Raw genomic sequence first — 71,681 nt, 5'->3', positions numbered from 1 at the left:
CAAAGGACTGGGAGGAAACCCTTCCCCCACAGGCACACTGCTGCCACACACAGACAGACAACTAGAGACAGTCTCTCCTTTGTCCCAGCACACCTGGCTATTCCCAGGCATACAGCTAGTGACTGAGACAGCTTCCTTCACCGACCCACTGCTGTTTCCAGCAGCCAAATTGCCAGCTTCTACACACTGTGGCTGCTCACACTGTGCTTCTTCACACAACTCACTTCCAGCTTGTGCAAGTGTAGTTTCACAAGCATCACCAGCCAACAACCCATCGCTCTTCAGAACTTGATCTTGTTCCCCAGTGAGGAATCTATCCTATAACCCCTCACCTGTGTGCAGGCCCGGGGCTGATGGTGGCACAGGGGGAGCTGGGGTATCAGAGGGGTTTTGCTCGTGAGGCTTCCTGCTTGTTGGATTGTCAGCTCAAGTGCTCTGCGTAACTGATTTATGACCTGTTTGGGAACAGTCTCCAGTCTGGGGCTGTAAGGAGCCCTGGTTTTTGAGCAATTCACCCTGAGTGGATTTCCTCAGCTGTGCCCAGACCCGGCCCAGTCTGTGTCACATACAGAAAGGCCAGGGAGGAAAGTGGACACTCTAGGGTAGCACCTCACAGGTGCTGTTACTATGAACAGCTGGGTGCTATCCTGGGAGAGGGGTTGGTCACCTCCCCCCCTTATCATCGACTCCAGCCAGGACATGCCTGTCATCTGCCTCCATGAGGGCGGGGCTGTGGAGGAGGAAGATGAGGAGGAGCAGGCAGACTGGACACCATGCCTGCCAGCCAGAAGGTCATCTTTAGCCTGGAGCCGGTCCCCACCTCCCAGAATGTCTCGCGGGGCTTGGACAAACGCAGGGTAAGCACTTCAGGTGAGTTCTATAACTTTCCCTATACACATGTGGGGGCAGGTGGTGGACTTCAAGGGTCTCTGCACTCCTCTCTTGGCCTTCTCAGCCTGGGTGCTGCACAATAGGTTGTGCATGTGAGTGAACATAGCGTGCCAATCTGGAGCACTCAGCTCCATGCTGCTCTCACACAGGAACCTTTCACTCTTTCTCACAAGGTTCCTGGACAGGCCTGCCTCACTCCAGACTCTGTGGTGAGACACCTTCCCACAGCAAGACACCAGTAAGGGGTGATGGAAACACAGCAGTGCCACATGTGGCACAGGGTCATGCCCACACTCTCGGGCAGCATCCACTTCTGATCAAGTGCGGCAATTCAAAGGAGACTGATCCCCTGCATGGAAACCTGCCAGGGGAGGAAGAGGAGGAAAACCCAGTAGCACTCTCTCTGGCAAGTAGCGTCTGCTGCTTACATACACCTTCCCCAATGCCCTATTCCCCCCCCCCCCTCCTCCATCAGGCAGGGATAGAAGTTCCCTGTCTGTGGGACTCTGGCAGTGCCAGACCTGGAGTGTGCGGGAAATGGAAGGAATACAAGCTGCTCCTCCCCCTCCTGCCCACAGGTTCCTGGCCTGGCCAGCATCTTCCCATGCCTGATTGTTCCTGGGACCTGGATAGAGATGCTCCCCTGGGATGTCTGTACCCCTGCCAGAAAGTGCCCGTTGTCTAGGCAACAGATGGCCTTGCTCAAAGTACATCGCCATCATCTGAACTGATACATCAGTGTCACTCAGGGTATGTCTACACTACAAAGTTAATTCGAACTAACGGAGCGCTTAGTTCGAACTAGGAAAACCTCATTTTACGAGGATTAAGCCTAGTTCGAACTAGCTAGTTCGAATTAAGGGGTGTGTAGCCAACACCACGGAAACTCTTCTGCCCCCCTCCCGGCCCCGGACCCCTTAAAGGGGCATGGGCTGGCTACGGTGCCCGTGCCAGGTGCAAGCCTGCCAGCACCCAGCCAGCAGACCCTGCACCTGGCATGGATTGAGCCACCCACCCGATGCCCCCCAGCCCTCCCCCTCTTCCCGGGACCAGGCTGGCGGCTCCCCGGAGCTTGCCCGGGACCGCAAGAGGTGGGCACCCGCCTGGGCTAGTGCAGACATCGTGGACCTCGTCCACGACCTCCTCACTAGGCACAGGAAAGTGGCCGTCTAGGGCAGGAGAGCTGCCACCCTGGCCACCCAGGAGCAGGTGTGCAAGAGAATCAAGGGGGTCCAGTGAGACCCCCGACCCTGAGCCCTGAGCTTACAATGGCCGTCCTGGGTCAGACCAAAGGTCCATCTAGCCCAGTAGCCTGTCTGCTGACAGAGGCCAACCCTAGGGACCCTGGAGGGGATGGACCGAAGACAGTGACCAAGCCATTTGTCTCATGCCATCCCTCTCCAGCCTTCCACAAACCTTGGGCAGGGACACCACTCCTACCCCCTGGCTAATACCACTCCATGGACCCAGCCTCCATGACTTGATCTCACTTCCCTTTAAACTCTGTTCTAGTTCTAGCCTTCACAGCCTCCTGCAGCAAGGAGTTCCACAGGTTGACTCTTTGCTTTGTGAAGAACAACTTTCTGTTACTAGTTTGAAGCCTGCTACCCATTCCTTTCCTTTGGTGTCCTCTAGTCCTTCTTTATGGGAACTCAGGGTACGTCTACACTACAGCGCTAGTTCGAACTAACTTAGTTCGAATTAGTTAATTCGAACTAAGCTAATTCGAGCTAACAGATCTAGACTAAAACTAGTTCGAATTAGCGTTTTGCTAATTCGAACTAGCGCGTCCACACTGATTGGACGCAGGGGGGCATTTAAGGGCAGCTGAAACCGGTTCTGGCAGGGCATCAGGTCAGTAGTTGCTTTGTGTGGCTGCTGTCTGAGGCTATCTGAGGCTCGTGCTTAAAGGGACCCCCCTGGACAGCCGGTTCTCAGCTTTTCCTGCTTGCTTGCCAACCTCGCCGAGGGACAGCAAAGCATCGGTCTCTGTGCCCGTCTGTGTCGGTGCTTCCCTTCGGGGGGGACCACCGCAGGTGGCAACATGGAGCCACGGCTCGCCCTGCACCTTCTGGTGCACTTTCTGGACTTGCTGCTGCAAGCCTGCCACCAATGGCTCGAGGCTGCCTGGCACCACCTGGGGAATGTCAGCCCCCTGCCTCTCCGCCTGGCCGCCCTGGGGGCCGTGGAGGAGCCGCGGCAGCGCCCCAGCACCGGCGTGCCCCGCCGCGTCTGGCGTCTGGACACCAGCAGCGACTGGTGGGACCGCATCGTCCTGGAGTGCTGGGACGACCGACAGTGGACCCAGAACTTTAGGATGAGGAGGGACACCTTCCTGGAGCTCTGCGAGTGGCTCGCCCCTGCCCTGCAAAGAAGGGACACTCGCATGAGACCCGCCATCCCCCTCCAGAAGCGGGTGGCCATCGCCCTATGGAAGCTCTCCACGCCGGACAGCTACCGATCCGTCGGGAACCAGTTTGGCGTGGGGAGATCCACCATCGGAGCGGTGCTCATGCAGGTACGGCGCTCGTCGGCCACCGAGCCGGGGGGGAGGGGGGCTGCGAGGAGGGGATGGGCCGCCCCAGGGACAAAGGGGGGGGGGCGGGAGGAGGCGAAAGCGCCCCGCACCAGAGGGGTCGGGCTGTCCCGGCCGTACTACACGCCGCCAGGGGGGTTGCTTCCGGGAGTGGGGCGCGGGGCACTGCCAGGACACGCATGCTCCCAGCCACCCGGGCACCCCACTGATTGGCGCTTTGCTGTGTCTCTCTCCGCAGGTGGTCAAGGCCATCAACCGGGTGCTGCTCCGCAGGGTGGTCCGCCTCGCCGACCCGGACGCCGTCATCTGGGGATTCGGTGCCCTCGGCTTCCCCAACTGCGGGGGGGCCATCGACGGGACGCACATCCCCATCCGTGCCCCGGAACACCAGGCGTCCCGGTACGTCAACAGAAAGGGGTACTTCTCCGTGATCCTGCAGGCCGTGTGTGACCACCGGGGACAGTTCATGGATATTAATGTGGGCTGGTCCAGCAAAGCACACGACGCACGGGTGTACTGCAACTCCTCCGTGTGCCAGCGGCTGCAGGACGGGACCTTCTTCCCCGACCGCCACATCAGGGTCGGGGACATGGACATGCCCGTGTGCCTGGTGGGGGATGCCGCCTACCCACTGCAGCCGTGGCTCATGAAGCCCTACATGGGGCACCTCAATCCCTCCCGCCAGGCCTTCAATGCCAGGCTGACCAGGGCCCGCATCGTGGTGGAGGGGGCCTTCGGGCAACTGAAAGCCCGCTTTCGATGCCTCCTCACCCGTCTGGACCTGGCCGAGCACAACATCCCTCCCGTGGTGGCGGCATGTTGTGTGCTCCACAATTTGTGTGAGCGGAAGGGGGAGGCTTTCCTGCCAGCCTGGATAGCTGAGGCTGACCGCATGGCTGGACACTACGGTCAGCCCCGCACCGCCGCCGTCCGGGAAGCCCAGCGGGAGAGCTTCCAGGTGGAGGAGGAGGACTGACCTCTCCCTTGCATGCCCCACTGGGGCCTTCTTCCACCCTACCCCCCCCTTCCCCTTTCCCCTCCCTACCTACTGTCAAATAAAGACACCTGTTTTTCAAACAAAAACGTCTGTTTATTTCACAGAACTGGGGTGGGGGGAGGGAGGAATGAAGGTGGGAGAAGGGAGGGGGAAACCTGGGACGAGGGAGCTGGAAGGGGAGGGGAGGGAAGGGAGGAAGGGAAAGGAAAGCTCAGGGGTTGGAGTCCGGCTGCCTCTCCCGTCTTGCCACACTGCGGGTCCGGGGGCGTCGGTGGGGAATGGTTGTGGGGGATGGGGCAGAGGGGACAGGGGGTGTGGAGGAAGCAGGAGCGGAAGCAGGAGTGGGAGCAGGGGGAGCAGGGGGAGCAAGAGGGGGAGCAAGAGGGGGAGCAGGGGGAGGAGGAAATGGAAAGCGGTCCAGCAGGCTCTGGAGGTGGCCTCGCAGGGCACGGCCCTTCTCCTCCAGGGCCTCCAGACTCCTCCGGTGCAGCCTGAGGTCCTCCTGGACCCTGTGGTCCTGGAGACGGAGCTGTCGGTCCAGGAACCGGAGGTGCCGCCTCTGGTAGTCCTCCTGGTTCCTGGCTGTCCTGCTTGCCCGGGCGCGGGCGGCTGCTGCAGGCGGTGTGGTGCGCCCTGCAGGCCCAGGTGCTGCAGCTGTGGTGCAAGAAGACCAGCGGTCAATTACCCCAGGGGCCCAGGTGTGTGAAACCCAGCTCCCCTCTGCAAGGCCAGGGCCCCTGCAGGATCCCCAGCTACTGCTCCGTGGTGGGCAAGGCCCAGGCGCACGGTCCCGGGGCTCCCTCTCGCCCCAGCCCCCTGTACACATAAGGGGAACACGAGGGTACTCACAGGTGGACACCTCCCTGGCCTCTGACGATGCAGGCGAGCAGCTCTGTGGCGTGCCTCGGGGGTCCTGGGTCCTGGGCAGGCTGGCGGCAGGCTCCTGGCTCTCAGAGCCCTCTTCCTCCTCCTCTGTGTCCAGGAGCGGTCCCTCTGCCCCAGGGTCAATCACGTCCCGGGGGGCAGGGACGGCATGAGGCCCCAGGATGCGGTCCAGGGCATGGAAGTGGGGGCAGGCCTCTGGGTCGGCCCCTGGCAGGCAAGCCCGGGAGTAGGACTGCTGCAGGTCCTTAATTTTGCAGCGCACCTGCTCCCGGCTGTGCTTGTGGCCCCTGGCGGCCAGGCTGGCAGCCATGCGTCCGTAGACGGCCGCGTTCCGGTGGCTAGTGCGGAGATCGTGGACATTGGAGGCTTCCCCCCAAACCTCGATGAGGTCCACGATCTCCGCACTTGACCAGGCGGGCGCCCGCCTTTTGCGCCCCCGGGCAGGCTCCTGGGAGCCGCCAGGCTGGTCCTGGGGAGCAGTGGAGGGCTGGGAGCCCTCGGATGGCTGGCTCATGGTGTGGCAGGTGCAGGCTGTGCAGGCACGGGTGCTTGCAGCCTTGCAACTGGCACAAAGTGAGTAGCCAGCCCGTGGCCCTTTAAGGGCTCCGGGGCCGGGAGGGGGGCAATAGAGTTTCCCTGGTGTTGGCCAGAGTGGCCACCAGGGAAACCTGGGAAGCCTTAGCCTCCCACTAGTTCGAATTAAGGGTCTACACAGCCCTTAATTCGAACTAGCTAGTTCGAACTAGGCGTTAGTCCTCGTAAAATGAGGTTTACCTAGTTCGAACTAAGCGCTCCGTTAGTTCGAATTAAGTTCGAACTAACGGAGCGCTAGTGTAGCACCTAGGAAAGTTAGTTTGAACTAACTTTTCAGTGTAGACATACCCTCTGAGATTAGGACTAGGCTTCATGCACAATGTCTCCTAGGTCCTTGTCACTTTTCTTCAGAGCTGGGCCAGCTGCAAGCATGGTGCATCCACCACCTCCCACGCCATCAGCATGACTCCGCGAGAGGATCTTCTGCAGGAACACATGGACTGCCTCCCTTCCCTCAGCCAGAGCTTCAGTGAGGAGCACCAGGAGTGCCGGGCTGACCGCAAGCTGAGGAAGATGATGGAGGAGCCACATGCTATCCATCACATCAGTGGTGGAACGCATGGTTGTGTGTGTGGAGCGGTACACCAGCTGTCTCCCTGCACCTGCCCCCTCAACTCCTTGCCCAACTTCCCACACCTACATACCCCCCCTGCGCTTCTCCTCCACCAGGGCCTATGAACATGTGGCAGTGGGAACTTTTGGGCAGCCGAAGCCTCTCAAAGTACCCAAGACAGGTGCCAGTCTTAGCCCATCCTTGAGCCCCCCTCTCTGATTCCCTTCCCCCACTTCCTCCTCCTTCCCCCTCCCAGGTTCTTCCCCAGTCCCTCTCCTGTTGCGTATTCTCTAAATAAAAAAAAAAATCAGAGTTTTGTGTTCAAACAAAAAAGCTTCTTTATTTGGTCTGCAGGAGTGGGGAGGGGGAGATGGGAAAAGAGGGCAGGGGAAGGAAAGGCACATAGGGGCAACGCAGAGGGTTCTTGTGGGGGGCCTGAGGGAAAGTCTCAAAGGTAGCCTTGGCTGAAGCTCTCCCTCAAGGCCTCTCAGATGAGCTTAGCCCCTGATGTGCTCACGGAAAGACAGCAGTTCCTGGCTGCTCATAGGCCCTGACCAGCCGAGCAGCCTTTTCCCCCATCCCCGGAAAGGAAGGTCTCTCCCTTGCTCTCACAGATGTTATGGAGTACATAGCAAGCTGCCACCACCTGGGGGATGTTGAGCTCATTGAGGTCCAGGAGGGTGAGGAGATTCCACAACCTCCTCTTGAAGCAGTCAAAGGCACACTCTATCACCATGCAGCACCTGCTGAGCCTAGCACTGAAGGTCTCTTTGGGGGGTCCAGGTGTCCCGTGTAGAGCTTCATGAACCAGGGGAGCAAAGGGTAGGCTGCATTGCCCAGGATGCACATGGACATGTCGATATCCCTGACCCTAATGGTGCAGTCAAGAAATAAAGTGCTGGCATGCATCCTGTGGAAGAGGCTCAAGTTCCAGACTGTAGCCATCGTGCACCTTCCCCGACCACCTGACATAAATGTCTGTGAACCGGCCCCTGTGGTCCATGAGGGCCTGCAGCATGATTGAAAAGTACCTCTTTCTATTGATATAGTCAGATGCTTGGTGGTCGGGGGCCAGAATGGGGATGTGGGTGCCATCAATGCCCTCCTCCCCCACAGTTGGGGAAGCCCATGACAGCAAAGCCAGTGAAGAGGAGGTCCTCATTGCCCAAGGTGATGACCCTCCGCAGTAGGATGGTGTTGATGGCCTTGACCACTTATAGAATCATAGAATCATAGGGTTGGAAGAGGCCTCAGGAGGTCACCGATTCCAACCCCCTGCCCAAAGCAGGACCAACCCCAAGTAAACCATCTCAGTCAGGGCTTTGTCAAGCTGGGACTTAAAAATCTCTAGGGATTCCACCACCTCCCAAGGTAACCCATTCCAGTGCTTTGCCACCCTCCTAGTGAAAGAGTAAACTAGTCAAACCTGCATGAACTTGGGCCCAACCGTGGATTTCCCCATGCCAAACTGGTTCCCCACAGAGCTGTAACTGTCTGGCATGGTGAACTTGCGGAGCGTGATGGTGACGCACCTCTGCAGGGCAAAGCCGGGTCTCAGGTGGGTGTGCCATCACCTGAGGGCAAGGTCAAGCCACTCGCAGAGCTGGATGAAGATGGCTTTCCACATGTGGAAGTTTTGGAGCCACTGCTGGTTGTCCTACTGCTGCAGAATGATGCGGTCTCACCAGCTGGAACTGGTCTCCCTCTGCCAGAAGCGGCATTCCACATGTGCAGAGGATGGAGGGAAACTGGGTGCATCAGGAGTACCAGGGCCTGAGTGAAGTAGCCCCCCGGTCCAGGCTGGTCGTCATGGTCCTGAAGCACCACATGGGCAGTCTGCATGAATTCCGCCATGAGGCACAGCACGACGCCCAAGAGCCTGGCACGGCTTTGCAGGAGCTTCGGCTCCACGATGAGAGTGCTGTGGTGTCTGCAAGGACAACCAGAGCACACAGCGTGAGTTTGGTGTCCCACAAGGGGGTAGTCAGTGGAGAAGTGGAGAGTGAGACACGCCTGTAGAGAGGCGTCCCTTTAAGCACGAGTCTCAGCTAGCCTCAGGAAGCAGCTGCAGGAAGGTGACTGTTCTCTGATGCCCTGCCCAAGTGCTTCCGGGGGCTTTAAATTCGATGTAGGCTCTAATCAGTGTGGCTGAGCTATTTCAAAATAATTCTGAACTATTTTGATGGTGCCTTGTAGTGTGGACGCTATTCCACTATATTACAAAATAGTTATTTTGGGAGTTATTTCAAAATAATTTCCCAGTGTAGGCTTGTCCTTTGAGACTATATATATATATATATATATATATAAAGAGAGAGAGAGAGAGAGAGAGAGAGTCATGTCCCTTAAAAAAAGAGACATTTGAGGGGTGTGCCCAGACATTCTAGTTTATTTTCAAAATTACTGACTGAAATGAATGTACCACGAAGACAACACCACCACACCAGTTCTGGGGTTTGATCTTTAAGAAGTCCCAGTTAGTGTGGGGCTACTGAGCCATTCTGTCAAGTGGACAGACAGGGGCCAGAGCCAGTGCTGAACCATAGGGCTTTCCAGTCAATGGCCCTGCTGTCCCCGGGGGTGTTTTAGGTTTGTAGGTGGGTCCATTGCCCTCCTCCATGCAACGCAGGGCAATGACATTGAGTGAGGGAACCTGCATGAGATTTTCACCCCAAAACTCCCTCCCGCTAGATTTAATTTGGAAGGAGATGATCCAGCCCTTTATGACATGTGGTTAAGGTTCACATCTTATATTCTGTATATTAAAAGCAAATTCAGCTTTGTTCAAAAAATGGCAAATTTGTGATCTAGTATCATTTGTACTGGGGAACTACTGCTGGATAGTATTTACTTGTATTTTCATAAAGATTTCATAATGTTGTCCATTAGATATTAAGTAAATAACATGCCTTTCAGCCCGCCTTCATAATATTTCCCCCCCCTAGGGACTTATAACTCTGTCATAAATATTCACTTTGGACTGAAGGTTGGTATATGGAGTCTCAACCTAGCATCTCATTTTTCTTTTATACATTTTTTTAAAATCTAGTCACCCAAGATATTTAAAGACCATCTAAACAATGTAATGATCAGCCCAAATCTTACCACCTTTCACTCCCAAGTGCAAAGCACATTTCTTTGACTTCGCTTTCTTTAACGTAAGTGCATGCATATGTGTGTGTGTGTGTGTGTGGCATGCTTACCAAATTGTAGCTGGACTCAAGATACTGCGTTGACAGAGATAATTGGGAGAGATACAGAGAACCATGCCTTACCTGCCTGCCCCCACCCTTGTTTTGGGCAAGAATCTGCTCCAGCACTGCTATAACAAACTGCTGAGGCACTGTGAGCTCATGTACCCCAGCTACCACTGCAGGGAAAGAGAAGGTGTCAGAACGCCACTGAACAAATGCAGCAGAATTACCAGTACTTAGCCAACACAACAACAAACCAGCCAACCAAATCAAACACTCTTGCAACAACCCCCTGCCTTGTGATGCAAAAAAAAAAACAAAACCCACCAACCCCCAAAAACCAGTACCAAAACAAGACAGTCCACTGCACACACTTCTCCCTCTGAGGAGAGGATGAGAGAGCAAACAAAATATGGCAGACGTTAGCCATATTACTCAATGTCCTATTGGAAGATGCCCTGAGATACCACAGTAGTGAACAAAGTGTAAAAAATCATCTTAGAATAGATGGATGAAGTAATTAACTGGGTACTTGTAATGATGCTTCTAAAAATGTGGTATCTTCCCTTGCACTGTGAGAGGCAGTGAGAAACCTGGCAACTTGTTCTCTTGTCCTGTAGAAAACTCAAAACAGTGATGTAAATTGCATGCATGTTCAGTGTTCATATGACAGTCCTTCACTGGTGTCTGGATGATGGCTCTGAAGCCTGCTTTTGAGCATGGCATTCTGAACTGTTTCAGTGCTGATTTGTTGCAGCAAGAGCATTTCAACTAGTGTTACACCCAGCTGCACAAGAGCATCTCTCACATTTCCACTTTCCTTTCATTTGAAAGGATTATACCAGAATAAGTGTAAATTCTGTAAATGCTGAACTGCTATGTATAGAAGTAGGGTCAAGAAGGAAAGAAAATAAAAATAAAACACCCCATGGAAACAATGCAAGATTTTGGGATACAAAAATTCACATGCAGACTTTGCAAATATCATCTTGCAGATTTCTGTGGTCTTGGCTAGCAGGATTAGGTAGGGAAAGTATATCTGAGCTTTTAATAAACCCAAGGGGACTTTAGGTTGTAAATGAAACTACTATAAAACTAGAAATGCCGACTGAAGAAAGCTTGTAAAATTAAACTGGATTTTGTGTTTTATTATAGTTATAAGTGTCCACTTGCACTGAATGGGAGATGGACTGAGTCATACTATGGAATTGCATGAGTCACATGACATATTTGTAGAACATGTGAAGTGACATTGTTTTTTACATATTGTAGAATTTAGACTGAACAGGATTTATGTATGCTTATACCTTTATTTAAATCTTATGGTGAAATTAAAAGTGCTCAGTGCCTACATTAGAACAATAGGGAAAGTGTTTAGAAGCGAAAGGACACATCAGCCTATCTGAAAATGTTTCTCGGGTGAGTAGTCAGGCTCCGTATAACTCAGATACTACAGCAGTGGCCATGGCATAAGTGTAGTACACTGCACACAGACTTATAACTTTAAGGGGAGCTGATTGGCAGGCATGTATCACATATGCTACAGCAGACACGATTTAATTAGAAGGGGGATCAGAATTTCTAAAGAAACTAAAGAAAGCTGGGGGGGGGGGTGGAAGGGAGTTGCTTGCTTGCTTTTCCATAAAGCCCTAGTTCTCCCTCTGGGATCCCCGCATGCGGGCGAAAGGTTCACAGGTCTGCCCTTGGAGGCTGAGTAGCGTGAGCAATGCGCTGGGTTTCAAGGCAACACATCTACCAGATTTACGCAAACTTCGGACAAAGGGCGTCCGCCTTCTGCTGGGCGGGGGGGGGGGGGTCCCCTCCTTTCCCAAACTACTCATCCCGCCAGGCCAGGTGGAAGAGGTGGGGTGTCACCCAGCACCTGCCCTGCTGCCAGTGAAGTCTGCAGTGACGAGCAGCCGGGAGAGCAGAAGCCAGGAGGAGAGCAGAGGGGGCTGGATCCCAGCGGGCTCCCAGGGGAGGGTTAATTCTCCTGCAGCTGGGGCAGGCTCAGCGCCGCTGGGCGCAGCAGAGAGCCGGGAGGGGCGCGCCGTGGCTGGCACGGAGGCACGTGGGCAGGCTGGGGGCTGGGGGCCTCGCCCCCTGGGCGGACCCACTCCCCTCGGGGCCAGCCGCGCTGCCGCCGGCGCTGATTGGTCCCCGCCGTTACCCGGGCGATGGGCGGGGAGGTGGGTCCCCGGGTCTCCCCCCGCATCCTCCTGCCCGAGCCCGCTGCATCCCGCATCGGCGCCGGGCGCTGCTGCTGCCGTCGCCCCGCTGGCCCCATCCCGCCGCCTCCCCCGACCCCCGCGGCGCTCGCCGGGCCATGGGCTGCGGGAACTCCACGACCAGCAGCCGAGGTGAGGGGGGCAGGGGTAGGAGGCAAACGAGCGGGGGAGCGGGGAGGGGTGGGGGTAGGAGTGCTTGGGAGGGGCAGGAGCAGTGGGGGAGGTGCAAGGGGCAGTAGTGGAGGTGAGGCTGGGAGGGGCAGGGGGAAGTGCAAAGGGCAGGAGGTGGGAGGGGCAGCAGGTGTGAGGAGTAGGGGCTGGGAGGAGCAGGAGGTAGGGGACTGGGAAGCTGTTCTTAGGTTCCGACTCAGGGAGAAGAGGTTTTTCTTTTCTTAAAGCAGAGGAGACAGGCCGTTTCTAGAACTAAATGGAAAGTACATTTCACTTAGCCAGCGCTGCTCTCATGCCCAACCAAGCGCGTCTTCTCAGCTGCTGCGCAGGCTTTATCTTCCGGGAAAGGGAAATATTTTTTAAAACCTGTGTCTCCCAAACCCATTCCACGTAGCTGTTAATAAGCTGACGCTACAGAAGGCACATGCTGTCAATTCATAACATACTGTGCAAAATATGCTGTGTAAACATCTCATCAAAGGGCTCCAGCTTGCTGGGAAAGTTATTCCTCCAGGCTAATAAATAATACCATTCTTGAGCCAGTTTTGATCAAGTAGTTAGATTCTAAAGAGTAATATAAATATAAGGAGACTAATAGTAAATGTTAAATACTGTTTGCATGTGACCTATAACTATGATTTCTGTGTGTTTTGGTAATAAACACTTTCTGTGTTTGATGGCTGGGAACTGCAAGCAATTCTTATCCAGTCTCTTAAGACAACAGGGCTTTTGTTTTTTAATCTGTGAATATGGATTGGTCAGGGTGGGGATCTTTGACTTTACATTCATCTCATTCTGAATGGCATCTTTATCCCTAACAATGTTCCAGTTTCCATTCATAGAAGGACCTGATCCAAATGCCCATTGAAGTCACTGACAGTCTTCTATTAGCATAAGCAAGCTTTAGCTCAGCCCCATTAAAGCATTAGAGAGACAAGGTGAGTGAGACATCTTTTATTGGAACTACTTCTGGTGGTGAGAAACAAATTCTCAATCCTACACATAGCTCTTCTTCAGGTCCCAAAAGCACTTTCATTCTTCATACATAGTCAGCAGTAGTTAAAAGCTACATGTGGTTATGCAACCAGGGATGTAACTTGTACCTATTTCACTTACCTGGAGGCCAAGAACTCCATTCCATAATCAATTCACGCACCTTCCTGTACTCTCTGCTTGTCTGAGAAGTTGGAGGTTGGGTTCCTTCATACAGAGTGATTCATGATGTTACTGTCATCCCATCGGAAAAACCTTTTTAAAGAATAGTAAGATAAGATGAGCTTTCATCGGCAAAACCCCACTTTGTCAGATGAGAGATCTGGAATAACTCCAGGGAAGTCAGTAAAGTTGTACTAGTGTAAACAAGTGATAAATAGAGCCCTGGAAATCTGTGGATATCCGCCTCATATGCACAAGTATCCACATGCACAGATATAGATGCAGATAATCATGGCTCATTTTTGCAGATATGAATGCAGACAGAGATACACATTTTGGATCTAGAACTCTGCAAATTGCAAATACCCGCTTTATATCTGACATCTGCAGATGCCTGCAGTGTGGATATCCGCAGCTCATTTTTGTGGATATGGATGCGGATACCGATTTTGTATAAAACTGTATTTACAAACAAATTAATTGTATGCCTTGTACAGTACAGCTGCATCTTTGAAGACTGTAGTTATGGTTTTGCTCAATCAGGAATATTAAAACTAGCACTGCATAGCATATAATTAACCTGAAATGTTCTCTGTCGTAGTCTGGTACAGAAGCTAATACTTTAGTGCAGCATTTCCCAAAATATGAGCCGCGGCCTGGTACCGGTCTGCGGGAAAAAATACCAGGCCTCAACATGGCTGCTGGGGTGTTCCGGGTTCCCGGAGTGCCCGTGCCGCGTCGGGTCCCCTAACCCTGGGCCAGGCTGGGTGGAGGATGCAGCCGGATGTTCCAGGCTCCTGGAGTGCCCATGCGGCGCTGGGTCCCCCAAGCCCTGACCCGGGCTGGGCGGAATATGCAGCCAGATGAAACAGTGAAAATTTATTCATTTTTCATTCTTTTTTTTATATGCGTTTATATTTTTGGGCTGCAAAAACAGTACTGAGAAAAAAACAGGTTCCAACTAAAATAAAAAGTTTGGGAAACCCTGGTCTAGTCAGTTTTCTATCCATCTTACAGTCCATTTATCCAATCCATATTTCCTTAACTTGCTGGCAAGAATATTGTGGGTGACCATATCAAAAGCTTTCCTAAAGCTAGCACTGGGGGCTTTGGGAGTACCAGAAACAACTTATTTCCATATTTGTCATTTTCTTAATGAATATGCAAATGATGTTACTAGTCCTCCAAAAGCTCGTGAATGGATTTCCTAGTCCCTGTGTCAAAAAGTTTGGGAACCCCTGCTTTAGTGAATTCCATAGAAAGGCTTAGGCAAGTATGGGCCTGATTCCTTATTTAGGAAAAACAACCTACTGATGTCAACTTGAGTTTTGTCAAGTAATACATATATATAATTATACAATCTGTCCAAAGCATAGAATAGTACTTCAGTTATGCCTGCTAGTATAGCACTAGAAAAGCTATCAGTCCTCATGAATCAGGAAGATATAAATTAATGACAGGTGGGCTCAAGAACAAAATTACCATCGAAGGTATAGTATTTCACAAAGAAGCATATTTTGGGGTGTTGAAATCTTCTTCCAAGGATCAAGCATTGAAGGCAGGATTCTAAACTAACTGGATCATTAGTCTGTGGCAATATGGCAATTTCTGTGACCCAAGTAAACCAAAGAATACACCTTCATTATTATAGCCCTGCAGTTTTAAGTCTTAGGCTATGATATGCACAAGATCTTAGAGCAGTGCAGCAATACCACTGTAAGCTCTCTGTGCAACCTCTCTAAGCCGACGGGAGTGAGTTCTTCTGTCAAATTAATTAATCCACTCCCAACAAGCTGTGGCAGATATATTGATGGGAGAAGATCTCTCACCAACATAGCCCTGTCCATACCAGTGCTTATGTCAGTATTATAAGTTATGTCACTCGGGGGGAAGGCAGGGTGGCTAATTCACATCCCTGAGCATCATAACTTATGTTGACTTAAGCAGCAGTGTAACCATACCCTCAGTTATAGAGGATGTTTATTTTTAAACTTTCCTATTAACTATAGGCAGTTTTTACTAACAAATCATTATTTGCCTTTTTATTTTTGATGGATTTTAAAAGCTCCATGAGGGCTTTTCTTTTCTACCCATAAGAAATGTATTTTTAAACATCACTTTCCTAAGTTTGTCCCATGTTAGGAAATGTCCCACTATTCCAGCTTTGCCTGTGCCAGCCATTTTCTTAAAATGTCCCATCTTTGCACTGCCTCTGCTCCCACCATTGCTCCCAACAATGACAGCCTTAAAGATGGGTGCTCTCCAGCCTCTGGAGACCAAAGCTTTCATTTAAAAAAAGAGAGAAGCTGCTAGCCCGCTTAGTTTGATTTTGTGTTTTTGTTAAAACCCCAAAAATATTGTAAGAAATTTCTCTGAAAACTGTTTTATTTTGGTAAACAATTTTCATAGGAAAAAATATTTTCTGACCAGCTCTGATTGCCAGATCTCTGTAGAGAGAGTGAGCAGTGTCTCTTTTTCAGTATGAATATATTTATTCTATTAACCAAATACTGATTTATCCATTATCCTTTTTAATATTGTTTTTTCCTGAAGCCACACTCCCTCTTATAGGTAATTGTATTGCCAAGAGGCAATGGTTCTTCCCTTAAGGGATTCAGAGGCAATAAGCACACAAATTGGGTGAAGGCTTAAAGATTTTACTAAGCAAATATTAAGGTAAAATACAATGCTTAATATTAGAGTAAAATACAATGAAGCAAATCTTAGCATAAAATACACTACTTACAAAGCCTAAGCAAATTTTAGAATAAAATGCAATACTTATTAAGAAAATACAATACTTATTAAGCCTAAGCAAACCACAGAATAAAATGCAATGGATATGTTCCTTCTGCTGCCGGGAACCTCCCGAAGATGGACAGCAGACAGACCCCCATGGCCAGTGTGTAGACCCTTCTGTGGCTTTGGTCTACGCCAAGGTTCCAATGTTAGGAATATTCCCAGCCTTTATCTGCAGTAATCACACCTGTTTGTTTTGAGAACCTAATAAGATCGTTGATACATTGCATATTTTCCCAGATCCAATAATTAGCTTGTTGATACTTTGCATATTTTCCCAGGCCAAATAATTAGCATTATCAGGTGGGAAACATTCAGCAAAGATAGCTATGTGATCTTCCCAAGCCCTCCTGCACTCCCATACCAGGTGCATGGCCTTGGGACCTGTCCCAGAACTTGATGAAAGTCAACAGTGCATTCCTGCACTGTACCATCTTGAGCAAACAGCTCACTCTTTGAGAATAACAAAAGAATAATAAGAAGCAAAAAGCACAAATGGCTGCCTAGAGCATCCAAGCCTGCAAGAAAATGCAGGCACAAAAGGAATTACACCACCTAATTTCCTCTACCTCACAATCATCTTCCACATTTCCACTACACTAATCACTCAGAATGAGTTTCTTCAGGTCAGAAAAATATGTATGTAAAATTCTTTCAACAGTCTTCTGCATTCAGAATACATTTACTAACACTCCATAGTGATGAAGAAAGGTGCCTCCAAGATACATTTTTGTCCTTTACTTGCAGCTGTTTAAATTATATGTACAGGGATGGGAGGGGGGATTGCAGCTACAGTATGGATACCCATTTGAGACTAGTATCCTGAATCTTATATTTTAATAGTAGCTTGTGTTCACTGTACCAAACATCTGAATGCACCTCATTTATTTGTAAAAGTAAAATCCTGCTCTTACTTCTCTGTCTGCAGCTGCGGAAGAGCTAAAATGCAGCTCTGGTCCTACTATGAATGAGTGGAGGCACAGAAGCCAAACAAGGGAATTTTAAGTTTCCTGCTCTTGTGGATTCATAGGCAATGTCTACATTGGCGCGATCTTGCGCCAGAGATATGCAAATGAGGCTGTGTGGAATATTGCCAAGCCTCATTTGCATATTTAATGAACCGCCATTTTTGCAGAAGAGGCTCTTGTGCTAGCAGGAGCTGTCTACACTGCCCCTTCTTGCACAAGAAAAACCCTCTTGCGCAATGCCACTACGCTGATTATTTTCAGGAATAACGGCATTGCGCAAGAGGGTTTTTCTTGCACAAGAAGGGGCAGTGTAGACAGCTCCTAGCGCAAGAGCCTCTTCTGCAAAAATGGCGGCTCATTAGGTATGCAAGTGAGGCTCAGCAATAATCCACGCTTAGTCTCATTTGCATGCTTCTGGCGCAACAACCTGCCAGTGTAGACATAGCTATAATGTTTGGCTGGCCTCAATCTAAGGACATGTCTACACGACAGAGAAGATCCACCCTCCAGAGGTCGATCTTATAGCATTTGACTTAGCGGGTCTAATGTAGACCTGTAAATCGAATGCTGAGGGCAGCCCCCATCAGCATCTGATACTCCTTCCTCAGTGAGTAAGTGAAGCTGGCAGGAGCATGTGTTCCCGTCAGCTTCCCTCAGTGTGGACACCATGGCAGTTCGGCTTAAGGTAAACTGCGTAGCTGGATGGCATGCCTTAAGCCAACCTCCCTGGTCTTGTATAGACCAATCCCATGAGTGTGTGTGAAGAGGTTTTGGGAGAGGCTGAAGGAGTAACATGAACAGAATGCTGCCTGTTCATGTGAAGTTTTAAAATCAGGATCTCAAGCAGATCCCAAGTGAGGCACTCCCCAAAACCTCACTCAGGGGTTTCTCCAGTGATATATTACAGTTGGGCCTACTGTACAGTGAGGAAACCCAAAGGGATCTTGGAAACAATATAATATAAAGAGGTTTGTTCTGCAAGCACTGTAATTTAAATCTTTGTAGGTGATGGTATCAGTGTGAGGCAGGGGAGCGCAAATACCAGCGCACAGGCTGCTCGTCTGCTAGGGTTAGCTCCTGGTGGCCCCCCACCCCTATATTTACCTGCATGGCTGCAGGTATTGGTGATCACAGCTCCTGTTGACTGCGGATCACTGTTCCCAACCAATGGGAGCTGTGGGAAGCGGTGTCCTGGTCCACGCTACTTCCCACTGCTCCCATTGGCTAGGAATGGCGATCCATGGCCAACAGGAGCTGTGATTGTTGGTACCTGCAGTTGTGCAGATAACTATAGTGGTAGTGGCTACTAGGGGCTAGCCCTGCCAAACTGCTGCTGTTATTGCCCACCCCTGATGTGAGGGGTAGCCAAGCAACAGACACTGGAACTAAAATTACATAGGGTATGTCTACACTACAACGTTAATTCGAACTAACTTAGTTTGAATTAGTTAATTCGAACTAAGCTAATTCGAACTAACAGATCCAGACTAAAAAACTAGTTCGAATTAGCATTTTGCTAATTCAAACTAGCATGTCCACATTAAGTGGACCCTGAACCAGGCTTAAGGATGGCCGGAAGCAGTGCCAGCAGGGCATCAGAGGAGGACTTAGAGCGTGGAGATGCTGTCTCAAGCTAGCCGAGGGCTGTGCTTAAAGGGTCCTGACCCCCACCCCGGACAGACAGTTCTCAGGGGTGCCCCGCTTGCAAAGCAGTCCTGGCTTGGAGTGCCCGGACTACCCACACTGGGCACATCACAGCACTCGGCCATCAGCCCGGCTGCACTTGCCGCAGGCTGCCATCTGGTGAGAGGGGGCAATTGGGGGGCTGCAGGAGAGCTTCCACCCCCAGAAGCCCGCAGAGCCAGCCCAGTCCTCCCCATCGGGGGCACGTACCCCATTCCTCCCTCACCTCCTTCCACTTACCCTTCCCTAGCCCCTCTTCTTGATGTACAAAATAAAGGACAATTGTGTTAAAAAATGGAATCTGTCTTTATTGAACAAAACTGGGGGAGACTGGGAAAAGGAGGTGGGAGAGGGGAAGGGCAACTAAAATGATCAGGGGTTGGGAACAGGTCCCATATGAAGAGAGGCTAAAGAGACTGGGACTTTTCAGCTTAGAGAAGTGGAGACGGAGGGGGGACAGGATAGAGGTCTCTAAAAGCAGGAGTTGGGTGGAGAGGGTGTATACAGAAAAGCTCTTCATTAGTTCCCATAAAGAAGGACTAGAGGACACCAAAGGAAAGGAATGGGTATCAGGTTTCAAACTAGTAACAGAAAGTTGTTCTTCACAAAGCAAAGAGTCAACCTGTGGAACTCCTTGCTGCAGGAGGCTGTGAAGGCTAGAACTAGAACAGAGTTTAAAGGGAAGTGAGATCAAGTCATGGAGGTTGGGTCCATGGAGTGGTATTAGCCAGGGGGTAGGAGTGGTGTCCCTGCCCAAGGTTTGTGGAAGGCTGGAGAGTGATGCCATGAGACAAATGGCTTGGTCACTGTCTTTGGTCCATCCCCTCCAGGGTCCCTAGTGTTGGCTGCTGTCGGCAGACAGGCTACTGAGCTAGATGGACCTTTGGTCTGACCCAGTACGGCCATTGTAAGCTCAGGGCTCAGGGTCGGGGGTCTCAGTGGACCACCTTGATTTTCATGCACACCTGCTCCTGGGTGGCCAGGCTGGCAGCTCTCCTGCCCTGGACGGCCACTTTCCTGTGCCTAGTGCGGAGGTCGTGGACGAGGTCCACGATGTCTGCACTAGCCCAGGCGGGTACCCGCCTCTTGCGGTCCCGGGCAAACTCCCGGGAGCCGCCAGCCTGGTCCCGGGAAGAAAGGGAGGGCTGGGGGGCATCGGGTGTGTGGCTCGATCTGTGCCAGGTGCAGGGTCTGCTGGCTGGGTGCTGGCAGGCTTGCACCTGGCACGGGCACTGTAGCCAGCCCGCGCCCCTTTAAGGGGTCCGGGGCCGGGAGGGGGGCAGATGAGTTTCCCTGGTGTTGGCCAGAGTGGCCACCAGGGAAAGCTGGGGAGGGCTAGCCTCCCACTAGTTCGAATTAAGGGGCTACACACCCCTTAATTCGAACTAGCTAGTTCGAACTAGGCTTAATCCTCGCAAAATGAGGTTTTCCTAGTTAGAACTAAGCGCTCCGTTAGTTCGAACTAACTTTGTAGTGTAGATATACCCATACAGAGCTTAGTTGGAGAGAGTGGCTTTCCTGATACATATAATATTCATGTGACCATACAGGAGCCTGGTTCTGGGAAGCCTCAGAACCCTGCCTGCTCAATTGTTGTTTTAAAGTGAGGGCACAAACTACACATTCTTCTATATAATGTATAGATCATAGATGCCAAGGCCAGAAGCAACCATATGATTGCCTAGTCTGATCTCCTATATAGCACAGACCATAGAAGTTCCCCGAAATAATTCCTAGAGCATAACTTTTAGAAAAGTATCTAATCTTGGATTTAAAATTGTCAGTGACAGAGAATTCACCACAAACCTTGGTAAATTGTTTCAGTGGTTTATTGCTATCACTGTTAACAATTTTTGCCTTATTTCCTGTCTGAATGTGTCTAGCTTCAGCTTCCGGCCACCATAACGAGGAAAGAGCTGTATTCGTTTTTGCATTAATTTCACACCAGAAAAAAAAAGTTTTCTAAAGAGCAAAGAAGACTGTTAAGGGGAAAATGTTGCAAAACCTTCTAGGCTATGACTAAAACTTTAGCTTTTTCAGAATGAATTTCATTGAGAGGAGATGGGTGAAAGGGGTTTTTAAGGCCTCAAGCAGCACTTGTAATTCATGGAAAACGTGTATTACTGACTGTAGAACTGAATGACATACCTGCAACAATAGCACAGTCTTTAGTAACTTGGTAGGAATTTTACCTAGGTCATCCTTAAGTGATTCCTGCTCTCCCAGCATGTGGTGGCTGAGTCATGAACATTCAATTCTTTGAACCACAGAACAAGGTTGTAATATTTTTCCCTTGCCTCACTTATTTTTTAAATAAGAAGATGAATTAGGATGAACCTGATTTTTTAGATGTGTTGAGGTTTGGGGTGGATTGTGTCCCAGTGTTAAAGTGATTTTAGTTTAGTTGTTTATAAAATTGTGTTTATTTTATGACACCACATTTTACATGCAGTGCTAAGTCTATAACAGAATCAAACAGCATGTTCACAAAATAAACAGATATTTAAGAGTAATTGCTTAGTTAATTGTGGCAGCTTACAACTGGAAAAATGCCAGAATTCAGAATATTGCAATTTAGCTTATGCAGAAAAAAAAATACAGATATCCTCAGGTGGTGTAAATGGGCACAGCTCCACTGAAGCTTTAAGAATAGTTTACCATTTTGAATGTGACCCAGAGAGAGTAAGGGTATGTCCACACTACAGAGTTTTCTTGGAAAAACAGCCGTTTTCCCCACAAAACTTGAGGAATGTTCACACTCAATTGCGTTCTTCCACAAGAAAATTGAAAGAACATAGGGTTTTTCCCGGCATTGGTAATCCTCATACTACAAGGAAGAAGCCTTTTTGCGAAAGAGCTCTTTCGCAAAAAGTCATGTTTGGACAGAGAGGAGGGAGTTTTTTCAGAAGAAGAGGAAAGAAGAAAAAGTCTAGGTGCCCTGGTGACCATTCTGTCCATAGCAACCACAGCTTACATGTGAGATAGCATCCCGGCAGTCTGGATGCTCTCTTTCGAAAAAGAAGATTGCTTTTTAGATGCACTTTTTCAGTGTGGACTCTCTCTTTCAGAAGAAGTTTTTTTGGAAGATTTCTTCTGAAAAAAGCTTCTTCTGAAAGAAGCCTGTAGCCTAGACGTAGCCATAGTAGCTGATCATGAAAAACCTGTTTCCCTGATAACAAGTGACCTTCATCATATTCATCCACTTTTGGGGTTTGTGCATGAGGGGATTGTTTGCAGGAGCAAGAGGGGAGAACTGCAGAAAGATTTTGATTGTCATTTTAATTAGCTAGAACATGATCATACCATCACACAGTAAAACATATTCTCTTTTTTTCTAGGTACTGCAGGGACGGCTAAAGATGTGTAAGTACTTACAATGTTCTGTACACTGTCAGCAACATAACTTAAGCATTATTTGTAAACACATTAGTGCAGTAATGCATGTTGTCATATGTGATACCTCAGTTGCTACCCAATATGTTAGACCCACTATACCCTGACCTATATGTCATCTATTGATAGCCTGCTTTCATCACCTCAATAAAGACAGCAGGATCAGAGTGAAGGGACTGCAGGTGGCTTACTTACCAAAATAGCTGTGCAGTGTAGACGTACCCTTAGGTAGACGTACTCGTACTCGTACTCGTACAGTGTAGACGTACTCGTGGCTTCTTGCTCCAGAAATATGCAAATGAGGCTAAGCATGGAATATTGACGAGCCTCACTTGCATACCTAATGAGCCGCCATTTTTGCAGAAGAGGCTCTTGCACCAGAAGGAGCTGTCTACCCTGCCCCTTCTTGCGCAAGAAAAACCCTCTTGCGCAATGCCGATATTCCTGAAAATAATCACTGTAACAGCATTACGCAAGAGGGTTTTTTGTGCGCAAGAAGGGGCAGTGTAGACAGCTCCTTCTGGTGCAAGAGCCTCTTCTGCAAAAATGGCGGCTCATTAGGTATGCAAATGAGGCTCGGCGATATTCCACGTTTAGCCTCATTTGCATATTTCTGGAGCAAGAAGCCATGAGTGTAGACATAGCCTTAGTGAAGTAAGTGGAACTACTTGGATGAGTACAGGCAGTCCCCGAGTTATGTGGATCCGACTTATGTCGGATCCGCAGTTACGAACGGGGATTTTCTCGCCCCGGAGGACTGGAGCGGCGGGATGCCTGGTCCCGCCGCCGGCCTCCGGGGCGAGAAAAGCTGCTCCCCGTCTCCCTGGTCTGCTGGGGGAGCCAGCAGATCAGGGAGAAGGGGAGCAAAGCGGCGGAGGACCCGGGGCCGGACCCGCGGCCGCTTCCAGATCAGCTGCAGAGCAGGGAGACGCTGAGCAAAGCCGCGGAGGACCCGGGCCAGACCGCGGCGCTGATCTGGAAGCGCTGCAGTCTGGCCCGAGTCCTCCGCCGCTTTGCTCCACGTCTCCCTGGTCTGCTGGGGGGGGACGCAGCTAGTGCCCCCCCCCCAGCATACCAGGGAGACGTGGAGCAAAGTCCGGGGCCTGTGGTAGAGCAGGTGGGGCGCTGCCGGTTGGTCCCGCAGCACCGCTCCTTGGCGCTACTGGACCAACCCGGCAGCACCCCAGCTGCTCTGCCCCAGGAGATTTGATCAGTTTCAGCAGTGGCTGAATCAGGACGCCTGGGGCAGAGCAGCTGGGGTGCTGCTGGGTTGGTCCAGTAGCGCCGAGGAGCGGCCGCGCTACTGGACCAACCCAGCAGCACCCCGGCTGCTCTGCCCCAGACGTCCCCAAGTTAGCCGCTGCTGAAACTGACCAGCGGCTGACTACAGGAAGCCCGAGGCAGAGTTGCTCTGCCCTGGGCTTCCTGGAATCAGCTGCTGATCGGTTTCAGCAGCAGCTGACTTGGGGACACCTCGGGTTCTTAAGTTGAATCTGTATGTAAGTCAGAACTGGTGTCCAGATTCAGCCGCTGTTGAAACTGATCAGTTTCAGCAGCGGCTGAATCTGGATGCCAGTTCCAACTTACATACAGATTCAACTTAAGAACAAACCTACAGTCCCTATCTTGTACGTAACCCGGAGATTGCCTGTAATACTTGCAGGGGTGGGCCTTCTAGCCAGCCGGTAGAAACAAATTCACAGTAAGATGCTATAGTAATGATAATCAGAAAAGTCATATATCAGTTATTCTAATATTTGCTATAAGAGCAAATTTTCAAAAGTGTCATAATATGCCAGAAAAAAAAGTTTTAGCTTTGTTTAAATTAGCAGAGTGGATAAATATAACTAAAATCATGGATATAAAAAACCCTTACTCTTGTACACCTTCTTGCATTCATTAACTAAGAATTTATAATAGTTCAAAATAACTATACAGGCAGTCCCCGGGTTACGCGGATCCGACTTATGTTGGATTCGTACTTACGAACAGGGCTTTTCTTGCCCCGGAGGACGCGGGTGGCGGGACTGCCGCCCGCGTCCTCCGGGGCGAGAAAAGCTGCTCCACGTCTCCCTGGTCTGCTGGGGGGCGCCCCCCCCCCAGCAGACCAGGGAGACGCGGAGCAAAGCCGCGGAGGACCCGGGCGGTGGGACCGCCCAGACGCGCTGCAGTCCCGCCGCCCGCATCTCCCTGGTCTCCTGGGGGGGGGAGGGGGTGCACTAGCAGACCAGGCTTTTCTCGGGACGCCTGTGTTAGAGCAGCTGGGGTGCTGCTGGCTGGTCCCGCAGCGCTGCTCTCGGCACTACTGGACCAACCTGGCAGCACCCCAGCTGCTCTGCCCCAGGCGTCCTGATTCAGCCGCTGCTGGTCAGTTTCAGCAGCGGCTGAATCAGAACGCCTGGGGCAGAGCAGCTGGGGTGCTGCTGGGTTGGTCCAGTAGTGCCGAGGAGTGGCGCTACTGGAGCAACCCAGCAGCACCCCATCTGCTCTGCCCCAAGCGTCCCCAAGTCAGTCGCTGCTGAAACTGACGAGCGGCTGACTACAGGAAGCCCGAGGCAGAGTTGCTCTGCCCCGGGCTCCCTGGAATCAGCCGTTGATCAGTTTCAGCAGCAGCTGACTTGGGGACGCCTGGGGTTCTTCAGTTGAATCTGTATGTAAGTCGGAACTGGCGTCCAGATTCAGCCGCTATTGAAACTGATCAGCGGCTGATTCCAGGAAGCCCGGGGCAGAGCAACTCTGCCTCGGGCTTTCTGTAGTCAGCCGCTGGTCAGTTTCAGCAGTGGCTGAATCTGGACGCCAGTTCCGACTTACATACAGATTCAACTTAAGAACAAACCTACAGTCCCTATCTTGTACGTAACCCGGGGACTGCCTGTACTTGCGGCAATAAATGTTAGTCATATTGGTCTCTATCCATCAAAGCATTCAAACACATGCTTAACTTGAAGCTCAAGTAGTCTCAGTGAAGTAAAATGGGACTGCTTTGTTGAATTCAATGGCACTACTCACACGCTAAACTTAAGCACATGTTTAGGTACTTTGCTGTATCAGGGCCATAAGATATGCTGAGGCAGTATATCTGAACAGGTAGGGCACTGGAGCGGGACTTGGGAGACGAAGGGTATGTCTACACTACCCCGCTAGTTCGAAGTAGCGGGGTAATGTATGCATGCCGAACGTGCAAATGAAGCCCGGGATTTGAATTTCCTGGGCTTCATTTGCATAAGCCGGCCGGCGCCATTTTTAAATGCCGGCTTGTTCGAACCCCGTGCCGCGCAGCTACACGCGGCACGGGCTAGATAGTTCGAACTAGCAAGCCATTCCGAACTATCCATGAGGCGTACAGATAGTTCGGAATGGCTTGCTAGTTCGAACTATCTAGCCCGTGCCGCGTGTAGCCGCGCGGCACGGGGTTCGAACAAGCCGGTATTTAAAAATGGCGCCGGCCAGCTTATGCAAATGAAGCCCGGGAAATTCAAATCCCGGGCTTCATTTGCACGTTCGGTATGCATACATTACCCCGCTAGTTCGAACTAGCGGGGTAGTGTAGACATACCCATAGGTACTATGGCTAGCTTTGCTATTAGTTTGCTCAGTCACTCTGGGAATGTCACTTCCCTCCCCATGCCTCACTTTCCCTATATGTAAAATGGGTATGATAATACTGACCTTCTTTGTAAAGCCATTTGAGGTCTGCTGGTAAAAGGAAGCAAAAAAGGAGTCTTATCCTCCCAAGAAAGAAATATTTAGAAATTAAAATTTAAAAAATGGCAGCAAGTGTATGTCATAAAATGGACATGGAATATGGGAACCGGTGATTAAAGGTCCTATATCATGGGTCTTTTATAGTGCAGTCTGTATGAGGTGCCAAGTATCTCTCAAAGAAAGCGAAGTACATGAGTTGTTCCCTTAATGTATTTGTACGTGGTAGGGATGAGTAAGCTCAAGGGACATGAGCGTGCAGAAGAGAGAGGTGTCTCTCAGGTCAGAAAGAGAGGGAGTGCTTTTGTTATCTGAAATCTAAAGGGAAAGTGTCTCTACTGGGCTTTACTGAGTCACCACCAGTAATTGTACTTTCAAGCACAGCAGTATGGCAAGAGGCTTCCCAGAAAAAGAATAGCCTCACAGGAAGAGGAACTTCCTGTAGCTGAAAGAAGAACACTGTTACATGGCATTGATGTTAAATCCCTCGAACAGCAGTGGAATGTCTCTCCATCTGAGAGACCATATTAAAAATATAATCCTATTGTCCATGCAATGGATGTTCTGAGGGACGATGGAGTGGCACAAGAACAGACCAGCATGGAACATTTCGCCTGGATGCCGTTGTCACCTAAGCTCTCTTTTTGCTACTTAATGGTGCAAAATGAATTTAAATCTGCTTATGTTTCCCCCTAAAACAAAAGGAAAAACTATGCAGCACTTTAAAGACTAACAAGATGGTTTAATAAGTGATGAGCGTTCGTGGGCCAGACGCACTTCCTCAGATCATATGGGGATAATAATACTGACCTCCTTTGTAAAGCCATTTGAGGTCTGCTGGTAAAAGGAAGCAAAAGAGGAGTCTTATCCTCCTAAGAAAGAAATATTTAGAAATTAAAATTTAAAAAATGGCAGCAAGTGTATGTCATAAAATGGACATGGAATACGGGAACTGGTGATTAAAGGTCCTATATCATTTGATCTGAGGAAGTGGGTCTGGCCCACGAACGCTTATCACCTAATAAACCATCTTGTTAGTCTTTAAAGTGCTACATAGTTTTTCCTTTTGTTTTAGCAAGATCAGACTAACACGGCTACCTCTCTATTACTGTGTTTCCCTCTGTATAGGAGGAAATCTCTGCTCAGGAAAAATTAAAAGAGGCACCTTTGCTGTCTTTTACACCAGCTGCCCCCTTCATTGCCAGTGTAAACAGGAGGTGGTGCAGCACACTGTGAGTGAAATGTGGGGTAGGAGAGGAGGGATGCAGTAAAGCCAAGCTCTGTTGTGGCCGATCCCTTTTATGTGTAAGCTCTGGCAACTATGCCAATGGCAGAAATAAGAGGAGGCTGTTTTCTGCTATAACTTCCATTGAGCCAACTGGTTGAGGATCAGAGAGCTGTAACCAGCTTTGAGCAGCCACTACTGCAGTGGTGGGTAACCTGCAGCTAGCAGGCCACACATGGTTCATCAGGGTAAGCCTCTGGTGGGCCAACTGACAGATTATTTACCTTGCAGCTGCAGATATAGTCACACATAGCTCCCATTGGCTGCAGTTTGCTGTTCCCAACCAATGGGAGCTGTCCTATCTGATGGGACAGTGTAAAAAGGCAGGAAATACTTGTGAGAGAATTCTCCCAGAGACTGCCTGCCCTTGGGCCTCTCCTGCAGGGTAGCTGTGGGAGGGGATGAACTGGGCTAGAGCACCGTCAGAGACTCATAAAGCCATGCTAATTATATGTTAAGTTGATTGAAGTTCTAAATACTGCTACCTTCTTTGCTGGTAGTCCATTGGTGGGGAAGAAGAGGACGTATCTTCTTACACATTATATCTTTAATAGCTGAGTGGAAAGAAGATTAAAATGTTAAGAAATGATTACCTATCCAAATATTTGCAATATTTTTGCAGCACTAATTGTTCCTTCTCAGGAGAATATCGTCTGAGAGCTCAAATTTTGTCTTTTGGTATTTAAGGCCATATCCTGCTTTCTGCTATATATATTTTGAAAAAACTCCCATGGGCTCAATGACTTAATTGCAAAATTGGCTTTCTCTATTGAATAGACAGCACATTGATATTTTTAAGTAAATGATTCATAACGATAAACATAAGTCTTTTTTTAATAGTGTAGTTCAGAAACGTCTTCTGAGGGCTAGATTGTGGGTTTAGCACTGGAGCGTAGTAAGAGATGACACACAATTCTATTGCTGTAGCAGCAGACCAGGGACCAAATGGTAATTTGGAGAGTAACCAGTCAGTCTCTGTTTTCCACACTGGTTGAAGTGTGATACAATCAGTGCCAGCCCTACACCTGAAGCTGGTTACTGTATCCTCCACATCAGAACAACTCTGCTGGCTAGCATACTGATGGGCTGAGTCAAAAGTCTGCCCATTTCCTGTGGATGCATAATCCAAACCATAATCTTACTGTAAGTGTCTAATAAAAGGCATACTCTATTTATAAAGTTGTAAATAACTGAGTTTAAATCAGATTATTTGGCTTTTCTTTTGCTTCAAAGAAAATCAACATTTTGTTTTACAAAAAGTTTCTATAAAATCTTCTGACTGGACATTTATGAAAGTCTAGTTCACTGTATTGTCAAGTTATGTTCATTTGTATACACATTATACATTGGTAAGTAATAAATGTGTTTTATCCTCTTACATAAGTAGATGAAGTAGGCACCAAATACTGAATAATAACTCTAGATTACACTCTGATTGATAATTTTTTTCCTCTGCCTCCTGCCTCAACTAAACAGTAGATGAATGGAGTTTTTATAATAAACTGCTTGCTAATGAGTTTTTTTTATTTTTGTAAATTATAGAACAGAAGAATCGGTGTCAGAAGATGACAAAAGGAGGTAGGAATTGTATTGGGAATGGCTTGAATTCAAATAGCTCAAGCAAATTTCTGTTATCAAATGAGGATCACCTGGGGGAGGGAGGAACAAAGGTTGGAGATAGGAAAGAATAAATCTCCATGAGGAACCTTCTGGAGAGTTTCTGCCTTGTGTTTTGTTGTACAGGTTGGACCTCCCTACTCCAGCACCCAGGGGACCTGACTGGTCCCGGAGGAGGGATTTTGCCGAACCAGGGAAGGTCATATCTGGCTCCCCTGCTGCAAGCTCCCCCAACCCTCGACCAGCCACCAGCCTCCGTGCTGACTCCCCCTTGCCACCAGCTTTGCTGCCCTGCCACTCCCCCTACCTTCTTCCCTGCTATGCCTGGCAGCCCAGCTCCAGCCCAGCTCCCTGCATGTCGGGCTCCTGGCCCCACTGGGTAGCCCCACTATGACACACTGGGCTCCTGGCTCCACCGAGCAGCCCCACTACAGCACACTAGGCTTCTAGCCCCACCAGGCAGCGCCGCTGGGTTGTGGCTGGAATGAGGTGTACAGCTAGTTCGGATTAGAAGCCTAATCCAAACTAGCTAGTCCGTGCCGCGTCTAGCCGCGCGGCACGGGGTTCGAACTAGCCAGCATTTAAAAATGGCGCCGTCTGGCTTCATGCAAATGAAGCCTGGGAAATTCAAATCCCGGGCTTCATTTGCAACTGCTGATGATTACATTACCCCCGCTAGTTCGAACTAGCGGGGTAGTGTAGACATACCCTGAGAGGGTATTTGTTGTCATAAAAAGGTTAGGGTTTGATGGAAAGTACGAAGAATTTGATTGAGGAGCAATTAGCTCTGTGCTCCCTTCCTAGCATATGTTTCTCTTTAAAATCAATGGCAAGTTTAAAGTTATTTTTGTCAAAGAAGGGCTCAGTTTTAATAAAATGTATTACATTTAAAATGGCAGCGTCTTAATTGGATTGGCATCAAGAGATTCTTTTATAAAAGTAGTTACAAATTATCCTGTTTGTCTGTCTATGGCCTTTCTAAAGTGACTTTTAAACTAATGCTTTCTTGTAGAATGCCTAAACACTAAGCTATGATTTCTCTTCAATTATTTCTTTAAATAAGGAACTATGGTGGTGTATACGTTGGTCTGCCATCAGAGGCTGCTACCATGGCTCCTAGTCAGACAAAGACTGAACCTAAAGGTACTTGTACATTGTGTATTGTATTTCCTCTGCTTTCCCCATTCATTTTAATCTATTAAAATGTTTTTACTTCTGTAAGACTGACCCCAGCATAGGGAACCATTTGATTGTATGGAATTATTTAAGTAGCTATGGTCATTGTTCCCATTTGTTTAAATTTCCATCCATCTACTGCAGAAATCATAAAGCAACAATCTGTTTTGACCATGATATATATGAAGTAATTTTTCACTCATGGGTAACTGTTATATATTTTTTCAATGTTTTAGTTGTAGTCAGTGTAAAAACAAGATTAGGGGGCTGCAATATATATTTATGCTCTTTATAGTTTTGTATATAATTACTTAAATTCCAACAATAGCAAGGCAGCAAATGCTTGATTTCAGATTTAGCACTCGTCTGTATGCCTTATGCTGGACCCATCACAATTCTATTTATTTATCTATGTATTTATTTGAGACAGAGAGAATAGGCATTACTTTTAAAGATTCCTGTTTGATAACAAGACACGGATATGACATACTTATCTCTCTATCTCTGTCTATATATATATACTTAATAATACAGGATGTGTTATTACCCATAGGTCTTTGATCCCTGATTCGGGGGCTCTGGAGGCTACCACTATGCAAGCAGATAATAATAAATTCAGTTGATATAGAAAATGATTAACCTATTTCACTTTATTACATTCCATGGTGATTAAAATTAATAACCTGCTATATTTTTGACCCATATATGACTTTCCTTTTTCCTTTTAAGATTAGAAGAAAATAAATACACCAAAATTGAATCAGCAGGAGGTACGGAATTATTCAACAAATTTTATATGTGAAGAATTTATTAGTAAAAAGAAAAGAATTCAAATAACCACATTTCTTATCAGAGGGTTAGCTGTGTTAGTCTGAATCTGCATAAACAACGAGAAGTCCTGTGGCACCTTATAGACTAACACAGCAGTTCTCAAACTTTTTGGGCTCCAGAGCCCTTTACATGCATAAAAATTTACGCGGAGCCCCAGTGGTCCACTGATTGTATGTGTTGTACCTATCGATGTTTCCAGTTTGTCTATCTCGTGGAGCCCCTGGAGATGTCTTGCAGAGCCCTGGGGCTCTGCGGAGCACAGTTTGAGAAACACTGGACTAACAGATTTATTGGAGCATAAGCTTTCGTGGGCAAAGACTCACTTTGTCAGATGTATGAAGTGGGTCTTTGCCCACGAAAGCTTATACTCCAATAAATCTGTTAGTCAATAAAGTGCCACAGGACTTCTTGTTGTTTATGAAGATTTCTTATGTTGATATGTGTTTTCGGACTTAATCTACAATGATGACAACCCAATTATAAATGTATTGGCTGATCTTGCAGTGTTACTGAAAGCCTCCTATGAGAAGCTCAGTGCCCTCAGTTCCCATTTAATGAGGGTAAAGGCACTCAGGGTATGTCTACACTATAGCTTTAATTCGAACTAACTTAGTTCAAATTAGTTAATTCGAACTAAGCTAATTCGAGCTAACGGATCCAGACTAAAAAACTAGTTCGAATTAGCGTTTTGCTAATTCGAACTAGCATGTCCACATTAAGTGGACCCTGAACCGGGGTTAAAGATGGCCAGAAGCAGTGCCAGCAGGGCATCAGATGAAGACTTAGAGTGTGGAGCTGCTGCCTCAGGCTAGCCGAGGGCTGTGCTTAAAGGGACCCAACCCTCACCCCGGACAGACAGTTCTCAGGGGTTCCCTACTTGCAAAGCAGTCCTGGCTTGGAGTGCCCTGAGTGCCCACACTGGGCACATCACAGCACTCGGCCATCACACCGGCTGCACTTGCTGCAGGCTGCCATCTGGGGAGAGGGGACAATTGGGGGGTTGTAGGAGAGCTTCCACCCCCAGAAGCCTGCAGAGCCAGCCCAGTCCTCCCCATCAGGGGCTCGTACCCCATTCCTCCCTCACCTCCTTCCACTTACCCTTCCCTAGCCCCCCTTCCTGATGTACAAAATAAAGAAAACGTGTGGTCAAAAATAGAATCTCTCTTTATTGAGCAAAACTTGGGGAGACTGGGAAAAAGAGGTGGGAGAGGGGAAGAGAGAGGATGGGAGAGGGGAGGGCAACTAAAATGATCAGGGGTTTGGAACAGGTCCCATATGAAGAGAGGCTAAAGAGACTGGGACTTTTCAGTTTAGAAAAGAGGAGACTAAGGGGGGATAGGATAGAGGTCTATAAAAGCATGAGTGGGGTGGAGAGGGTGCATCAAGAAAAGATCTTCATTAGTTCCCATAATAGAAGGACTAGAGGACACCAAAGGAAAGGAATGGGTAGCAGGCTTCAAACTAGTAACAGAAAGTTGTTCTTCACAAAGCAAAGAGTCAACCTGTGGAACTCCTTGCTGCAGGAGGCTGTGAAGGCTACAACTAGAACAGAGTTTAAAGAGAAGTGAGATCAAGTCATGGAGGTTGGGTCCATGGAGTGGTAGTAGCCAGGGGGTAGGAGTGGTGTCCCTGCCCAAAGTTTATGGAAGGCTGGAGAGGGATGGCACGAGACAAATGGCTTGGTCACTGTCTTCGGTCCATCCCCTCCAGGGTCCCTAGGGTTGGCTGCTGTCGGCAGACAGGCTACTGGGCTAGATGGACCTTTGGTCTGACCCAGGACGGCCATTGTAAGCTCAGGGCTCAGGGTCAGGGGTCTCAGTGGACCACCTTGATTTTCATGGACACCTGCTCCTGGGTGGCCAGGCTGGCAGCTCTCCTGCCCTAGGCGGCCACTTTCCTGTGCCTAGTGCGGAGGTCGTGGACGAGGTCCATGATGTCCGCACTAGACCAGGCGGGTGCCCGCCTCTTGCGGTCCTGGGCAAGCTCCCGGGAGCCGACAGCCTGGTCCCGGGAAGAGGGGGAGGGCTGGGGGGCATCGGGTGGCTGGCTCGAGCCGTGCCAGGTGCAGGGTCTGCTGGCTGGGTGCTGGCAGGCTTGCACCTGACACGGGCACCGTAGCCAGCCCGTGCCCCTTTAAGGTGTCCGGGGCCGGGAGGGGGGCAATAGAGTTTCCCTGGTGTTGGCCAGAGTGGCCACCAGGGAAAGCTGGGGAGGGCTAGCCTCCCACTAGTTCGAATTAAGGGGCTACACACCCCTTAATTAGAACTAGTAAGTTCGAACTAGGCTTAGTCCTCGTAGAATGAGGTTTACCTAGTTCAAACTAAGCACTCTGCTAGTTCGAATTAAGTTCGAACTAGCGGAGCGCTAGTGTAGCGCCTATCAAAGTTAATTCGAACTAACGTCCGTTCGTTTGTAGTGTAGACATACCCTCTTTGTAGTGTAGACATACCCTCAATAATAAGAAATTAGCAGTAGGGATATATTACTGACCACCTGATCAGGACAGCGATACTGACATAGAAATGCTGAGGGAGATTAGAGAGTCTACCAAAATAAAGAACTCTGTAATAATGGGGGATTTTAATTACCCCCATGTTGACTAGATACATGTCACCTCAGGAAGAGAAGCGGAGATAAAATTTCTCAATGGCTTAAATGACTGCTTCTTGGAGCAGCTAGTGCAGGAACCCACAAGGGGAGAGGCAATTCTCGATTTAGTCCTGAGTGGAGTGTAGGATCAGGTCCAGGATATAACCGTTACAGGACTGCTTGGGAATAGTGACCATAATATAATAACATTCAACATTCCTGTGGTGGGAAGAACACCTCAGCAGTCCAGCACCCTGGCATTTAATTTCAAAAAGGGGAATTACACAAAACTGAGGAGGTTAGTTAAACAGAAATTAAAAGGCACAGTGACTAGAGCCAAATCCCTGAAAGCTGCATGGAAACTTTTTAAAGACACCATAATAGAGGTCCAACTTAAATGTATACCCCAAATTAAAAAATATAGCAAGAGACCTAAAAAAGAGTCACCGTGGCTTAACCACCATGTAAAAGAAGCAGTGAAGGACAAAAAGGTATCTTTTAAGAAGTGGAAGTCCAATCCTAGTGAGATAAATAGAAAGGAACATAAACACTGTCAAATCAAGTGTAAACATGTAATAAGAAAAGCAAAAAAAGATTTTGAGGAACAGCTAGCCAAAAACTCAAAAAGAAATAACAAAATGTTTTTAAGTACATTAGAAGCAGGAAGCCTGCTAAAAAACCTGTGGGTCCCCTAGATGATCGAGCTATAAAAGGAGCAATCAAGGACGATAAAGCCATTGCGGAGAAACTAAATGATTTCTTTGCTTCAGTCTTCACGGCTGAGGACATTGGGGAGATTCCTGAATCTGCACCGTCCTTTTTGGGTGATGAATCTGAGGAACTGTCCCGGATTGAAGTGTCATTAGAGGAGGTTTTGGAACAAATAGAAAAACTTAATGTTAACAAATCTCCGGGACCGGATGGCATTCATCCAAGGGTTCTAAAAGAACTTAAATGGGAAATTGCTGAACTATTATCTGTGATTTGTAACCTATCCTTTAAATTGGCTTCTGTACCTAATGACTGGAAGGTAGCCAATGTGACACCAATATTTAAAAAGGGCTCTAGAGGCGATCCTGGCAATTACAGACCGGTAAGTCTAACTTCAGTACCGGGCAAATTAGTCGAAACAATAGTAAAGAATAAAATTGTGAAGCATGTAGAAGAACATAATTTGTTGGACAAAACTCAACATGGTTTCTGTAAAGGGAAATCCTGTCTTACTAATCTGTTAGAGTTCTTTGAAGGGGTTAACAAACATGCGGACAAGGGGGATCCAGTAGATATAGTATACTTGGATTTTCAGAAAGCCTTTGACAAGGTCCCTCACCAAAGGCTCTTGTGTACATTACATGGCCATGGGATAAGAGGGAAGGTCCTTTCTTGGATTGAGAACTGGTTAAAAGACAGGAAACAAAGGGTAGGAATAAATGGTAAATTTTCAGATTGTAGAGGGGTAACTAGTGGTGTACCCCAAGGGTCAGTCCTGGGACCAGTCCTTTTCAACTTATTCATAAATGATCTGGAGAAAGGGGTAAGCAGTGAGGTAGTAAAGTTTGCAGATGATACCAAACTGTTTAGGATAGTCAAGACAGAAGCAGACTGTGAGGGACTCCAAGAAGATCTCACAAAACTGAGTGATGATTGGGCAACAAAATGGCAAATGAAATTTAATGTGGATAAGTGTAAAGTAATGCACATCGGGAAAAATAACCCCAATTATACGTACAGTATGATGGGGGCTAATTTGGCTACGACAAATCAGGAAAGAGATCTTGGAGTTATCGTGGACAGTTCTCTGAAAACTTCCACACAGAGTGCAGCGGCGGTCAAAAAGGCAAATAGGATGCTAGGAATTATTAGGAAAGGGATAGAAAATAAGACCCAGAACATCTTACTGCCCCTGTATAAAACTATGGTACGCCCACATCTTGAATACTGTGTACAGATGTGGTCTCCTCACCTCAAAAAAGATATTTTGGCCTTGGAAAGGGCTCAGAAAAGGGCAACTAAAATGATTAGGGGTTTGGAACGGGTCCCATATGAGGAGAGGTTAAAGCGACTGGGACTTTTCAGTTTAGAAAAGAGGAGACTGAGGGGGGATATGATAGAGGTCTATAAAATCATGAGTGGTGTGGAGAGGGCTGATAAAGAAAAGTTATTTATTAGTTCCCATAATAGAAGAACTAGAGGACACCAAATGAAATTAATGGGTAGCAGGTTTAAAACCAATAAAAGAAAGTTCTTCTTCACACAGCATGTAGTCAACCTGTGGAACTCCTTGCCAGAGGAGGCTGTGAAGGCTAGGACTATAGTAGAGTTTAAAGAGAAGCTAGATAATTTCATGGAGGTTAGGTCCATAAAAGGCTATTAGCCAGGGGAAAAAATGGTGTCCTTGGCCTCTGTTTGTCAGAGGCTGGAGAGGGATGGCAGGAGACAAATCGCTTGATCATTGTCTTCGGTCCACCCTCTCTGGGGCACCTGGTGCTGGCCACTGTCGGTAGACAGGATACTGGGCTAGATGGACCTTTGGTCTGACCCAGTACGGCCGTTCTTATTTTCTTATGTTCTTATGTTCAGTACTTTGTAGAATCAGGCCAGTAGACTTGAAGAAGGTTTTAATGGAAGGAGGTCATTTATGACAACAATATTTATATTCAGATTTAGCACAACTACAAGGTCCAGGGCATGGTTTGGCACTAATATTAGTCTATTTCAATGGAGTTGTATTAACAATATAAAAGATATGTATGGCCTGATGCTCTAAGACAGTGGGTAGAGATGGTTTAAAAAAGGGATGGAAGGGTTCTACAAAAAATTTCAGTGGAAAGGTAAAAAATCATTTTAATTTACATTTTCTATAGGAAATTTAAATGTTTCAGTGAGAATTCAAAGTTTTAAACATTTCATCTGAAATCTAAACTGTTTTGGTATTCAGGTGAGAGAGTTCTAAAAAAATAAAAAAAAATTTCCATAGAAAGCAGGCACTTGAGTTTAATTAAAAAACCCACATTTTCCACCAAACAAACTAAAACAGTGTAAACAGAAATCTTTTGACTGCAATCCAGCAAAGCACTTAAGCAGATGCTTAATTTAAGCATGGCTTCATTGGGATTACTCAGATTTCAAATACTTAAAAGTATAGTTCTTGAAGTTTGATCCTTTTCCCATTCAACCCAATGGAAAACTGCATTTTATATGAATGATTCAGGAACTAGCCCGTGCTGGCTGAACCATTTCCAGAAGTCAAGAATACTTACGTATGTGCAATGTCTCCTATGTAAAGAGTCCATTGAACTCTACCAGGCTGCTCACGTGCGCCTGTTTTTATAGTGTATGGGCATTGAAGCCCCTACTTCATTTCAAACAAAAACATAGTTAATGTTTAACAGATACTGTTTAAAAAGTGCTACTGTCTTACAGCATTGTTATACCAGTCCAGCTAAAACTATTTGCTTTTCTTTTTAATCAGTCCTTTACATAGATCACTCATCAAAACTTTAGGGACAGCTGTCTTTCTGATGGAAGATTTTTATGCGTCCAGCCAGCAAGGAAGTTCAGAGCACCAAAAATCTTAACTGTTGCAAGACACAAAGACGGATAAAGTTTAATGGTACAGTATAGCATCAATTCCTTCCACTCAAAACTCGTGTTGTATTGTACAGGGTTTTCAACTCCCCTTGTTTAGATGCTGCCTCTGCTTTTTCCGCAATCTCATTTATGAAATTTCTCTTATCCTTACGGAGACTTTTCTTTACTTCCCTACCGATTTCATGGTATCTGGATGATGCAGGTTGTTTCTGGTCTCTTGTTTTTGCTTGGTTGACTTGTAGTTTGAGTGCCTTCCATTCTTCGATCATCCTCCATGTCTGATCTCTGATCCATTCCTTCCAGTTAATGGAAGGTCGCCCTAATACCACCTCGCATGTTTGCACTATTGCTTCCTTCATTAAGCTCTAGACTCCCTCCACAGTTTGTTCTGCTCCTTCCTTGCTTCAGAGTGCCTCAAAGCTGTTGCTCAAGGTGATCTGGAAGGCTTCTTTCATTTCTTGTATCGTCAGCTTCCTCACATCAAATTTGGTTCTTGTGCTGGGCTGTCATTTTCTTGCCGCAAGTTTCATTTTAAGTTTAGCAACTTAAACTTAAATGGTGGTCTGATCCGATGTCTGCTCCACACCAAGAATGCACATCTTCCAGAGATCTTTGCCATCTCTTTTGGACTGTGAAGTGGTCGATTTGGTTTTGTGTACAATTATCAGGTGATACCCAAGTTACTTTATGGCAGTTTTTGTGTGGAAAAAGTGTGCCTCCAATTACAAGTTCATTAACGGCACATGTCTGCAAAGACTTTGTCATTTTCATTCATCTGGCCTAAACCATGTGTTCCCATTTCTTTTTCTGTACCGATGTTGTCACTGCCTACCTTGGCATTCATGTCTCCCATCAGGATCAGCATATCATGTCTAGGTATCTTGTCAAGCACTGATTGCAATTGTATATAAAACTGTTTTTTCTCTTCTTCTTCTACTGCTGCATTAGTTGGGGCATAGCACATTATGTTGGTAACCTTCTGGAATCGTGATTCAAATCTGGCTCTGATCAGATGCTCTGCTACTGGCTCCCATTCTATCAGACTTCTGGCAGCTTCTTTGGAAAACAGAAGAGCTACTCCTGCTTCATGGATGTCATCTTCATTTCTCTTTTCCTGAATATAATACGGTCTCTCCTGATTGTAGTCTAGTCTCCCCAAAGGTATTCCATCTGGCCTCACAAATGCCTAGGATGAGAGTTTGTACACTTGCATTTCTTTTGCCACTTGTGCACATCTCCCTTGTTCTCTCAATGTTCTTACATTCCACATGCCAATCATTATGCATTTCTTCTAGCAGGTTACTCCCCAAGGGCATCTAAGGTCGACTAAGGGTCATCGGTACGACAGCGTCCTTCTGGGTTTGACTGTTGTACATCATAAGCCTCCGCCTCGGAGCCCTTGGTCTTCCCTGGACTGAGATGGTTTTGATTTTTGAATGATGTAGAGGTTTCCATAACAGTGGAAGGAAGAGAAACCCAAACAGACCTGTCAAAACAAAGATGGTCAGCTACTTACCTCAGTGGATGAGCAGCTAGCCAGATGGAAGGAGCATTTTGAAGAAGTATTCAAGAGACCACCACCATCAAATCCACTACAACTAGAAGTAGCAGAGACCCCTTGACATCAACACTGGGGCAATTACAAAAGAGGAAGTCTTGAAGGCAATAAGGAACCTAAAGAATGGCAAGGCAGTAGGACCTGATAATATTCCACCTGAAGTACTAAAAGAAGGAGGAGCTGCTATCGTGGGCCAGCTACACAGTTTGCTAAATCTGATATGGATAACAGAAGAGATTCCAAAGGATTGGAGAAAAGGGCTGCTAGTGAAACTCCCTAAATCCGGTGATCTGTCACTGTGTGAAAGGTGGAGGAGGATTACTTTCCTGTCCATCCCAAGCAAAGTATTAACCAGTCATCCTGGAACGAATGAAAGATGCCATAGACCGCATACTAACGGTATGTCTACACAGCAAAGTTATTTCGAAATAACAGCCAAAATTAATTTGAAATAGTGGAGCGCTTATTTCAAATTTGGAAAACCTCATTCTACGAGGAATAACACCAAATTCAAAATTGCTATTTCTAAATAAGTGCTTTGTAGACACTTATATCAAAATAGGGGGCCTCCAGCTCTTCCCAGGGAATACTGGTGGCCACTCTGGGCACAACCAAGAACACTCCTCTCTCTTCCCGGCCCCCCTCTCCTCCGGAGCCCTTAATGGGGTTGATTCTGGCCACAGTGCCTGTGCTAGCTCCAAGCCTGCCAGCCCAGAGCCAGCAGTCACTTCCCCTGTCCCAGTGGGCCCCAAAACATGAGCCAGCAAGGCACTGGCAGCCAGCCCTCCACCGCTCCCCAGGAGCAGTCTGCCAGCTCCCAGGAGCCTGCCAGGGCCCAAAGAAGGTGGGCGCCTTCCTGGTCCAGGGTGGAGATCATGGACCTTATTCAGGTTTGGGAGGGGATGCCCCCAACGTCCAAGATCTCCGCACTAGATGGAGGAACATGGCCGTCTATTGCAGGATAGCTGCCAGCTGGCCACCAAAGGCCACATGTGAACCCAGGAGTAGGTTCGCATGAAAATCAAGTTGGTCCGGAGAGACCCCCAACCCTGAGCTTTCCCTCCCCCTTCTTCCTCTTGCTTCCCCCTTCCAGCTCCCTCCTTTCAGGTTTCCCCCTTCCCTCTCCCACCCTCTCTTCTCCCCTCTCCCGCCTCCTTTCCCCAATCTCACCAGAGTTTCATCCTCCCTTCCAGTTTTGTTAAATAAAGAGAGTTTGTGTTCATGAAAATACGTGTATTTTATGACATCAGGAAGAGAGTTGGAGGGGGGTAAGTGGAAAGACGTGAGGGAGGAATGAGGCACAAGCCCCCAATGGGGCAGACCAGGGAGGCTCTTAGTGTTCCTCAGGGTGGAAGCTCTCCTGTAGTGCCTCCTGGATACTAATAGCCCCCCGATGGACATCCCAGACGGCAGCTTGAAGAAAGTGCAGCCAGGCTCACAGCAATGTGTCCAAGAGAAGCACCAGAGTGCCCAGGGGCAGCTCTGGCTCCATGTTTCAGAGTGCTATGGTGTCCCGAATGGGGGCAACCAGAGCACACAGAGACAAAATGCTTTGCTGTCCCTCATCGAGGTAGGCAAGCAAGCAGGGAAAGCTGAGAACCCCGCTGTCCAGAGGGGGTCCCTTTAAGCACAGGCCTCAGATAGCCTCAGGCAGCAGCCACACAAAGTAACTCCTGACCTGATGCCCTGCTGGACCTGGTTCTGGCTGGCCTTAAATGCAATTCAGCATCCACTCAGCGTGGACGTGCTATTTCGAAATAGCAAAAAGCTATTTCGAAATGCATTTTGTGTGTAGACGTGTTATTTCTAAATAAGCTTTTTCGAAATAACTATTTCTAAATAAGATATTTTGAAATAACGCTCTAGTGTAGACATATCCTCAGAGAAGAACAGGCAGGTTTTAGGAGAAGACGATCTTGCACAGACCAGATAATAACACTTTGGATCATTGTAGAACATGCATTGAATGGCAAGCATCAGTCTATATCAACTTTATACACTTTATGAAAGCCTTCGATAGTGTGGAGAGGCAGTCCATCTGGGCCATCATGCAACATTATGGAGTTCCAGGCAAACTGATTACCATCATCAAGAAACTGTATGAAGAATACTCTTGCCAGGTGTGACAGGGCGCCTGCCCTGCACTGGCCCCTTTAAGACCAAGACTCAGGCCCTGAGCCAGGGTGGGAATAGAGGGACCAGCTGTCAGCTACACAGAAAAGCCCGGTTGGCTTGGAAAAGCCCAGCTGAAGCCATTAGGGCGAGTGAGAGCCCAGCTGCCAGCTATAAATAGGGAAGCACTGTTTGCTTAGGGGAGGGCCAGTGGAGAGCTGACTGCAGAGGAAGCAGGAGCTCCTTGGAGGGAGACAAGCTGGGGATAGCCAGCAACGGCTGGAAGAGGGCCAGCCAAGACTCCCCCTGGCTAGGGGCTGGAGACAAAGCCCTGGTTTGTGGGTGGATCATGAGGCTGACTAAGTAAGTAGAGCAGTTGAGACAATATGCCAATGATGAGCAACCCATACAGACTGTAACTTGCCCTGAGACAGGCTAGATGAGGACAGTCAGGGGGCACTGAGGCACGGTAGGGGGCTTGCACCCTGACACCAGGTCATCGATGATGGAAAATTGTTGGAAAAATTCCAGGTCACAACAGGTGTACACCAAGTCTGCCTTCTTTCTCCATTATTCTTCCTGATTGTCCTAGACTGGGTCACAAAAACAGCATATGCCAACTCAGGAAGGAGACTCCAATGGACTCAAACTAGGAAACTTGAAGATCTAGAGTTTTCAGATGACTTAGCCCTGCTTGCAGACAAGTTAGAGTATATGTAAGAGAAGACAGATGCCCTACAGGAAACAGCTGAGCGAGTGGGTCTCAAGATTAGTCAAGAGAAGACCAAGTTGATGCACATTAACAACAGACAGGAAGGTGAAATTACAATTGAAGGAAAAGCAGTGCAAGAGGTAGATCAGTTTGTATACGTGGGGAGTGTTATCAGCAAGAATGAGGGAACCGAAGAGGACATCAGTGCAAGAATAAGAAAGGGCACAACAAGCTTTTGCCATATTACGACCAATCTGGGGTACAAGAGCCATTTCAACAAGAACTAAACTATGTATTTTCACTTCCAGTGTAAAATCAGTGCTGTTGTATGGCTCAGAGGTGTGATGCATTGTCCAGAGCAACACTAAGAGAATGCACCAGTTGTCAATAAATACCTTAGACATATTCTCCAGCTAAAGTGGTACGATAGAGTGCCAAATGAAACCTTGTGGATCAAAACAAATCAGAAACCAATGGAGGTCCAGATTAAGAAGAGAAAATGGTGTTGGGTAGGCCACATTCTGCGTAAGGACTGTGAGGAATGTATCATGAGAAGTGTTAGAATGGAATCCAAATGGAACGAGGAAAAGGAGATGTCCCAAACAAACATGGTGATGAAGCTGCCTGGATGAAGTAAAAGCAGCTGGCTTAACATGGGATCAAATCAAGACTATCGCCTAAGGATCGCAAGAGATGGAGAATGACTGTGTAGGCCCTATACTGCATTAGGAGCCCAAAGGACTAATAGATAGACGATAGCATCAATTGGACTATGATGGTTGCATTACAGAACCTTCTGCTGCCCTTCAGTGAAAAATGAATTAATGAACTTGTGATTGATATTTCAGCACAAGAACTAATTTGATGATCTGCGCCCATTTCTCTTTGCTCATGTTGTACAATTAATCAATTACATATTTTCTCCAACATTTTTTATAGTTGTTGATATAAGTAAATGATTACTACTTGTTCATCTAGTAGTTCCTATGGTAGGTTACAGAAAAATAATTATTAATATACTGACATGTTTGCATCTTTTAGTACTGCTGCAGTTTTTATGGATATTTTTGCTATGAGTGGCACCAGATGGGTTTAAGATCATCAGAGTCTTGTACATTTCACTTTTATACATGAACCAACTAATGACATTTAATGTTCATATTTTAAAAATATATTCTTGCTCAAGGAAATTTATTTACATGGGAATAAGGCACTTCATTGCAATATTTTTCAGTTTATTGGTTTATAAAGCATTAAAGGAAAATATAACTACTGCCTAACCACATTATTGTGTTATGCCTTCCATGTTATGTAATATAACAATGTTTTTCTCATGCAAAGATTGTAGTGATATTGTTGCCAGAGCTGGACTAAATCTCTGATTTGCATACTCCTAAACTCCCTAGAGGAGTTTTGATTAGTTTTCAAGTTTTGTACCTCAGGTTTGTCTCTGAGCATGTCAGCATGTATGGTAAATTGCAACAGGGTAAATGTTCTGTCACTTCTGTGGACTGTAGTGTTAAATGATGAATGGGTCATTTAAAAACACATTAGTTTCATAACTACTGTAAGTTTCCTGTAGAACACCAAACTAATTGTACATTTCCACATGGCTGAAAGTGTTTTTTAAACTATTAAAGCACTGGCATAATTATTTAATCAAATTCTTTTTCTAACAGAACATAACATGGCATACATCCAAAAAGCCACCCCATTAATATGTTTCAGTAAAGCAAAACAGAAACATTTGGGCACGCAGACGTAGGCTATTAAAGGTATACCATATACTTAGTCCTCATGTATGAATTCCCACTGATTTAACCAAAATGTATGAAGGTCAGTGCATGACCAGGCATTTTGAATTGCAACAATTTACAGCATTTAGCTTTAAAACATACAGTAATTTGTTAGGAGCCTGTTTAAAAAAAAAAGGAATCTGAAAAGATTCCATGCTTCCATCTCAGGAGAGCTAAATGTTATTTGTAATTACTACCTCCCTCTTATGTATCAACATGTCTTCCATTCTCTCAAGGGCAAAAAAGTCACTCACACATTTGAGCTCCTTTGCTCTATAGTAAATAGTCAGTAGGTTTTGGGGGTTAAAATAGTATTGTAACAATAAATGTCAGGAAAAGTAAATTACATCTGATATAACTTGTACTTGTTTAAAAGCTGAGAAAAGCTTCCGGCTGAGAACTCTAACAACACTTGATAAGAAACTTTCTGATCTGCTATTATTGGTTTAATATATGCATATAGCTATTATATCATTTGTCACATAAGGATTCCTACCCAGTATTTAAGCACTTTGAGCCACACCGCATTTGTTCAGGTGGCAGAGAACGGTTAGGCCCATTTCTGAACTAGATCACGAATGCCTTTCTTGAAGGAGGAAATTTGCCAATCAAGCTGAAGCCTACAAAAGTTCAGTCAGTGCTCAAGATGCTAACACTGGATGCCAGTAATTTGATTAACTACTAGCCAGTTTCAATCTTGTTCTGAGGTGAATCACCAAAAGGATGACAATGACTAAACTCCAGTTCTTGTCTTATACCAAAATCCTAGCCCACACACATGGCTCAGAAAACAAGAGACAGGGCTATCCTCCTCTTGGGAGAATGATATTTATAAAGAATTCACAGTGTTAATGAGTGTTTCTGTGGCTATATGTAACCATTTCCTGCTTTCTTATGTTGTTTAATTTTGTTTTTTTCAGATCCTTCTCAGGAGGCATTTAGCTCCTTGCAGAATCAGCCCACCAGGGATTCAACCTCTGAACACTGAGGGGTTTTCATTGTTTCTTAATGTTTTTGTTCCTCTCCATCTTTTTTTCTTCACAGCTTCTTGACCAACTGCCAAATACTTCACTACGGTTGGACAGATCTTCAGCTGGAGCAATTCAAAGGAGCTGCACCAATTTATATAGGATCTGGGTGTATGTCCTTTAATTTGAATTGCAAGTTTCTTCTTTTACTTTTCCAAAGACCTGCACATCTAAGAACTGTTCCTTTTGACGGAAACATAAAACTGAGATTCTTAGTGTTTGTAACTGTGACTTAAAGATCTAATGGTGCTTTTTGCAAAAATAAATGTATTAACCGCATTCTCCTGGTTAAATCCCAATTTAAGGAAGTGTATTCTGCCCCATCAACATTCCTCCTGCAGTTTCAGTGGAAAAAAATGTCACTTTGATTTCTCTCCTAAATACTTGTATATGTGGATGAGCATAGTTAAAGAGCTGCTATTTTTTTTAATTAACTACTCTTGTTAATCTTAACAATTTCTTATGGCACTGTAACATTTATATGATACTTTTTGTTCATAAAAAAGACATATTCCCAGCACCGAAGATTTCTCTCTCAGGTGCTTTAAGGAAACAAACTTTAGAAGAACAAAATGTGAAGAGACTAGTCATGCTCATTTGCAGAGAAAAACATTTTCAACAATTTGAGGCTATGAGGCAATGTCCTCTGGTCAAAGACATACACCTGCAATTTGTCCAGTCAGTCCATAATTAAGAAGTTTTCCCAAATTCCTTGGTGACATTGCGGAGGGTATGTTTACACTGCAGCTAGAGGTGTAATTCCCAGGTTGGGTAAACCTACATGCACTGGTTTTGATGAGGCTAGCATACAACAAATAGCAGTTCAGGTGACAGGTTGGGCAAGCTGTCTTAAGTACTGTCCCAGCCAAGACTTGGGTGGCTAGTCCATGCCTCTGTCCACATTGCCACAGCTATGCTGCTATTTTTAGCATGCTAGCTCCATCAAAGCTAGTGCATGTGCATTTACCCAAATTGAGAATTGCATCACCAGCGCTAGTGCAAGCATACTCTCCAATCTCAAAGCTGTGTCTCTAGCTGCCTGCTATGACATTGCATCCCATCCTTCAATGGACAATGGTCTAGGCAGGTCTGCCGATGGAGGAAAGGTGGCAACTGCAATTCAGGGACTGGTAATTCAAAAGGGCCCGGGGCTCCTGGCTGCCACTGCCAGTACTGTGGCTGCAGCAGCGGCTGGAGCCCCGGCCTCTTTAAAGTGCACTCGTGTGGTGCACTCCAGGCAGCGCTAGCCTCAGCCCCACCCTTTCCTCTCAAGGCCCCATCCCTTCATGGGGCACAGAGCCAGGCCCCTTCCCCTGCACCTTGTCCAAGAGCCTGTCAGGTCTGTCAGTCCCTCTGTGCCTGGACACTTGGAGACAAGAGGGCACATAACTCATATGAGCAATATCACTGCATTACAAGAACATCAGTCCATTCTTCCACTCACTATACAAGCTTATGTTAGGATAAGTAAGAGTAGTATGGAGAATAACATTGAATATCAATGAGATAGCCTCATCTGGAACACTGGTGCACTGCTGGACTCCCTATGTAAAAAAATAAATAAAATAATGCAGACTTAGAAGGGCTTTGGCAAAAGGCGACAAGAATGATTAAGCTCCTGGGGAAAAAAGAGATTGTGATTGTTTTATTTAGCAAGTAGAAGACAGAGAGGGGAGTTTTAGGACAGCCCCAAACCATTATACCAGAGCTCATTTGTGTCAATTAATGGAAAGTCTCCCAAAATTGCAGGAGGGGAAATCCCATTGCACCAAACCATTTGGGCTAACCTCAGTGCAGTTTGGCTTGCTTTTTTGTTAATTGACACCAAACAGTTTCTTGTTTCAGCTGAAAAAATCAGACTTTCTGCTTCGAACGGATTATATCTTTAGGTCCAGTTTTGAGCAAGAGATGATGTCAGGTGCACCAACCTAGGAATGGCCTAGTCAGGGAGGCAAAGAGGGGTCGAAGGGGATGCAAAGGGAGCAACTGCCCCAGGGCATGGCAATTCAAAAGGACCCGCAATTCCCGGCCACCCAAGAAGACTGTGCCTCAAAGACATACCTCTAAGTCACAAATCCTACTCTGTTTTCTTTTTGCTACAGTAGTGGAGGTTGTTATGGCAGTGGCCTGCTATATCAGGAGAAAATTAGCTTGGGGTGTACTTACAGCTATACAATCAGATCTAATATGTGGGGAGTCCATGCAGATGTATATAACCCACCTTGTGTGGGTTTGAGTCGCAATCCATTCCATAACATCTAATATTTAAAGACCATGTGCCCATTCAGTACAACAGGGTTCTCAGGGTATTAATGATAATATACATTCCATTGAGTTTATACTGGATTGATGATGTCCTCTTTGGTGTTTTCACTTTCAGCTGAGAAAGAACAGATTGCATATTGGAAAATTCTGAATGATGTAAGAAACACATTGCCTAGCAATGATCTCCTTATTAAGCAGACTAGACTGTATTTCCATCAGACATGATTTTTCCATTGTCGTGCACCTGTGAGATCATTTACACTTTTGTAAAGTTAGTGGATGTAAAATGCTACCATTCTGATTTTAAAGCAGCTTTTTATAGGCATAAATACATGACTAATCTGTACAAGACAGTGGAGAATCAGGCCTAGTATTTTTAGCAGCTGTGACTTGGCCGCTGAATCCATTTCTAGCTATGTGTTATAAAAATACAATAGCAGATACCTATATGTACTGAATTTTTTATTAAGATTTTATTTTTGTGGTGGCATGTTTTCACCAATACCAATTAGCTATTTGAAGGCAAGTTGCATCTTGAATGATATACCTTCATGCTGAATTCTTTGAAACTTAGCTCTAAATCTCTGTGGTCAAATAGGAACCCATGGGTGAAATTCACCTGTATGGAAATGGGTAATATGACGTCTCTACCCCAGTTAAGCCCAACTTAGATTGTAGGATCTTTTGGGGACAGTGACCTTCTTGTTGTTCTGTGCATATAATGCACCTATCTCAGTTGAGTGGTAATATGTGAGTGGGACTCCTGAGTGCTGCAGTAATATAAATAATAAGTAACAGCTTAAATAGATCTTAAATGAGTAGTCCTATGGTACCTTACAGACTAACAAACATATGTATAGTATCATGAACTTTCATGGGCAAAACCCACTCTTAAGATGAACTTTAGTGTTCTTCTGAAGAAGTAGGTTTTGCCCACGAAAGCTCATTGTACTATATATATTATTGTTATTTTGTAAGGTGCCGCAGGACTACTCATTGAGTTACCAACTAACACAGCTACCCCCCTGAGATCTTAAATGAGACTTTCTTGAAGGCATAGGCTTTGTGCAGATCTCTACCTAGAGGTGAATTTTACACCTAATGAGGAAAATGTGTGAGTGAAATCTTGGCTTCATTTAAGCCAATAGTAAAACTCCCATTGACTTGAATTTGCCTTGTGTCTCTAATGAAAGAGACTTTGAAATACCGGGCATGGTTGAAATGCCATGCATTATTTTAGTGAATCACTAAAAAATCATTCTCTTTCACCCACATCAATCTTCAGATTCTCAATCATGCTGCGTAAGCTGCAGGTGAATCACAACCAATCTGTCTTTTGAAAAAGTTAGACCTCTGTCTAGTTCCCATGGTAATCAGAAGCAACAATTATTTCAGATTGCTACTCCAATTCCTCTAAAGTGTAAGCCCAATAAAGAGGCTCTCATATAACTATATAGTTCCACAGAGATTTACAGTATTTACTCATCACTTCCTATTGTCAGCAATTTGAGCACTTGAAAAGAATTGTCCCTGGATGTGTGGGAGACTTGCTCTAGTGCATATTTTCAGTGCATTTACAATTTTTAAAAAATGTAGTATCACTGTATTTTCAGCTCCACAAAGCAAAAATTTCTAGAATGAAACAAATGGCCTTGAGGGACTTCAACCATTTTCTAGATGACAACTCTCCATCTGATTCAGAACACATATAACAAAGAATACTTTCACCCTTCCTGGTCATATAACTTGTACTGAGACACCAATTTTCAAACACAGGGGCCTTAATAGAACAGACAAATCCTGTTTCTGGAGGTTTGTTTTGGGTCATATTCATATTAATTGAACATTTATACACCTAAGTGCCTATTTCACTGATAGGCACTGATATTTGAAAATTAGGCCCTGACTAGGAAAAAGATTGCTTCATGCAGTATAGGGCAAGTTATTGGATAAGACTAAATCTTAATAGTTTTTGTGTTTGGAAAATAAAACAATATAATGAGGTAGATAAGTTCTAGATGGATGGAAATGTGCAATATTACACCCAAAAGAAAGAAACTATATAGAAAAAAGATGGTAGCATTATGTAGTATACACAGAGATACCAGATGGGATCGGTAGAATTATATGAATAAAGAAATAGGGAATAGATTGACATCCATATCTATTTCATTCCAATGTACTGAACACCTCAACTTTTCAGCATATTGGGAGAGCCTTAAAATGGACTTAGCAGCTTAGAAAAATGAGCTTATCTGATTGGTTCAAACTAACTCTGGAGCAGGGACTGTTGATTTCTGTTTGCATAGCGCTCTGCTCAATGAACCCTGATTAGAATTGTGGCCATTTGGTGCTCCCATGCAATAAATATTTACTACTTCTACAAGTGTGTTCATTCTTCTGGCAGTGTTTCTCAAAGTGGACTTCAGGCTGCTTTGGGAAAGCTGCTAGTGGGCCTGCCCCTCTTTGTTTACCTAAAGCAGGCCTACTCAACTTTGGAAGCTCCCGGGGGGGGGGGGCACAATATTACTTACAGCACATGTAGAGGACTGCAACTTAAGTGTGGTTGCATATACAGGCAGTCCCCGGGTTACATACAAGATAGGGACTGTAGGTTTGTTCTTAAGTTGAATTTGTATGTAAGTCGGAACTGGCATCCAGATTCAGCCGCTGTTAAAACTGACCAGCAGCGGCTGAATCGGACACGCCTGGGGCAGAGCACCTGGGGTGCTGCTGGGTTGGTCCCACAGCGCCACTCCTCGGCGCTACTGTACCAACCCGGCAGCCCCCCAGCTGCTCTACCCCAGGCATCGGCGAGAAATGCCTGGTCTGCTGGGGGGGGGGGGCACACTAGCTGCGCCCCCCCCCCCAGCAGACCAGGGAGACGCGGAGCGGCTTTTTTCGCTGCGGAGGACGCAGGCGGCGGGACCGCCGAGACGCGCCGCGGTCCTGCTGCCCGCGTCTTCCGCGGCGAGAAAAGCCGCTCCGCGTCTCCCTGGTCTGCTGGGGGGAAGCGCCCCCCGTGCCGCCGGAGGTGGCGAGAGTGGGGAGTGGGGGAGGCACTCCGCACTAGCGGGCCCCCTCCCCCCCTGGTTCGTAACTAGTGGTCCGACTTAAGTTGGACCCACGTAACCCGGGGACTGCCTGTACATGCAAATATATATGCAATTAGTTTCTTTCACACTGACGGGAATGAATACAAAGATTAAGGCAAGACTACACAACACACAAGCGCCATTTAAGTTAGTTCTGCCGATATTAATAAAATGCAATAGTTACCCGGTTTCCACCCATATGACAGCAGCACATTTAATGAGCAATGATAGTCCAGGAATTTAACTACTAAAACGTATATCAACAGAAGATCAATATATTGGCTACTTTTTTGTTTTGGCTCCCACCGGCGGGCTGCAAACAAACAGGCTGGGCTTGCGGGCCATGTGCTGAGTAGCCCTGACCTAAAGGGTCCATAGCCACGGAACCTCGCAGCTTCCTTTGTCTCTGGTTCACCATTTCTAGCCAAGGGATACAGTATAAACAAAGCAGTGTGGGCCTGCTAGCAGCTTTCCCAAAGCAGGCCTGCAGCCCACTTTGAGAAAAACTGTTGTAAGGAAAGGAGAACTTGGATTAATTTCCCCTGTCTTGCCTGTCCTTTGACGATCTGTGCACTTCTGGGAAATCAACTCTCAGATTTTCCTGAAGACTTATTTAGATCTTAATGTTTATACACAGTATCATAGCTGTAGCAAGCTCCAGATATCTGGCTTTAGTAATAAAATCTTTTCTGTCTTGGAAAACACACAAAAAAGAGCCCCCTGCAGTGTTTTGAAATTGAAAAAAAAAGAAAGTAATAAACAATGGTTAAATACTTGCCCTGCTTTACTGAGGCAACTGCAGTGGATCATCAGATAAAAGTAAACAAACATTGGCAGGGAATTTGTTTTTAATGAAGAGACTGCTAGTCCAGGGTATGGAGCCACTATAAATTCCATATCCTGCTTAATGGTATGAATAAGTTTTGGAGAATTTAGCCAGTTACTATTAGTATAATAATTACTTCTTGAGAAACCCAAGAATTCCAGTGAAAAGACCCTGAAAGTCTGTAATGCAGAAAGAATCTCTATTTACAGTAATAATGTGCCGAAGGCAGTACTATATATTAGGCTAAATCCCTCAGATTTTGACAAGGAAACCAATTTCTCTTACCAACTAGCAAAGCAGAGCAGTACATTCTCCTTCATAAATGGGAACATTATCAATTATAATTCCAGAGATACGGTGGTTAAGTTTAATGCTAATTATTAGTTGCATAACAAGGGCATGCAAAATAGTCATGCACACATTCTAAAACTCAATCTTTAATGAACTATACTAGGTTTCATGCTTAACTAGAGTTGTGTATGAATAATTGACTTTACAGTTTACTGGAAATTCTGCAAAGTTGGGGGAAAAATTGTTTTGGGTTGACCCGCAACCAAATTTTTAGCAATCAAAATGTCAAAACCAATTTTTCAATTTTGAGCATTTTAAAACTTATTTTTTTTAAATTAAATTGAAGGAAATATCCAAACAAAATTAAAAAAATCAAAATGTTTAACTTAAAAAAATCTTTCTTCCCCCCCCCCAACATGAACAATTTGGCAAAACTGACATGAATTTGCTCAACAGTCTTGTTGCCAAATTCGCATTTTTCAAGCCTTCTTTCCTCTCCCCTCCAGCCCAAAAAATTAGCTGAACAAATTCTCCCAGCTGTAGTCTAAACTGCCTCTTGCTTCCAGGACCAACCCTGATTTTGTAACAAAACATATCTTTACTCCTCCTTTGCCTGCCATTCCTTCCTATTAAAAGTTGTGTGAAAAAATTCCTGGCCAGCATATCAGTTGTACATTGGTTAGAATGTTATTTTTCAAAACTACTTGCATTATTTTTTCCTTAACAATCCTTCTACCTCAGCTTTTCCTAACATTCATCCTTTGAGGCCTGCTTTCTTTTCTAATGGCATAAGGTACAAAATCATGGGCCTGATTCTGTATTGCTTTCCCCTGGGATAGTGATGTTCAAAGGGGCTACGTCAACACTGGCCCCTTTTTCGGAAGGGGCATGCTAATTTTGAAAGTGGGATTAGGGAAATCCGCGGGGGATTTAAATATCCCCCGCGGATTTAAATAAGTATGTCCGCCGCTTTTTTTCCGGCTTGGGGAAAAGCCGGAAAAAAAGCGTCTAGACTGGCCTGATCCTCCGGAATAAAGCCCTATTCCGGAGGATTCCTACTTCAAAGTAGGAATAAGAGATCCTCTGGAATAAAGCCCTATTCCGGAGGATCTCTTATTCCTACTTTGAAGTAGGAATCCTCCGGAATAGGGCTTTATTCCGGAGGATTGGACCAGTCTAGACGCTTTTTTCCGGCTTTTCCCCAAGCCGGAAAAAAAGCGGCGGACATACTTATTTAAATCCGCGGGGGATATTTAAATCCCCCGCGGATTTCCCTATTCCCACTTTCAAAATTAGCATGCCCCTTCCGAAAAAGGGGCCAGTGTAGACGTAGCCAGGGAGTATAAAACACTATTGCTAGCATAGGTGATGTGATGATCATTCTGCAGCATTGTACATTCACTTTGCACAGGGGGAAATTGTAACAAAAGGTGCAAGGCCAAGGGGAGTCAGACTTGTGGTTCAGTATCATAAGTACAAACATTAGCTTTCATAACACACCATCAAGACTTCTGTTCTGGCAATGCAGGACAAAGGAAGCACAGGATAGACCTCCCTGGTCCAGCATCCTCAGGACCTGACTGGTCCCGAACAAGGGAGTTTGCTGGAGCAGGGAAGGTCAGTTCCACCCTTCTGCTGATGGACTCTGAGCTTTCCTGGGTCTGTCAACAGACCCAGCAGAACTCCCCTCCCTGCTGACGAGTTCCTCTCCCCCCAGGCTGCCGGCTCCCAGCTCTGCCGGCCAGCTCTGGTTGCTGTTGTCCTGGTGCCTATAGGGATTTGTGGCTCCAGGCTGCAGAGCTGCCATAGCTCCGTTCCCTGGGATTGCAACTCTGTTCCCTAGTGCTGCCAATGCTCCGCTCGCACCACAGCTCCACTGCTCCGGGGCCACCGGAGCTCTCCTGCATTTGAGTTCTAGGGCTGCCTTGGCTCCGCTATCCTGGGGCTGCTGCAGCTAGCTCCAGCCTCCCTGGTCCAGGAGTTCTCTGGCCTAGCAATACCCCTGGTCATTATGGACCACAGATATTGCCAAACCAGAGAGTCCCGGATGAGGGAGGTTCAACCTGTAGTTGCAGCCTTGTAGTAATATCAAACAACCACATCCTCCAACTCTGCAATGGAGTTATGCTAATTTTTACACCAGCTGAGTATCTGGCCCATGGATTCTGAAGACCAGATCCTGAAGTGTGGCTGATCTGCACAGAGCACAAGTCAAGGAAGGGGAGAAAGGTGGCTTAAAGTTCCCCTTTGCATATCCTAATCCCACTGAAGGGCCAGCTTCCACATACAGACAAAAGGGTTCTTTAATTTATTCCAGTGCAAATGGCCACAAGAGCAGGAGAGGACTAGTGTGGTAAAAGAATATCTCACCCTGCTTTCTATGCTTTGCTGGTAGCAAGGATGGGTACTTGGATACAAGCCTTGTATTGGCTTAGCGCCACTAGAGCATGGGTTCCCAAACGGGGGCGTGAAGAAATTCCAGGGGGGGGCACGAGGTGACCCAGCATCCTCCCCTCCCCCCGTCAATCCCTCCCCCCTCAAGTTTTGCTGCTGTTTTTGTTTTTCGGCCCCGGTCAGTTCCCCTCCCCCCTTTTTTTTGCTGTTATTTTTTTGGGGGGGGGGCATGAGGGTTTCTCAAAAATCAAAAAGAGGGCGTGATTCCGAAAACTTTGGGAACCACTGCACTACAGGATCAACATCACAGGGAGCCAACCCTCCCTGAACTGGTTAAGTCAGCATACAGCCACGAATGCAATACAATTGCCATTGGTGTACAAAGAGGCCCCATCACAGGAGAGAACTTCATCCTGTAATTTGGTTTTGCTGAAAGCTGGAAAGATGTTTGGGTTTCTGTTCTGTTCTCTGTGACAAGGTGCCTTCCTGTGGGCTGCAACGCCTGCAGCTAATTACCAAATGGGTCCCTCCTGAGGAGAATCAGGCAATTATCCAGAAAGAGAAGAAGATGCCTGCAGTGGAAGGGAGAGAGCCAAGCTTATGTGGTGAAGAAGGCTGTCTGGGGAAAAAGGGTGAGTGCTAGTGGCATAGCTAGGAGTGGAAATTTGGGAGGATCTTGACTTTTGGGTGCTAGCTCAGCATCTCTCCTGATGCCCTGACCTCTTCCTAGCCAGACACATATATGGGGCAGCTCAGAAAATGGTAAGGCAGAGCTGCCACAGTGTAGCTTTCTGAAGGGTGGGCGCATCCTGGATTTCAGGTGCCTGAGCACTACATCCCTGCTCAGATTAGAGTGAGCCTGGATGCTTAAGTGGCTGGGCTGTGGTGATAACAAGTCACTCTCTCCAGTAGGGAGAGGCCCTGAAGAAAATAGGGGAGAGATTGGGGGGGGGGGGGGGGGGGGAGATTCTTCAGGCAGAGAGGCCAAGACTCTGATTAAGTGGCCAGGAAAAGACAGAGACTTGAAGAGGCTGGGTAGGAAGTGGCTGAGGGAAAACTGCTGCAAAAGGTTAAAGGAGCAGACCTAACTTCAGTACAGAGCTGTGTGCTAGAACCTTGAATGGGATGTGGGACTAGATTCTTCCACTGGCCTCAAGGAAGGGGCCGTACAAACGTACCACAGAGGATATCAAAGCCAACAAGGGGGCTACCGCCTGAGCTGAGGAAAGGCTAAGGAAGAGCCTCAGAGAGGGGGAAGGGTTTTTGTTTTAAAAACATTTTGGGGATTCATAAGCAATGAACATAAGAACGGCCATACTGGGTCAGACCATCTAGCCCAGTATCCTGTCTGCCGACAGTGGCCAGTACCAGGTGCCCCAGAGGGGGTGGACTGAAGACCACAATCAAACAATTTGTCTCTTGCCATCTTTCTCCAGCTTTTGACAAACAGAGGCTGGGGCACCATTCCTTACCCCCTGGCTAATAGCCTTTTATGGCCCTAACCTCCGTGAATTTATCTAGCTCTTTTTTTTTAAACTCTGTTATAGTCCTGGTCTTCACAGCCTTCTCTGGCAAGGAGTTCCACAGGTTGACTGTGTGCTGTGTGAAAAATAACTTTCTTTTATTAGTTTTAAACCTGCTACCCATTAATTTCATTTGGTGTCCTCTAGTTCTTATATGATGGGAACAAGTAAATAACTTTTCTTTATTCACTGTCTCCACACCAGTCATGATTTTATATACCTCTGTCATATCCCCCCTCAGTCTTCCCTTTTCTAAATTGAAAAGTCCCAGTCTCTTTAGCCTCTCCTCATATGAGACCCATTCCAAACCCCTAATCATTTTGGGTGTGTCTAGACTACACCTCTCTGTTGACAGAGAGATGTAGATTAGGCACATCAAAATTGCTAAATGAAGCAGGGATTTAAATATCCTGTGCTTCATTAGCATAAACATGGCTGCTGCTTTTTTCAAAACAGAGTTTTTTCAAAAAATCCCCAGCAGTCTAGACGCGAATCGGTTGAAAATTATCTGTCGAAAAAGGGTTTATTTTCAACAGATCCGTGTCTAGATTGCTGGGGATTTTTTGAAAAAACTCTGTTTTGAAAAAAGCGGTGGCCATGTTTATGCTAATGAAGCACAGGATATTTAAATCCCTGCTTCATTAGCAATTTCGATGTGCCTGATTTGCATCCCTCTGTCAACAGAGGAATGCAGTCTAGACATAACCTTTAGTTGCTCTTTTCTGAACCTTTTCCAATGCCAAAATATCTTTTTTGAGGTGAGGAGACCACATCTGTACCCAGTATTCAAGATGTGGGTGTACTATAGTTTTATACAGGGGCAGTAAGATATTCTTTTTATTATTTTCTATCCCTTTTTTAATAAATTCCTAGCATCCTATTTGCTTTTTTGACTGATGCTGCACACTGCGTGGATGTTTTCAGAGAACTGTCCACGATAACGCCAAGATCTTTTTCCTGATTAGTTGTAGCTAAACTAATCAGTATGTCTAGACTGCAATGCTCTTTTGGGATACTGGAAATATCCTGAAATAGCAAAGCTGTGTCCTTAAAAGCATCCGCTATTTCCCAAAATATAAGAACTAGGGGTCACCAAATAAACTTAATAGGCAGTTCAATACTTTGCTTCAGTCTTTAATGAGGCTAATGAAGGGCTCAGGGATAATGGTAACATAACAAATAGGACTAAGGATATGGAGGTAGATATTAGCATATCCGAGGTAAAAGCCAAACTTGAACAGCTTAATGGGAGTAAATCAGGGGGCCCAGATAATCTTCATCCAAGAATATTAAAGAAACTGGCACATGAAATTGTAAGTCCATTAGCAAACATTTTTAATAAATCTCTAAACTCAGGGGTTGTACCGTTTGACTGGAGAATTGCTAATATAGTTCCTATTTTTAAGAAAGGGGGAAAAAAGTGACCCAGGTAACTATAGGCCTGTTAGTTTGACATCTGTAGTATGCAAGATCTTGGAAAAAATTTTGAAGGAGAAAGTAGTTAGAGACATTGAGGTTAATGGCAATTGGGACAAATTACAGCATGGTTTTACAAAAGGTAGATTGTGCCAAACCAACCTGATCTCCTTTTTTGAGAAAGTAACAGATTTTTTAGAGAAAGGAAATGCAGTGGATCTAATCTACCTCGACTTTCGTAAGGCATTTGATACAGTACCACATGGGGAATTATTGGTTAAATTGGAAAAGATAGGGATTAATATGAAAGTTGAGAGGTGGATAAGCAACTGGTTAAAGGGGAGACTACAGCGGGTCATACTGAAAGGTGAACTATCAGGTTGGAGGAAGGTTACTAGCGGAGTTCCTCAGGGATCAGTTTTGGGGCCAATTTTATTTAATCTTTTTATTGCCGACCTTGGCACCAAAAGTGGAAGTGTCCTGATAAAATTTGCGGATGACACAAAGTTGGGAGGTATTGCCGATTCAGAAAAGTATCGGGATATTATACAGGAAGATCTGGATGACCTTGTAAATTGGAGTGATAGCAATAGGATGAAATTTAATAATGAGAAGTGTAAGGTTATGCATTTAGGGATTAATAACAAGAATTTTAGTGATAACCTGGGGACACATCAGTTGGAAGTAACGGAGGAGAAGAAGGACCTCGGAGTCCTGGTTGATAATAGGATGACTATGAGCCGCCATTGTGACATGGCCGTGAAAAGGGCTAATACGGTCTTGGGATGTATTAGGCGAAGTATTTCCAGTAGGGATAAGGAGGTGTTAGTGCCATTATAGAAGGCATTGTTGAGACCCCATTTAGAATACTGTGTGCAGTTCTGGTCTCCCATGTTTAAGAAGGATGAATTCAAACTGGAACAGGTACAAAGAAGAGCCACTAGGATGATCCGAGGAATGGAAAACCTGTCTTAGGAAAGCAGACTCAAGGAGCTTGGCTTGTTTACCTTAACCAAAAGAAGGCTGAGGGGGGACATGATTGCACTTTTTAAATATATTAGAGAGATAAATACCAGGGAGGGAGAGGAATTATTTAAGATTAATACCAATGTGGACACAAGAACAAATGGATATAAGCTGGCTAGTAGGAAGTTTAGATTTGAGATTAGATGAAGGTTTCTAACGATTAGAGGAGTGAGGTTCTGGAACAGCCTTCCAAGGGAAGTAGTGGGGGCAAAAGATCTATCTGGCTTCAAGATTAAACGAGATGGCTGTCTAGACTGGCAAGTTTTTCTGGAAAATCAGCCACTTTTCCGGAAAAACTTGCCAGCTGTCTACACTGGCCATTTGAATTTCTGCAAAAGCACTGACGGTCTCATATAAGATTGTCAGTGTTTTTGCAGAAATACTATGCTGCTCCCATTCGGGCAAAAATCCTTTTGCACAAAAGGGCCAGTGTAGACAGCCCAGATTGGTTTTCTGCAAAAAAGCCCCAATCACGAAAATGGCGATCAGGGCTTTTTTGTGGAAAAGTGCGTCTAGATTGGCACGGACACTTTTCCGCAAAAAGTGCTTTTGCGGAAAAGCGTCTGTGCCTATCTAGATGCTCTTTTCCGAAAATGCTTTTAACGGAAAACTTTTCCGTTAAAAGCATTTCTGGAAAATCATGCCAGTCTAGACGTAGCCGATGGGTTTATGAAGGGGATGGTTTGATGAGAGAACACAATCTTGGTAACTAATTGACCATTCATTATCAGTGGTAAATAGGTCAATGGAGGGATGATAGTAGTTACTATAGAGAACTTTCTGGGTGTCTGGCTAGTGAGTCTTGCCCACATGCTCAGGGTTTAGCTGATCGCCATATTTGGGGTCGGGAAGGAATTTTCCTCCAGGGTAGATTGGCAGAGGCCCTGGAGGTTTTTCACCTTCCTCTGTGGCATGGGGTACAGATCACAGCTGGAGGATTCTCTGCATCTTGGGGTCTTCAAAGTATTTGAAGGCTTCAATATCTGAGATATAGGTGAGAGGATTATTCTAGGAGGGGGTGGGTGAGATTCTGTGGCTTGCATTGTGCAGGGGGTCAGACTAGATGATCATAATGGTCCCTTCTGACCTTAAAGTCTATGAGTCTGAGGCAGCAGGTTTAAACAAACAAAAGGAAGTTTTTCTTCACTCAACCTCTGGAACTCCTTGCCAGAGGATGTGGTGAAGGCTAGAACTTTAACAGTGTTCAAACAATAGCTAGATAGATTCATGGAGGTGAGGTCCATCAATGGCTATTAGCCAGGATGGGTAGGAATGGTATCTCTAGCCTCTGTTTGTCTGGAGGTGGATGACTGGGAGGCCATGTGAGGATTACCTGTTGTATTACCTCCCTCTGGGGCATCTGTCTAGTGTTGGCAGACAGGATACTCGTCTGACCCAGTATGGCCAATCTTATGTTGTGGGGGCCACCCTGCACTCGCTCCCCAATGGCTCCAATGGGTAGGGGCTCCTAGCCACACTAATGCAATACAAATAATAATAGAACTATGCTTTAATACTGTTATCAAGATTTGTGTTTAAACATGCAAGTAAGTTAGCAAATTCCTGGTCCTTGTGTTAATTCCTGGTCCTGGTCCTTGTGCCGGGTAGGTCCCCGCAGCTCCGCACCTCAGCGCTGCGGGGACCAACCTGGCAGCACCCCAGCTGCTCTACCCCAGGTGTCCCCAAGTCAGCTGCTGCTGAAACTGATCAGTGGCTGATTCCAGGAATCTCGTCGTCGTCGAGAAAAGCCTGGTCTAGCTGCGCCCCCTCCCCAGCAGACCAGGGAGACGCGGGTGGTGGGACCGCCGAGACGCGCCGCGGTCCCGCCCGCATACTCCACGGCTTTGCTCCGCATCTCCCTGGTGTGCTGGGGGGGGGCTCCCCCCAGCAGACCAGGGAGACGCGGAGCAAAGCTGCGGAGCACATGGGCAGTGGGACAGCCCAGACGCGCCGCGGCTGTCCCGCTGCCGGCATGCTCTGAGGCTTTGCTCCCCGTCTCCCTGGTCTGCTGGGGGGAGCCCTGCATCTGGGCTGTCCCGCTGCCCGCATGCTCCGCAGCTTTGCTCTGTCTCTCCCTGGTCTGCTGGGGGGGGGGGGGCTTCCTCCTAGCAGACCATTGAGACATGGAGCAGCTTTTCTTGCCCCGGAGGACACGGGCGGTGGGACCGCGGCGCATCTTGGCGTTCCACTGCTCCCGTCCTCCGGGGCGAGAAAATCCCTGTTCGTAACTGCGGATCCAACGTAAGTCGGATCCGCATAACTCGGGGACTGCCTGTACTTAGAATCTGTAGCTAATAACTGTGAATGTGATGGTGTGTATGAGGCATGCGTTAAGGGTTCTGGATATATACTGGAATTATAACTAAAGTGTGTTTAAATCAGGCATCTCGGGGAGCTGGCAAACAGGTCTACAGCAGACGAAGGAATGTGATTCCACCTCTGAGCAGCCAAAGGTCAGGCAGAGACAATGAACGGAAGTGACATGTAACTGTTCATAGAGGGAGAACAGTATTTTAAGGACTTGGGGAGAAGGGGGGCTTACATGACTGCCCCACAAGTTGTTTCTGGATCTAGAATCGCGGTTTTCATATGGGCTGTAGAGGAATGTTTAGTGGCTCAGGCTGGAGATTCCAGGAGGGGCACAGAGAGGGAATGCCACCTCCTTGCCTTGACCCTGCTGAAGCCTGCTGAAGTGAGTTGTTAGGTAAAGGTGATACTCTTTTCTCTGGAGGGCTGGTTCAAACCCCATTCCTGAGGTAAGTCAGGAAATGGAGGTGGCCCTCCCTCCTGGAGCCCTAACTCCCAAGGCTGCTCTGCATTGCTTGGGGGGACGTGCCCCACAGTTTGAAAACCTGGGTACAAGCCGTTGCTAAAAGGCAGGAAGAAGTCTGGGTGAGCACGTGCCTCTCATGGCCCTCTCATGTCACCTCAGACTCTGAGTTTGGGATCATCCTGTAAGTCATAACTAAGGCTGGTGAAAGCCACAGTGTGTCTGTTGTACTATAGGCAGGATGTTGGAGTCAGAGTTGTTGATTCAGGGATGTACAGCACTCAGGGTGTGATCTGCCAGCTTGAGTGCTGGTGCCCAGGCTGACACACACAGCAGCTGGGCATTTGAGTCATCCAGGTTTATAGGGTAGTTTGTGACACAATCCCTTACTGGTCTGGATTGTCTCTAGGCCTTTTCCTTCGAGGTTGAAAAACAACACTTTCTACTTTTTTTTTTTAAATCTTAAAAAAAAACCTCCTCAATTCACCCTGGAAAAATAATCCCCAAATTATTTCTGCCTTTTATGTTGCTGAAATGTTAGACATTCTGAACCCCTTACAAATATACTGGCAAAAACATTAGCAGATAAAAATCTATTAATTTTATATATATCTTTCACATTTTGAAAAATAAAGGATAAGAGTGAACATAAGACCCCATTTCTCCAGAAGAACTGGTCTGACTAAAATCACTGACTTTCTGGGTACTTAGTCTATTTTAGTCTTTAGAATTCTTTAGATTATTAAAAATAATAAATGGACCTGAATATGGATATTTGATAAACCAACTGGGAATAGCCAAATGAGAGATTATTTCATTATACAAAACCTTTAGCAACTGAGCAGTATAAGTAATTGTATAAATATGGCAACAGTATATGGTGGGCTATAGTTATAACAAAATCAAATTGTATTATAGAAGGTTGCTGCTTCTTTCAAATGAAATATGCAGTCTGCAGTGTAAGTGTTATTGGCCTATAAAAATGCCATTATAGTTGGACTACATTTATATGCTTTAGATTGTTGTATAAGCCAAGAAAATGTCTGTAAAGGTTGATGTTTTTTTTTTTTTTAATGGAAATCCTTTCTGCTAGATAGGTTAAAGATGATGTGTTAAATCAATTTTTGACTCCCCTATTAATAGAGCCATTCCTTTCTGTGGTGCTCTTGGGAGCTTGGTACGAGCAAGGTGGCTCTTTGGATAAGAGCCTCTTGTTATGTGTTTGTGCAGCAGCTAGTATAATTCGGGCGCTATTAATAGGGTTGCCAGGTGTCTGGTTTTGAAACGGACAGTCCAGTATTTGAGCTTTCTGTTCGGGAAACAAATTGAGAAAATATAAATGTCTGGTATTTTCTAAATAAGAAGTAATGTAGATTGTGATGTCAAGTGTGTCCGGTATTTTTGTTGAAACCATCTGGCAACCCTAACTATTTAAAAAAAATTCCATTACAAAATCTCTCCTCTAAAACTAGAAGTGACAGTGTCCCGGTGTGTATCCGTGCAGTGCTCAAATAAGAACCAGCCACCAGACCGGCCTGCATGGGGCTGACTTTTTGCTTCTCCCGTGTGCTGGACCCTACCAGCAGGGCCACCAACAAAGGGGCAGCAGGATTAAAGCCCCCTTTAAAGCTCCCATTTGTCCAACTGCCCCATGCTTTGGGGGCCCATGCAGGGCCCAGGGCAGGTGGGGGTGGAGGGCTAGCAGGGAACCTGGTGCCAGCAGCTGGGGACCTTGCACTCACTAATGCTTGCAGGCAGCAGAGTAATGTGGCTGGGAGCCAGTGGAGCAGAGCAGGCTGGGGCCAGGTTGCTCTGTTTCCTGTTGCCACAGAGGAGTGTGAGATGGGCCCAACCCCTGGTGCTGTTGCCAGGCCCCTTGATAATTCCCCAGGCCATGTTGCTCAGGGGAGGGAGCTTGGGAGAAGGAATAGAATGGGGGCATATTGGGGGAGTTGCCCCAAGCCTCACACCTCCTCCTCTCCCTGCCATAGTGGCTGGGAGCCCTGGTCCTTCAAATTGCTGCTGGAGCCCCCTGCGCCTGGCTTCCACTGAGGCAGCCCTGGGTCTCTTGGCTGCCAGCCATGAAGGACTAACTGGAGTTTTGGGGGCCCTTAACACCCCCCCTTGCTAAGGATGCCTGGCCTGGTACAGGGCACACCAGTAAGTCCTGCATCTACTTTCACCCCTGGTTAAAATAAGGTAAGCCTGCAAAATAAAGTGTTCGAAAGTTAGGAAATGCCTGAATTAACATTGCCTATTCAACTTTATTAAGCCCCCTTGTGTATGTGCATTAGGGGCTGGGTTAAACCTTGCCATCCTTCATTAGTACTGCAGCAAGGGTGTGATGCTGTCTCGAAGCTGTGCCCAGAGTTCTGAGTTGAGTAATCACAGGTCTGTAAATACCCGAGTACAGGAAATGCCTATGAAGAATAACTTGAATGTTTCGGTAACTTTTGGCACGAATCAAAACACTTTGAAGACCAACATGAATTCCCAGTTCTGAAGTCTGCTGCAGTCCGGTGCTTAATTTGCACCAGACCTGACCCATGGCAGCTCTAGGCTTGCCACATCAGTTATGAAACTAACTAAATTGTTTGAGCTCCAGCACCTCTTTCATTCCCAGTTAAGCGCTGCTGCAATCCATGGGCTTTGACTAGCTAGGAAACTAGGCTTGTGGACTCCCCTATTTTGGATTAATTCCACTCTCAGTATGGTTGTGCTGTGTCAGACAGGCTCCATGCTGGCTAGGAGAGGGTTAAATCTGCCTCTTCCTCCCCACATCCATGCAACAGGGAGAAGACTTAAAAGAGGATGTGAGAGAATCCTGTCTGCACCCACATGACTCCGATAGCTTGCTGCCTGTGTTAGCCCCTAGGTCAGCGATGGGCAGTCAAGGCTAGTGAGTGGGCCGCATGAGTGGCCCTCCTTCATCTCCGCGGGCTGCAAGATTGAAATCGGGCATGTGCGCTAACTATGACCCCAAGAATAAGATTAAACACATTGCGCTTGATTCTCCTTCTTTACTGTGCCTTTTCAACACCCCCAATCCATTCTCAGCGGCAAATTAAATTGCTGGCAAAAATAACATAACGAAGCAGAGTGAGCACGTGGTGCTCTTAATGCTGTGTGCAGTCAGCATGCACCTCGCATGTGCCCGTGCTCTACAAGTGTGTCGCTTCTCACTTGCCAGAGGCTGCACCACCCTCCCTTCTGTTGCAGATCCCACCCCACCCTTTCCCTCAAATCCTCACCCAGCTTCTTCCCTGCCTCTTCCTCTGACCACGCCCCATCTCTTCTCCTCCACCCTGCCCCCCTTGCAGCTCTGGGAGGGAGGAGAAGGAGGAGGAGCAGGGAAGGGGCATGAATCAGTCGATTCATAGTGTGCTGGGAAGGTGGGGAAGTTGTAGGTAAGTGTATTCAAGAGGCACAAGGGAGAGGGGCAGAAGGGGTTTGCATGGGCTGCACATAGGACCCCGATGCAGGTTGCCCACCACTGCTCTAGGTGGAAGGAATGACCAGACCCTGGGAAACTGAAGACAGGTCCCGAATAGAAGAGTGGAGTTTTATTGAAAGCTTGTTGGGCAATCCGGTCTTGAAATGTAGTGCGTGGGGGGAGGGGGGGTTTCTAATTGTGGACACTAGGGATTTTTTAGCCTTGTGGAAGGGGAGAGATTGAACTGAGCCTTGCCCTGAGGTATAAAGCACAGACAGCTATGTGGGAGCCGGTGAGAGACAGTGGCCAGTAAGGGGAAACCCGGTTATTGGGAGACTTGTTCCTTGGCAGGCCGTGAAGAGGAGCTGCAGAGGCAAACCTGCAACACAAAGGACTTGTGCTCAGCTTAGTGGTATTGGAACCTTTGTAGAAGGTGTGGGGATGGGGAAAGGCGGGGAAGAACTAGTGCTGGTTCTGGGAGACCAGGAGGGCATACCCCACACTCTTTAACATGGCTGTAATTTGGAGGGCAGGGGTGGCATTGTCTCAACAAACTGCAATCAGCTCAATTGCTGTGAAGCACAGCCCCTGCTGATGCCACTCCATGCTGGTTGAAGGCCTGTAGTTTTGGGGGGCAACACTGCCTGTTAGCCACAAAACACTCCTCTTTTAATACTAAAAGATATAAAGGAAGAATTACTCCAGTTGTCACACCACTGCAATCACGCGAAGTAAAATTCCTAAGTTAGAATGATAGCGTAGACAGCACATTTTTTGAATTCTCCACCAGAGGGTAGCATTGCGTCATCAGCGTTCATTTGTATGGCTTGATGCATTTCAACTCTGGGCAAAAGGAACAATGCGTTTGGATGTAAAGACAAAATGATCATCTGTAGCAGAGAAGACTATATAATTTAAAAATCAGAAATATTGTGATATGGGAAACACAACTAAAATTTAAATCTCATTATTGTTAGAAAATATAAAGCATAATATACCTGTAAAAACAGCATCTGTCTCACTGAAATGTACCCAAGTTTTGCGCTATATATACTTCCATATGGAGAGAGAATATAGATGCGCTTGTCACTTAGTGCTAAATCTGATTTGTTTGAAAACATTGTCTCCAGAAGTGTGGCAGTGAGGACACTGAGGAAATTACAGGTTGAACCTCTTTGTTCCAGAGCTTTCTAGCTTAGTAACATCCATGCTCTGGTAGGACCATGGATGTTGCTAGACCAGAGAGCTCCAGTGGCTGAGAGTGGGAGCAGGTTGGGAGTCCAAAGTCAGAGGGGCTGGTGGCAGGGACTCTGTTTGGGGCTTGAGCAGAATTAGTTCAGCAGCAGGGGGACCAGTGGTCAGAAGCAGATTTGGTCTGGTGGCCTGGAGCATGACTGGAGCTGGCAGCAGAGCCGGGCTGGCAACTGGGGGTTAGGAAGCTCAGCTGGGGCTGGCAATAAGGTTGACAGCCAGGAGGGGAGCCTGACTGGGAGGCTAGTAGTGGAAAATTGACCTCCGCTGGTCTGGCAAACTCTCTCGCTCGGTACCAATCAGGTCCCAAGGATGCTGGACCAGGAAGGGTCGACATACCACGACTATTACAGAGTGAACTAGTCCGGCGCTCTTGGGACCTGATGGGTGCCAAACCAGAGCATTTGCCAGACCGTGAGAAGTCAATATTGTAGTGAGTGGGTCTGTTTTTATTTTTATTTCACAGAAGCAAATAAATGGAACCATGCTTGCAATGCTATTTAATGATGTATGACTGTACTGACACACCCTATAATATAAGCTTCTGCCTAATCAAGGTTTATCAGTTCTCTTCATAACAAAGTGTTGGTGGTGTTACACCATTTTACTATATTGGCACAAGGAAATAAGTAGATAAAGCATAAAAACCATGCTTATGCTTAGCAGCATTACCAATGCTTCCACTTCTTGTTGGTTTCTTAGAAGGCATGTAGGGGTAAATTCGATCTAAGTAACAGCACAGAACACTGACAGCTAGGACTGGTGGCTGTAAACAAACTTTATGGGACCATGAGAAACTTGGCCACATTCATGTTAAGTGGACATCTGGCTAACTAAAATCATGCCAGACCATGGATGTTGCAAGATCAGAGAGTGCTGGACTAGAGAGGTTCAACCTGTGCTACTCAATCCACAGTAGTGGCACACAGCGAATGCTATTTGCCTATTATGGCTGCCAATGAAAATGTCAGTATACATCTGCAGCTGCCACCTCATGATATCTGAGACTTGTGAGCATGGGGAAATTGTTCTTAGAGAACCATTTGTAAATATTTATGCTCATTCATTTCTCACTTAAAAAGGCAGAAGTCTCATCCTGGAGTTTTCTCTCTCCATATCATTACATGCCACAGTGAGGAACATCCTGGATGAATGTTATTCATAAGCCATGACAGATGGCATATGTTGACGTTCGGTGGTGACCACTGGACTGAAAGTAATCATTTAAAAAAAATCTAGTATGAGGAATTATATATATCCTAAGCATTTTGTTGTGGTTTCTCTATTGACTTGTCTGCTTGCCTTTTGCTTTCAGTAAAGGTGCCGGTTGTACCTGCTGAAATGTGAATTTTGTCAACAAAGACAGTAAATTTGGAAGACTTCTAGTGCTTTACCTGTATCAACCCATGTTTTTTGGTATGTCTGCTCAGTGTACTTAAGAAAGGAGGAAGATGGCTTTCTACCCACTCTCCAAGCTAGGGGTTGGTTCAGTCCCTGTCACATATTAGTTCTGCTCTGACTCACATTGGCAGATGTGAGGGGATACTACCAATACAGGATCAGAAATCAAGTCTATCCCAGTTAGTATGTGAACAGGATGCTTCCATGGAAAATCAAGGAGGCCATCAGAAATGTTGTTCTGGTGAGGAACCCATAGTGGGAACAGACCCATTTTTGTCTGATACAGAGTCAAGTTTCCAAAGTGGGTTCAGTTGTGTTGGCGGCTCTTGTGATATAGACAACAGAGCTAACCAATTCATTTCATGTAGACCATTATTTCAGTACACTCTTAATTTGGCTTGGTTTTGAATGGCATCCTAGAAACTCCAGTACCTCCTCATCAATTCTGTAAGTCATCTGGTCCCCTTGGGAGCATAAGAAATATTATTGTCTGACATTTCCCAATACTTCAGTTGTCTAATCTATTAAACCAGCCAATTAGCCCGTCATAAGACGGGATTTTCAGGTCTTCTTTCCTGAGCTCGCTCTCTCTCCTACTGCATCCCCACCTCTCTCTCAGCCCTCCTCCACCTCCTGCCTCTCTCTCCGTCTCTTTCTTTCTCTTCTCCCCCTCCTCCTGCCTCTCTCTCCCCTCTGTCTCTCCCCTTCCCCTTCTCTCCCACCGTGGTGCTTGGCTGAGTGCTGCCTGCTCAGCCGGGCTGCTGCGAGGGAGGGGGGCAGGGCGGTGATGTACACGGCCAGGGGGCGGGGCTGTCTACATCACACCCCCTTCCGCGGCGGCCTGGCTGAGGGATGCACCACTCAGCGCCACGGCGGGAGGAGGAAGGGGGCGCCGTGATGTACACGGCCCCACCCCCTGGCCATGTACATCACTGCCCCGCCTCCTTCCTGTCCCACCGGGGTTCAGCTGAGCGGTGCAGCACCAGCGCCACTCAGCTGGGCCGCGGCCAGAGAGCAAGCGGCAGCAAGCGGACGTTTGGGGTCCGGCTGCGGCCAGTGGCTGCATCTCTCCCCCGCTTGCCAAGTCTGCTTCCCGCCCCCTTCCTCCTGTCCACGGTCCCTGATCCCCCCCCAGCTCTGCTTTCTGTCCCCTCTTCCATCCAGCTGGCCCCACGGCCTCCCGGACACCCCTCACCTCCCCCCGCCAGCACTGCTTCCCTCCCCCCTTCTTCCAGGCCCCCCCATCCTCTCCTCCAGCCCCACAGCCCCCAATCCCCCCAGCTCTGCTTCCCGTCCCACTTCTGGCCAGCTCCGCCCCCTTCCCCTCCCTGTGTGGTGCCCTGCCCCCTTCTCCTCCCTCCGTGGCATGCTGCACCACTCAGCTGGGCCCAGTTGAGCGGGGAGCAAGTGGTGGCAAGCGGCTGTTTGGGGTCCACACTGCATACCCCCCCTCGCCTGGTCTGCTTCCCATCCCCTCCTCCTGTCCAGCCCCACAGCCCCCAATTCGCCCCCAGCTCTGCTTCCCACCCCCTCTTCCTGCCAGCCAGCCCCACGGTCCCCCTGCCAGCCAGCGCTGCTTCCTTCCTCCCTTCCTCCGGGCCCTCCCATCCTCCCCTACAGCCCCACAGCCCCCAAGCCCCCCCAGCTCTGCTTCCCACCCCCCTTCCGGCCAGCCCTGCCCCCTTCCTGAAATTTCTCTAGCGTATGTGGGAAAATTTTGTACAGTTTTTAAATTATTTTCCTATTAGCATGAAATAAGAACCCTCAAATATTTATGCTGTAACGCTGACCTAAACGGCCACACCCCCTGCCGACGTACACGGCCATGCTGATGTACACGGCCACAGCACGCCACTGAGGGAGGGGAAGGGGGGCGGGCGCCACACAGGGAGGAGAAGGGGGCAGGGCTGGCTGGAAGGGGGGTGGGAAGCACAGCTGGGGGGGGATCGGGGGCTGTGGGGCTGGAGGGGAGGATGGGGGGGACGGAGGAAGGGGGCGGAGGAAGCAGTGCTGGCGGGGGAAGGTGGGGAGTATCCCGGGGGCTGTGGGGCTGGCTGAACCGCCACGGAGGGAGGGGAAGGGGGGGTGGGGCGCTGACGTACATGGCCAGGGGGTGTGGCCGTGTACATCAGCATTACAGACTCACAGACAATGGGCTACTATATATATGATTAGCTTGGTTGTTTTCAGTCAGCCTTCAGCTTATAAATGAAATTCATCCAGGGCATTCCTCACTGTGGCATCTAAGGGTATGGAGAGACAAAAGTGCAGAATGAGAATTCTGCCCTTTTAAGTGAGAAATGAATGAGCATAAATATTTGGGGGTTCTTATTTCATGCTAATAGGAAAATAATTTAAAAACTCTACATAAATAATCCTAGCATAGTCTAAGTACACTGTATATCAGCTGTCTTATCTTAAATGTTCTCAAGGGCAACTGGTGTCCGACATGCAGAACTTTGCTCTTTGTGCAATGAAAAACATAGAAATCTGTACAAAATTTTCCCACATACGCTAGAGAAATTTCAGAATCTCGAACTCTGCGTAAGATGAGGCTTGTCTCTTCAACATAAATTGGTCCAAAATAAAAATGTTACTTCACCCACCTAGTCTCTCTAGAATCCTGCATGATCACTTAACAAGCCCTTCTTTATTTCATTTCCCTCACCAGCTGCTGCCATTTGTTATGTATAGACATAGAGTGCCTCTGAACATCCCCCCAAAACATACTACAACAAAACAGTACACTGCATGTACGAGTCTCCCCTTGGGGAGAGACTGAGAGAACAAACTTCTTGTAATACATGAAACAAAATACAGGACTATGTAGCACTTTAAAGACTAACAAGATGGTTTATTAGATGATGAGCTTTCATGGGCCAGACCCACTTGATCTGAGGAAGTGGGTCTGGCCCACGAAAGCTCATCATCTAATAAACCATCTTGTTAGTCTTTAAAGTGCTACATAGTCCTGTATTTTGTTTCAGCTACACCAGACTAACACGGCTACATTTCTATCACTATTCTATTTGTAATACATATTAGTCATAACTCAGTACAGTAAGATGTTCATGCTATGGAAATAAGTGGTATAAGACCCTATATAAATATAGAATTTGCACCAGTACAGATTAGGGATCGGAAGTGACTATAAAATGCCTTATCCAAGCACAAGTAGACAAATGTAACCCATATTAACATTTAAGCAGAATATTGGGGTAAATTGAATACCACAAGTCTCTTAAAAACATCAAGGGATTCTGATTCTTGTCTTGCCCTGCTTTTACACCGATACAGCTCCACTCACTCCATTGTGATTGCTCTTGTTTTATAGTGGTGTAAGTTGAGAGGAGAATCAGGCCAAGTAATGTCAATAGTCTTCTGGCCAGGCCCTAGACAACATCACTTAGGTTGAAACTTCGAAGCCACTGTTGATAAACAACCTAGGCAAATATTTTGTCAGTGAATTCCCATAAGGGGCCTCAGAGTAAGGATGTTAAGTACCAAGTAATTTACTAATTGAATAGTTGATGCATTTCCATAATTAAGAGTTGGCAGATTCTCCCTCACCCAGAAAAAAAAGTGGGTGTTCAGCACCCACCAGTGGCCTTGCAGATCAGCTCCACCCTCCCTCTGCCATCAGCAGCTGCCACTTGTTGTAATCACCTGTTCAGTAGTGTGCTGGAATGGGAGGGAGACAGGGAGCTGGATGAGGTGTGGGAGGGGGGAAGAACGGGGTTTGAAGGAGTGGGGTAGAGGCAGGACAGGGGATGGTGGTTTGGGGAAAAAGGTGGAGTGTGGGCAGGGCCTGGAACAGAGCAGGGGGGGGATGTCCAGTACCCCCTGGAAGTTGGTGCTGGTGCTTGAGAGTATTAGTTTATTGCCGAAACACTATCTCATGCTCTAGCCCTAGTAGATGCTGCCATGATATGTTCTAACCATCACTTTGGAAAGCATTTATAAATATGCCAGTAAATTACTTTGAAGCCAGGCTTATTGATTAGATAAGGGCAGAAGGGACCTCTGTGATCATGCAGTCTGGTCTTCTGTATAATACAGACCATATGATAGATGTTCCTTAAATTAAAGAATGGCCAGGTAAAAGAGAAGTAATTAAACAAACTATCCCAATCCTTTGAAGCAGCAGGGGCTGGCTGCTGTCAGAGACAGGACCCTGGACCAGATAGACTAGTCTGAGCCAGTATGGCAATTCCTATGCTTTCTGTTGATCTTCAAAATACCTTGAGGGAGGAGGGGGGAAAAAAGGAATCTGGAACTAAAAAGCTAGAAATTTGGTAGAGAAGGGAGACCACCCTGAATTTCAATAACTCCTAATAAAATCTTGGCTTTTAAAAAAATCCTTGGCTGCTGTCTAGGTTTATGCTAATTTTTTTTTCAGTAGAGAAAGCACTTCCACTGTCTTTAAATCATAAAGTGCACATTGTATTTTTATGAAGGGGCCTGTAAAAGTCTGCAGTGTGCCAAATGGGAGAGACTCAGGGTCATGAAAGAGCACTCAATTAAACCTTAGGGAATTAGTTAATTAGAGTGCCAGTCAGTGATGTAAGGCTTGTGATATTAAATAAATGGTTGGATTAGTCTGCTCAATCTATTCTATCTCAATATGCCCCAAGTGCTATTTTTAAAAATAATTATCCTGTCACTGCAAATGCACAACTGCTTTTATTGCACACACTATGCATTGGCCAAGTTAGACTGACCTGCACAGCCACGTCTGTAAATTAAACCACGGCCGGAGTTGGCCATTTGGAGGCCAAGTTCAGTTCTGGTACTGGGAGCCATTTCACTGAAGACGGTGGAGATGTGGAAGGCCTGAGCTGGGTTTTGTTGCTGGAGAACAAGGCTGTAATTTGCCTTTCTGCTGGAGAGGCATGCGTGCAGCCTCTCCTCCTCAGAATCCTGGGTTGTCTGTGCCAGAGCCCCTCACAATGCCATCTCTCTGGGTGGAAAAGGGTCAGTCAGAAAGGAGTGGGAAAAGATGCAAAGCCATATCCTTACCCTTCACCTCTGTACCAGCTTGCAAATTAAGCTGGCACACAAGGGGTGAATTATGTGCTGTCCTAATGAGGGGTTCAGAGGGCAAAACCCCCACGTGCAACAGTAAGCCACAGGAAACCTTGTACCTTCTAAGCCTGGGCAAATGGAACAGTCTAAACTCTAGCAGTTAAATCTGGGGGTGAGACACCTCAATTTGGTTGGAAAATGCAGGGAGTTAACCAGTAAGGATGGAAAAACTGGGAGAGAGTATCTTGTGGTTGCATCACAGGAGTGAGGCCTGAGAGTTTAGCCTGAAAAAGAGTCAGAGAGTGGGCCAAGTGAAGAGCTAATACAGGGTATGTCTACACTACCCTCCTAGTTCGAACTAGGAGGGGTAATGTAGTCATACGGAGTTGCAAATGAAGCCCAGGATTTGAATTTCCCGGGCTTCATTTGCATAAAGCCGGCCGGCGCCATTTTTAAATGCCGGCTGGGTCGAACCCCGTGCCGCGCGGCTACACGCGGCACGGACTAGCTAGTTCGGATTAGGTTTCCTAATCCGAACTAGCTGTACACCTCATTCCATGAGGCGTGCAGCTAGTTCGGATAGGAAGCCTAATCCGAACTAGCTAGTCCGTGCCGCGTGTAGCCGCGCGGCACGGGGTCCGACCTAGACGGCATTTAAAAATGGCGCCGGCCGGCTTTATGCAAATGAACCCTGGAAAATTCAAATCCCAGGCTTCATTTGCAACTCCGTATGACTACATTACCCCCCTAGTTCGAATTAGGGGGGTAGTGTAGACATACCCACAGAGAGGCTGTGAAAAAGACACAGGAAGAGATGCATTCAGATTAAATGTTATGCCACATCTTGGGCACTACTCGGGTGAACCCTTCCATTGGAACTTCAGAGGGGGCTGAACCCACCTCTGGCCTTAAGAGAAGGAA

The 71,681-nt window shown here is 46.8% G+C and overlaps 1 protein-coding gene across 2 annotated transcripts; it reads left to right on the top strand.

Moving 5' to 3' along the window:
• The first annotated feature begins 11,602 nt into the window (after positions 1-11,602).
• C1H12orf75 (chromosome 1 C12orf75 homolog) lies at positions 11,603-47,171 on the top strand. 2 transcript variants are annotated; one of them, XM_075938538.2, is made up of 5 exons: positions 11,641-12,010; positions 21,993-22,017; positions 28,577-28,612; positions 29,715-29,794; positions 43,937-47,171. In XM_075938538.2, exons 1-5 carry the CDS (start codon positions 11,977-11,979, stop codon positions 44,002-44,004), a joined length of 243 nt encoding a protein of 80 aa, XP_075794653.2. In that variant the 5' UTR covers positions 11,641-11,976; the 3' UTR covers positions 44,005-47,171. The 2 variants fall into 2 exon arrangements, with proteins under 2 accessions (XP_075794643.2, XP_075794653.2); XM_075938528.2 differs by lacking the exons at positions 29,715-29,794; positions 43,937-47,171 and adding an exon at positions 28,778-29,707 and having other exon boundaries at positions 11,603-12,010.
• Positions 47,172-71,681: the final 24,510 nt, after the last annotated feature.

Source organism: Pelodiscus sinensis, chromosome 1, assembly GCF_052426305.1.
Source record: "Pelodiscus sinensis isolate ZL-2025 chromosome 1, ASM5242630v1, whole genome shotgun sequence".
In the NCBI taxonomy this organism is placed as follows: domain Eukaryota; kingdom Metazoa; phylum Chordata; order Testudines; family Trionychidae; genus Pelodiscus; species Pelodiscus sinensis.
The sequence above is the reverse complement of the archived record's forward strand: the minus strand, read 5'-3'. Positions and strand labels throughout refer to the sequence as shown.

Coding starts and splice junctions, on each gene's coding strand:
- C1H12orf75 (XM_075938528.2), top strand. CDS start 11,977: ATGGGCTGCGGGAACTCCACGACCAGCAGCCGAG. Junction 22,018..28,576: donor GCAGGGACGGCTAAAGATGT/GTAAGTACTTAC, acceptor TGTAAATTATAG/AACAGAAGAATCGGTGTCAG. Junction 28,613..28,777: donor TCAGAAGATGACAAAAGGAG/GTAGGAATTGTA, acceptor TTTGTTGTACAG/GTTGGACCTCCCTACTCCAG.